At 35.9% G+C, this 66,398-nt stretch overlaps 1 protein-coding gene and 3 long non-coding RNA genes across 6 annotated transcripts; all 4 read left to right on the top strand.

Moving 5' to 3' along the window:
- The first annotated feature begins 11,978 nt into the window (after window positions 1–11,978).
- Window positions 11,979–16,803, top strand: LOC105420541 (uncharacterized). The gene is made up of 3 exons (XR_966624.3): window positions 11,979–12,500; window positions 16,021–16,083; window positions 16,401–16,803. It is a non-coding gene; the product is annotated as an uncharacterized LOC105420541 (long non-coding RNA).
- A 10,108-nt stretch (window positions 16,804–26,911) lies between these two features.
- Window positions 26,912–30,972, top strand: LOC148781310 (uncharacterized). Its single transcript, XR_016059740.1, has 3 exons — window positions 26,912–27,369; window positions 30,323–30,385; window positions 30,661–30,972. It is a non-coding gene; the product is annotated as an uncharacterized LOC148781310 (long non-coding RNA).
- Window positions 30,973–44,854: 13,882 nt separating this feature from the next.
- Window positions 44,855–51,306, top strand: LOC110007132 (uncharacterized). Of its 3 annotated transcripts, none has more exons than XR_002280682.2 (4): window positions 44,855–44,910; window positions 46,240–46,442; window positions 46,533–46,591; window positions 46,683–47,144. It is a non-coding gene; the product is annotated as an uncharacterized LOC110007132 (long non-coding RNA). The 3 variants fall into 3 exon arrangements; XR_016059739.1 differs by lacking the exon at window positions 44,855–44,910 and adding an exon at window positions 47,150–47,635 and having other exon boundaries at window positions 46,311–46,442; window positions 46,683–46,834; XR_002280684.2 differs by lacking the exon at window positions 44,855–44,910 and adding an exon at window positions 51,088–51,306 and having other exon boundaries at window positions 46,313–46,442; window positions 46,683–46,834.
- A 9,157-nt stretch (window positions 51,307–60,463) lies between these two features.
- LOC18432819 (uncharacterized) lies at window positions 60,464–62,770 on the top strand. The gene is made up of 3 exons (XM_006842920.4): window positions 60,464–60,642; window positions 61,929–62,010; window positions 62,396–62,770. The coding sequence occupies exons 1-3, from the start codon at window positions 60,478–60,480 to the stop codon at window positions 62,527–62,529; spliced, it is 381 nt and encodes a 126-aa protein (XP_006842983.3). The 5' UTR covers window positions 60,464–60,477; the 3' UTR covers window positions 62,530–62,770.
- Window positions 62,771–66,398: the final 3,628 nt, after the last annotated feature.

Genomic DNA, 66,398 nt, shown 5'->3' with positions numbered 1-66,398 from the left:
TGAAGGCTCAAGCCAAAGCGTACACTTCTCTCATCTGTCACTTCTCCAGCGTCCTCTCTATACATCTCTCTCTCTCTCTCTCTCTCTCTCTCTCTCCCATTTAGACGCCTTGCCTAAAACTTTGGTTTTGAGGATCTCGAAGTTGGGGAAATGGCAGGAAGGCTGCCTATTTGTGGGCACCCTGCCTAAAAATCTAGATTTCAAGAAGGTTGCATATTAGTGGGCACCTTCCTTAAACATGTGGGTTTTGCAGATCCCAAGTTGGGGAAACGGCAAGAAGGTTGCCTATTTGTGGGCACCCTGCCTAAAAATCTGGGTTTTGAAGATCTCCAAGTTGGGGAAATGGTAAGAAAGTTACCTATTTGTAGGCACACTGCCTAAACATCTATGAGCATAAGAATGTAGCCTTATCCTAGACATGGTGATTGCATTACAGCCCCTACACAGTGATGGTGAAACAAGGGCATTTCCCCTTTCTCTCTATATTTGTCATTATCAACATCTCTCTCTCACTTTCTTTCTATGGGGGTAGAAGCAGCCCCTCAAGCCTCCTTGGTAGAGAGTGAGATGGATGTTCTAAGAGGTGGAGTGAGATAGTGGGAGAAAGATGGAGTTTTCACAAAGTCGCAGAGAAAAAAAGCGAGTGTAGCAAAAGAGTTTGAAAAAATACTCCTGTTAGAATTATACACCTTGTTATGTCTAAAAATATTTTTCTCTTGCCCATAGATTAAAAAAAAGTGATTAATTATCTCCTTAAGTCTTAGTTGTTTGGTCAATAACATAAACTTTTGAATATATACCATTCTCTTGAATGCAATTTGGCTATTTCTCTTAGAACCATATTCTACTTCTATAGCTTAGTTTTCAAAATTGAACTCTTCACATGAGTTTTACCTTGCACTTATTTCATTTTTTCGCGTTTCTACTTATATTATTTCGTGATGCCATGAACTTGCTTGTGCTTGGAGATTTCTTAGTGATGACGATTAAGAGGATATTGTTTCCTGAGGTGAGGAGCTATGATAAGGCCTGGAGTATAAATCACTATTTGCTGCTCTTTGCTGCACTTGCTCAGTTTCCACTCTTCTTCTGGCTTGGATATCTTGGTGCATGACATAACTACCATACCACCCTCGTGTGTTTCTTTATGATGGGTTTGCTTTTGTTAGTGACTTGGGTTATAGTGGTTTGGTGATTGTATCAAATTGCAATTTATTGGACTAGATTATTATGTTCACTTTGTTTAAAGTATGCACTACTCTCAATATTGTCATGGTTAGAATATTTGTTTTGTAGCTTAGAATCTTCCTAGAGCTTTTCTAAAATGCAATGCCTTTTGGATTCATTATGTTAGCTCTTAACCATTGCTGGTTGTTTGTTATTGCTTTATATGCTCCATTCCTTTTGGATATGTCCATGCAGTTGGGGACAAGTGACTGGGCTTCTATTATTTGGATTGAGCCAATCAAGCTGCCATGGACATGTCAATGCAGTTGGGGATTAAGGACTGGGCTCTGTTTCTTGGGAGTGAGGCAGTCAAGCTACCCAATTGGGCTCAATCGTTTTGTGAAGTGCTTGATACTAGGTTGAGGGATTATGTTTTCGAGAGGCTTATAGATATGAAGGCTACCTTTCTCAAGATTTATACTTATGGAAAAATTCATAGAGGTTGAATTCCTATGATTTAGGTCCACTTTGTGTCTCAAGATATATATAATGAAAATTTTCTTGATGTTTACTTCGCTCTTTTCTCACTTCATAATGGGAATTTGCATTAATTTCTTTCTCTACTAAAAAAGAAAAAAAATCAAAACAATTAAAAGAGAATGGATTGGGCAGCATAGAATCTCATAGCTTATTCATTTTTCATTTCAAATGGAGAGAGAGAGCTTTGTCAAAGGAGCATCAAAATAAACTTTTCATTAGAACCTGTTTATAATCCAAAAAATACAAATTAATGCCTTCTCCAACAACAGATGCCCATATGGTCCCATACAACATGTCCTCGTGCCATACAACTATAAAGACAATTTTTTCCTTTTTGATGATTTTACTTCCCATGGAAATGGCAGCAGTAAATTGTGATGCGAAGGAGTTAAAATGAAAATTGCAGCAATGGTAGCATGAAATGGTAGTGATTGTGACGCAAAGGAATTGCTTCATGGAAATGAGAGCAATAATGAAGGTAGGTGTTCACATAAGCAATTCTCCAGTTGCCTACACAAAAAGGTATTCAATTTAATATATAATCATTATCAACTGATCTAAAACCCATTTCCAACACATGGCTGACCACACAGTTCTTATCACATATCACATATCACATACCTGACCCCACAGGTCTTATCACATATCACATAGCTGATCGCACAGGTCTTATCACATATCACATAGCCCACACATGTCTCATCATATATCACATCTCACATAGCAGACCACATAAGTCTTATCATATATCACATATCACGTAGCTGACCCCACAGGTCTTATCACATATCATATAGCTGACCACACATATCACATATCACATAGCTGATCGCACAGGTCTTATCACATATCACATAGCAGGCCACACATGTCTCATCATATATCACATCTCACATAGCAGACCACATAAGTCTTATCATATATCACATATCACGTAGCTGACCCCACAGGTCTTATCACATATCATATAGCTGACCACACAAGTCTTATCACATATCACATGTCACATAGCAAACCACACAGGTCTTATCACATATCACGTATCACATAGCATGTCTCAAAATCATGTACACATGTCACAACAGAACATGCATCATAATCATGTACACATATCATAACAGAGCATGTCTTACTACATGCATTCATAACATAACAAAGCATATCTTACTATATGCATTCATATCATAGTCGAGCATGTCTTACTACATGCATTCTTAACATAACAAAGCATATCTTATTATCATGCATTCATATCACAACAAAACATGTATTACTACATGCATTCATATCATAACAGAGCATAGTTTCATTTCATAACAAAATATGCTTCATCGACATGCATTTATTTCATAACAGAATATGCCTCATTATTATGCCTTCATTTCATAACAGTGCATGCTTTCATGCACACATATCATAATAGAGACAAGTTCATATGAAACAACAATATGTCCAAAGCATACTACATATCATCAGGCTCATTAGCTCAAAAGACATCTTCCGATAATTTTTCTGGTTTTTCACAGTGAACACAGTCCACTTATAAAAGTATATCATGAGATAAAAATATCATTTGGACCTGAAACTACTTTTATGACCATCTAGGCTCATGAAAACACCACTTTCATGGAGGGGGTAATCCCAAATTTTGGGTTGAAGTTGCCAAACTATTTGATATTCTTGAACAAATTTCCCGTTTTCACAGTAGAAAATCCAAGATGACATACTTAGAGGAAAGCGGGCATAACTTTCAAATAACGAGGAATTTAGTCATACTTCTCGAAGCACTATTTAGAATAGACTTATGTATCTTTCATTTAAAAGTGGTTTGAGATCATTCTGATATGTTTTGATTGGTACAAAAACACACAGTAGTTTTGGAAAGTTCTTGTTTTTATAGCAGAAAACCCAGTGTGACATCGTCATGGAAATTGGGCATAACTTTAAAACTACAGGAATTTTGTCAGAATTCTAGAACTATTTTTGAAATAGACTCATTTATTTTTCATTTAGAAGTGGTTTGGGCTCATTCTGATATGTTTTGGTTGGTGAACAATTCCACACAAAAACACATAAAATCCTTGGAATTCTATTTCACAAATTTGACATACTTCAGAAAATGGTAAACAACTTTTAAACTAAAAAGGATATTAATAAGAGGTATTTTCCATGATAAAATAAACTCAATGAGCTACGTTTCCACAAAATTTCATGATCTAAGGAGATATATAGGATACTCAAAAAGTTTCTCAAACCGAAGCCACAGTTCTGAAAAACAGAGTCTCTAACAGGATTTCAGTAACATACATCCACACCCATTTGCACACCCATACTCATACTTATCTCATACTTTGATAAGCTAAATAAATATGTTTCAATCTAAAGAACGAAAATATGGAAACCAGATCCACTTACCTTGCACCAAATGAAGCTCCAAAGTTCTCCACAGGTTTTACCTCAAACACCAAGCTCCAAAAGACTAGGTCCAAGCTCACGGGACAAGGCTTGGAGAGATCAAATGACTAAGGGATGAAAGGTGAACGTGGGTGATAGATAGAAGCTCCATTTCATGGGTGGTGGGGTATATAAATAAGCTTGGGTGGTGGCAGCATGCGATTGCCGCATGGCATCCAAGAGGGCATGCATGAGGAGAGAGAAAAGGGCAAGCATGAGAGACATGATGGGATGGAAGCATACATTTGACAATTGGCATGCAAGAGGAGAGAGAGGGAACAAGCATTGGAGACATCATGATTGTGGGCGCAGCATACATGTGCCATATGGCACACATGCATGGAGAGAGAGAGAGAGAGAGAGAGAGAGAGAGAGAGAGAACATGAGAGAGAAGGAGCTCCCTAAACTACTGTATACACCCGCGCCTAGCAGTGTGCTCATCGGCCCGCACCCTCAATGCACGTCCAACCACCCGGCTCGCCAGCGCGCTCATTCATCCATGCTCAACAGCTCCATGTTCATCTGCACACTCATCACGCGCACTTGCCCATCTGTGCTTATTAGAGCACACATCTGCCTACGCTCCACCACGCGCTCACTGCACTCAACGACGCATTTAACATTTGTGCTCTCTACGCGCACACTCATTTGCCTGCGCTCAACAGCGCGTCGGTTCACTCACGCCTAACTACGAGTTTGATCATTCGCGCCCAAATGCTCGCTCACCTCTGCCCACGCTCTTCATGGACTCATCTACCCGTGTGTGCGCTCTAACGCGCATCCATCCTTGCGCATTCGCTTACCCATTCTACTTAGCCGTTATTACCTTGGAAAGTCCGGGTCCTAACATCATCCCCCCCTTAAAAAGGATTTTGTCCTCAAAATCATATACTTTATCATCAAATATGGGTCTGAAAGTGACACTCTTCTCCAATTAATCTACTGAGGCATGATTAAGAGGTGCAGACTCAATGCTTAAGTAACAAAAGAATGAGAACAATCAGGGTCTGTCAAGATTTAACATCTCTATCACAAACAAAGAGCTTACCTCGGATCTCTGAGGTAGAAGCTTTAGCCTCCTGTTCCGTGAGTGCAAACACCTAACCCTGAGTCTTCGGTCTGTTCTCAGGCTTCGTCACAAGGCAGTCCTTGATCAAATGGTCAGGCTTACCACATTGATAACACATTCTCGGCTTCTTGTAGCACTCAGCTGCAGAGTTGTTGCTCAATCCACAATATAAGCATGCTTAGTGTTGGTTCTCCCTCACATCGCTTGAGAAAGTCTTTTGGGCCATACCGTTCCCCCGATTTTCTTTTTCTTGAAAACCTCTCGGAGGCGGAGGCCTTACCTTCTACATGTCCTTCCTTAGCCGGTACTCGTCACAGTCTTTCTCAATCTTCAAAGCTAGGTCCACCAATGGGGAGAACGCCTTAAGGTTGATTGACATTACTCTCCCTCGAATATCTAGCCTGAGGCGCCTCTCAAATTTGCTCGCCTTACGTGCCTTTATGATAATGATATGGGGCACATATCGAGGGAGCTCTGCAAACTTGACTGCATACTGTTCTACCGACGGTCTCCCTTGTTGCAGCTCAATAAACTCAACTTCTTTTCTCTCTCGGACAGAATCAGGGAAATACTTCTCATTAAACACCACTAGGAAGTTCTCGTAAGTGGCAATAGTCCCGGTCTCCATCCAGGACTGTTTCACCGAACTCCACCAATGCTCGGCATCCCCTTCCAGCATAAAAGTTCCCAATCTCACTTTTTGTTCGTCAGAACAATGCAAAACTTCAAAAACCTTCTCTACTTGCCTCCTCCATCTTTCAGCCTTTTCTACTCCTCCATGTCCCCAGAATGTTGGAGGAGTAAGTCTCCTAAATCTCTCGATTAGTCCACTATTTGCCTAGTCTGGGGCAGGGGCAGCCGGGGCCGGCATACAATCCTTCATAACTTGAGTCCTGGCCCCGAACGTCCTAAAGAATTCCTCGAAAGCCTCCGTGTTCCCATTACTTGAGCTCGAATTGTTGGCACGAGTCCTCGTCATCTTGACTTAAAACAGGAACACCGAGACACTAGTTACTAGCCTATCCAAAAACTACTTTAAGGACACTTCTAAGATTCTCTAGGCCAAAAATCCTATATTGACTGCTCTGTTACAAATCAATTCAGATCAATCATATATGATATGAAGTAGAGGTCAATCAAATCATTCAACCATACAAATCTTAGCAAATCAACATATGAAGGTAAGCATCAACAATTACCAATTAACTCACTCCTTAATTCACCTACTCCCGAAGTAGAAGCCTTATCCATCAGGCCAATCCAATCCCATTGTTTAGGACTTCTACCATCACTCAGTAGGGAAGGCAATGAAAATAGGTGATCCATTCAATAATGCCTTCACACGCACACACACAGTCCCCAGTGTGCTTTGGGGCTTTTGATAGGCGATGGCCTTGCAAGATACTACCTTTTACGCCATCTTGGCTATGAGTGTTACACCTTCTGGGTGCCAATCTTTATGACTGGGGGAGCCACCACCCAAACATCCACATCCTAACTCCCTTCCTATCATGGGAGTTAGAGAAAGATTGCAACTACAGGTACCATCATTTACACAGTAGGTGCCCTGCCCATACAGGCAGATGTCGACACAATCATTCACACAGTATGTGGCCATCCATATATCACATAACATGCTCTGTTATGATATGTGTGCATGATTTTGATACATGTTCTGTTGTGATGTGTCTACATGATTTTGAGACATGCTATGTGATATGTGATAAGACCTGTGTGGTATGCTATGTGAAATGTGATATATAATAAGACCTGTGTGGTTAGCTTTGTGATATGTGATAAGACATGTGGTCAGCTATGTGATATGCGATATGTAATTAGACCTGTGTGGTCAACTATGCCATATGTGATATGTGATAAGACCTGTGGGGTCAACTATGTGATATGTGATATGTGAAAAGACCTGTGTGGTCAGCCATGCGATATGTGAATGGGCACCTACTATATGAATAATGGTGCCAGCAGTTGCCTGTTTGGAAAGGGTACCTATTATGTGAATGATGGGGTCGGCAGCTGCCTGTTTGGGAAGGACACCTACTGTGTAAATAATGGTGCCTGCAGCTGCTTGATGTGCTTTTGATGTGATACGTGAATCCTAGGCATGCGTTGAACGTATTGCATGGCCTGACTTTGTGATTCCTTGGCATGCTTTGAGCGTATTGCATGGCCATAATATGATATGTGTGCATGGACACATGCTCTATGACATGTGCGCGAAGGGCACATGCTGTGAGATCTAGGCACCTACTGTGTGGATGATGGCGCTGATAGCTGCCTGAAGGAAAAGGCACTTACTATATGAATGATGGTGCTGGCAGCTGCGATTTATGTTATGTGATATATGGATGGGCACATACTGTGTGAGTGATTGTGCTGGCAGTTGCCTGCATGAACAGGGCACCTATTGTGTGAATGATGGTGCTGACAGCTGCGATCTTTCCCTAACTCTCATGATAGGAAGGGAGTCAGGATGTTGATGTTTGAGTTGTCGCTCCCCCATTCATAGAGATTGGCAACCATAAGATGTAACACTCACAGCCAAGGTGGCGTAAGGGATATTGTCTTGTAAGGCTATCGCCTATCAAAAGCCCCAAAGCACGATGGGGATTGTGTGTGTGCATATGAAGGCATTAATAAATCGGTCACCCATTGTCATTGTCTTCCCTCCTGAGTGATGATAGAAGTCAATGAGATTGGATTGGCCTGATGGATAAGACTTCTACTTCGGGAGTAGGCGAATTAATGAGTGAGTTAGTTGGTAATTGTTGATGCTTACCTTCATATGTTGATTTGCTAAGATTTGTATGGTTGAATGATTTGATTGACCTCTGCTTCATATCATATATCATTGATCTGAATTGTTGTTGCTTCACTATGAATCATCCACGACACAAGAATAAATATGATTATGACATACAACTCATGTTTTATTAGAATGACATAACACCTTGAGCATTGTTGTGAGATGATATTCATAGGCAGGAAAGCATGGAACCATGATCTACTTACTGAGCTTTACGGCTCACCCCTTTAAATTTCGTCTGTGAAGAGTGATAGCCCGCGGGTTGAGGATAGGCGGTTTGGGGATCGCGGCTGGCGGTTGGAGCCTCGTACTTCTTGAGGAAACTTCATTTTGATTGTATGTTTTAGATGGCAGTTGGACCATATAGTTGTCTTTGATATTAAACCTATGCAATTGTTGTTGGGCCTTTGGTGCCTTGAACTCTTTTGTAATATTTTGGATCTATCTTATAGAAATTTTGGGACTTGGATCGTCCAGTATTTTGTGGGTTGTGTGCTTGTTAGTTTGGTTTTTATTTCGTGATTGACTTTGATTTCCATCTTTTGAAAACGTTGAGCGTACTTCTACCTGAGTGGCATTCACTACACGTGATCGCAGACCCGCACCTTATCGCCCTCCGGTGTGTGCGGTAGGGGATAGGGGGTGGGGTTGTGATAGGCTAAGCATGGGTGGCTCATGTGATCCGATTTGTCTTGAGGCAGTGCATTTGAGGGGCTAGTTGCAAGAGATAACACGTGCTCAGGATGATGCCTTGACATAGATTGCATAGACGCGGGCCCAGCTTGAGGCCATGACCATAGAGAGGGAGAGTAGGAGTATACTCTGTTGAGATCTGAGAGAGGTCGGGCTCAGCTTGAGCTAGAGTTGTTGCGCGCCTCCTAAAGCTAGGTTCAATCTTCGGGTGTGGGGCCTTCCCAAGCTGCTCCTTTTACGAGCTGAGATGTGAACATACTGCACGAGAATTTCATGAGAGTACATTGTGACTGGGCATGTTCTTCTTTTTTCTCTTTTTTTTTTTTTTTCTTGTTCTTTTTTTTTTTTTCTATTTTCTTCTATGTTTCTTGTCCTTTCTTTTGTCATGTTTTTTCTTTCTCATTATGTGAGTGATTTTGCTCTGGTCTTTTCTTTAGGGTGCACATAGGTAATAGTTGAAGTTGTTCCAGTCACAGCTGACGGTGATGATTCACCAGTTCATGTTGGTGAGCTCAGCATTGGAGCAGACTGGTGGTGATCTGACACAAGCGATTTGGGGCTAGAGGATAGTTCTGTGGCCACTGGTCCGTGCTGTTCGTTCAGCTTCGAGAGGTAGATGCGAGCGTAGAGTGCGCTCTAGGGCCAGTGAGCAGGAGGCCTCGAGTGATTTCCAGGTCAACTTGAGGGAGGAGAATTGAGCTGCTTTCATATTTTCCCCTTTTTTCTTGTTAAGGATAACAAAATAAAAGAAAAAAAATAGAATAAAGGGAACTGGCCCGCTTAGGGGCCTTAAACAAAAAAACGAAACAGATCTGATCTCAAAAGAAAAAAAAAGAAGACAAAGAGATCTTGATCCCAAGAATTCTTAGGGATGCAAAAAGGTACCGCAAAACAAAAAAATATACAACCATGAATGGATAGAAACCAATAATATATATATATATATATATATAAGGAAAAAGCTGAGGTTAGCCCACTAGCACATATGAACATATGAGCTCAATGGCCCAGATTGGATCTGGGTCGATCTGACCGTCACAGATGTCTGTCAGTGTTTGAATTTTAATTTTTTTTCTACAAATCCAAATCAAAATCAATTAAAATTTTAGACGTGTATTCATCAAAAATAGGTGAATTTTTGAAAAATATCAAAAAATTATTTTACATGAAGTAAATTGACTAAAATACCCCCAAAAAAGTTTTGGGGGTATTTTGATCATTTTATTTTTACGAATAATTTATTTTATATTTTTATTAGGTGTGCTTTGATGAGAAGAACACACACCTAAAATTTCAAATGATTTAGATTTATAAAAAAAAAATTAAAATTTAAATACTGATGGACATACGTGACCATCAGATCGGCCCAGATTGTTGGGCTCATATGTTCATATGATCTAGTGGGCTAACCCCAGCTTTTTAACTGAAAAATGATGAGATTAGCTCATTAACTCATATGAACATATGAGCCCAACGGCTTAGATTGAATCTGGGCCAATCCGATGGTCACGACCTCATTTCGTGTTTGAATTTTAATTTTTTTTCTATAAGTCCAAATAACTTGAAATTTTAGACGTTCATTCTTCTCATCAAGAAACACCTAATAAAAATATTTTAAAAATAATTCACAAAACATAAATTGACCAAAATACCCAAAAACATTTAAGGGGTATTTTGATCAATTTGTTTATTACAAATTATTATTTTTATGTTTTTATTAGATTCTCTTATTTTTTAAGAATATACACCTAAAACTTCAAATTATTTAGATTCATAAAAAAATAATTAAAATTCAAATACGAAATGAAATCGTAACCGTTAGATTGACTCAATTCAATCTGGGCTGTTGGGCTCATATGAACACATATGTTCATATGAGCTAGTGGGCCAATCTTAACATTTTCCTATATATATATATATATATCCTACCACACCCATGTGATTAGGACCCCAAAGAATCACCATTAAAGTTTGACACAGATTTATAGAAACGTTATCAATAAATCCATTTACTTAAGTACCACACCCATGTGTATTTTTCTAGAGATATGTGTCAAAATTTAATGGTGATTCTTTGGGGTCTTACTCACATGGGTGTGGGAGGGTCTCATAGTGTCATTACTATATATATATATATATATATATATATATATATATATATATATATATATATATATATATATATATATATATATATATATATATATATATATATATATATATATATATATATATATATATATATATATATATATATATATATATATATATATATATGCCAATGATCTCTTACAACAGTTGTATCATAGTATACTACAACAATCTTCACATACCGTACTAAAACTATTTGTTTTCTCCAAATTTTAGAATGTACACTCTTTTCATTTTAATGAACAACCACACAAAAAGAAATTTTGAAAGAACAACCTAGAAATTTTTTTTTTAACCCAATTAACATAGCCTGTCCATTTTGATAAGATGCTTAGATCTAAGCCTTAGAAGGTTTTTTTCTTTTCCATTTTTTTTAGATGACTTTATTATCATTAGATGAATAATGTTGAAAAAGAAAAAAATGATTTTGAGTTTGTAAAGGCTAAGATTTTAAAATTCACCAAATGAATGGTCTAGATTTGATGTTAGAGGGGTCTCATTTTAACAATATCTGAGGTTCAAATTGAACTTCTTTTTTTTTGGGATTCATTATTGAAATGAAGAGAGTGTGGGCAAAATTTTAGGTCATGCAAATACCACAAACATGGTTTTTCATGACCTAGGGCGTTTTCTCAAAATTTTATTTTTCGTGATTGTTTTTTAGAATGAAAAGAGTGTACATTTAAAAATTCATATGAAACAAATGTCTCTAGCCTGGTTTTCGAATATGATTGCATTATACTATTATACAACCGTTGCATGAAATCATTCCCCATATATATATATATATATATAAATGATACTATGAGACAGTCCCACACCTATGTGAGTAGGACCTCAAAAGATCACTATTAAATTTTTACGCAAATCTCTAGAAAAGTTATGATATGGGTGTGGGACTTGGGTGAATAGGTTTTTTAAATATGTGTCAAAATTTTTAAATATGTGTGTGTCAAAATTTTTAAATATGTGTGTCAAAATTTTTAAATATGGGTGAAGTTTTATTCAAGTGGGTTTGGGAAAATCTTATAGTATTATTATTCACCTCTTTTATTTATATATATATATATATATATATATAGATGGGAAAAGGATGCCCTACGCAGCGCGCGTAGGAGAGGCTCGTGCGCCAACGGCTGAGATGGGAGGAAGCAAATGAGCGGTGGGAATTCAAATAGACACATTTCTCTCTCTACGAAACCCTCACTTTCCTCGCAACCCAGCCCTACGAAACCCATTTCTCACATAGCATCTTATCTCTCTCTACGAAACCCATGCTCACAGAGAGTCCCATCTCTCTCCCTACGAAAACCATTCTCACAGAGCATCCCATCTCTCTCTCCTCGCAGTACAACCTCTCTAATCGTGACAACCATTTCTCACAGAGCATCCCTACACGAACTGCATACAAATTCTCTCTCTCTCTCCTCGCAGCCCAATCTCTCTAATCGTGGCAGCCATTTAAAATACCCAAGAAACCCTTTCCCTCTCTCCTTGTAGCCTAATCTCTCTAATCGTGGCAGCCATTTCTCACACAAAATCACATAAGAAGCAGCAATAGCAGAGCCCTCTCTCATAGTATAAACACCCAAATTGCAGAAATAGGTATGGGAAGCTCCATTTTTTGCTAGGGGTTTTTTTTAGGGTTCTTTATTGTTTTTATTTCTTGGTCAAATATTCTCTTTGTTGTGCTCTAGTCTAATTTTTGAGTTTTTATTGTGATTTTGATTTCATCCAGGTATTTGATGCTTCTCACTATAAATTCTCATTCAAATTATTCCTTGAGTCATGATATTTGTCTATGATCTTCCTTTTACCTGGCTATTCATTCGTTTTGGTAGGTTTGTCTTAGCTTTCGCTTTTTTTTGAGTATTTTTGTTTAGGCTTGAATTGGGTTTTGCTCTGCTTTATTGTTCACGGTGGGTACTTTACTGATAGAAGTTTTGTTATTGGGTTCCTCTTTGCTATTGTTTAATGTCGTTGTAGTTAGTTGAGTCTTTTAGCTCCATTATTTTTCCCTTTTCTTTTTTTTTCTTCCTCTTTGGTGGGTTTGTCTTAGCTTTCACGTTTTTTTCAGTATTTTTGTTTAGGATTGAATTGGGTTATGCTCTGCTTTATTGTGCATGGTGGGTGCTTCACTGATAGAAATTCTGTTTTTCCTATTTGTCCTTTCTTTCTTATTGGGTTTTTTTGGACTGGGTGTGATATTGTATTCTATCATCATAGTAAGTTGTCATTCTTGTTTCTAGTTGTCTAGAACATGTTTTCATTTGGATTCTTGTGATTCTTCCTTTGCTATTTGATATGCATTATTCTTTCTTCACTGGTTTTGGAGACATTTTGATATGGGCATCCTTACCTTATGATCAATTTCAGCAATGATATGCTTTTTAATTAAAATGTATCATTCCCAATTTCAGCCATGATACCATCTTTTTGTGAATTAGTATTTTATTTCATTATTACACAATTTGCACAGTTATATTTATACTAGTTTTAGAAACTGATATTTTCGATTGTACCATTGTAAGCACATTTTAATATGTTAAATGTTGTATGCATTACTTTGAGAGTTAAGTTCACATTAATAACGGTGTCACCCCTGTTGTCTACAATTTGTTTCGAATATGGTTGACCCTATAATAGAAGCAATAAAATTTGAATAGTTAACAAATGGGCTACCTGGTCTACTAGGAGTGTTGTTGTGTCTATATAAAGGTTTGAATACATATATTTATATAGTTTGTCTTCTTATGTAGGGTCAGTTGAAAAGCTTAGATGGATCACACCGTTTCAGGCTGTGTCATCTCCCACTTTTGCAATTGTAGACAACATGGGTGACACCAATGAGCCCATGGAGTAGGTTGCTTTTCTTGCAACTCCTCCTAGAAAATTCATAGAAATGTAAGATGGAGAACCTGACTTCTCAACCAAAGGCCTAGAAACAAATGTACCCTGTGTAGGAATGAAGTTTTCTTTAGAGGAATTAATTGCTCTAAGGAAGGATTTCGCAAAGTAAAAGATCAGGTCAGTGGAAAGGAACTCTTTGAATCAAGGTGTGGGTGTAAGGCTAAGCTGGGACTGAGAGCGGACAACGAGTGGGTTGTGACTAGGTTTATTGATGGAAAAGCTCGTCTAATTCACATCCCCGAATATTGTTTAGTACCACAAAGTTGATGATAAATTCAATGAGTTCGGCAATGGGTAAGCCTAGACATATTCATGACATATTTATAGAGCAAGCTGGAGGGATCGAAAATGTCACATATGCACAAAAGGACATCGAAAATGAAATTGCTAGTGTTAGAAGAAAATTAAGAGGAGAAGATGGTAGTCTAATTATGCAATGGCTCTATAAAATAAAAGAATCAAACCCATCTTTTTTCTATAGATTGAAATTAGATGAAGATGATCACATTCTCAATAACTTATGGGTAGAAGCCACATGTAAAGTTTCCTATCAATGCTTCTCTGATGTGGTTACATTTGATACCACATCCAAAACAAATTGTTTTAGTATGTCCTTTGCACCCATACTTGGTGTAAATTACCATTTCAATACAACATTTTTTGGATTTGCACTCATATTTAATGAGAAGGTAGAATCATTTGTTTGGGTATTTGAAAATTGGTTAGAAGCAATGGGTGGACAACAACCGGGCGTTATCCTCACTGATCAAGACCATTCAATTTCAGCCGCAGTGAGACAAGTTTTTGACCAAAGTGAGCATCATTACTGTAAGTGACATATACTTTCGAAAGTTGAAGAAAAACTATGCCACGTCTTGCGCATGCATCCTTCTTTTTCAGATACCTTCAGGAGTTGTATAGGTAGCCCAACAGTGGAAGAATTTGAATTGCGATAGAAATTAATTATTGAGAAATATGAGTTGGACAACAATGAATACTAAATAGGCTTTATGGTTGTCGCATGCAATGGGTGGATGCATACTTGACTGATAGGTTTACATCGGGTATGACTTCTAGCCAAAGAAGTGAATGGATGAATAAGAATTTCAAGATACACTTGACATCCAAAACAAGCTTACGTACATTATTGGAAATATGTGCAAGAAGGTACGAAAAGAAAAAGTAAACGACTGAAAAGATATTACAACTACTCCAATGTTAAGAACAACTTCTTTATTTGAATCACAGGCATAAAAAATCTATACTCAAAATATTTTGAAGATATTTGTGGAAGAGGTTGCCAATTGTATGAATTTAATGAGTGAGTGAGTTGATGAAAATGGACAGCTTGCAACTTTTAAGGTATCAGATATGGGAATTGGATCTATATCATTCTTGGTGGAATTCAATCCCCATGAGAAGACGACTTCTTGCAATTGTCACTTATATGAGAGGATGGGCCTTCTTTGCCGGCATGTGTTGAAGATTTTTATGATGAAAAATAGTTTTGAAATCGTTCCACAATACATAATGAGGCGTCGGTCAAAGGACGTAAAGCGGGGGTTTTTGTTGATGAAAGTGGCAAACAACGTCATGATGCACCTGCACTACCACGTTCTATTTGATATAACGATGTCCTGCAGGTTGTTCAATACCTCGCTGAGCATGCATTAGAAAGTGCGGTGGTTTATGAATTTGTAATATCTTTAACAAACGATGATATCATAAAGGTTGATGGTAAATTCGGTTGTAAGAAACGTCCACAGGTTGATACCATGAGCCATGTCAATGATGAGAGGAGTACTACTAGTTGTAGTGTCACACCAAATGGAAGTTACAACTGCCAAAATATCCTTGATCCTCCATGAGCACGGGCAAAGGGACGGCTGACAAATGCAAGAAAAAAAGCTTGATCAGAGGGATGGAAGCTAGTGGAAAAGTCTAGGAATGCAGTTTGCCAAGGCAGTGGGCATGACAGAAGAAATTGTCCATCATTCGTTCGTGAAAAGTAGTACTCCATACCTTTAGATTATTTTGAAAAAATAGATTTTAAAAGTGAGTATTAATGACCAAAATAATTTTTAATATTTACCATATTGTAAAAATATTAAAAAATGTATTACTAATCAAATTTCTTATTAGAATTTCCATATGATCTTACCCATTGTGAATGCATTATGAAATGCTAATATTGCAATTTCTTTTCTTACTACAGGGTTATTTCCAAAGTCCACTGTAAGTTTCAGTCCCCTAAGAACGTGGGACATGAGCATTGATGGTAAGCAACATTATGTTTTATGCATCTATGTATGAAATATTTCATGTACTGATGTATGCTTTCATGTTGTATATGTGGATGCATGTGCACAAATAGTTAGTGTTCCCTTAAGCCAACAAATAGTTACTTATGTACTCATGTATGCTTTCATGTATCTATTGATGGTAAGCAGCATTATGTATTTGATTATCTCTCTCTCTCTCTCTCTCTAAATTCTCAATTATGGGTCTCTTCCCTCATGTTCACAAATAGTTAGTGTTCCCTTAAGCCAACAAAGATACTCCTCGACATTATGTATTTGGTTCTTATTGTTGCAGGTTAAAAAGATGCTCCACAGAAGATACAGTAAATTTTCGCAAAAGATTCAAGAGCCATTTTTTGTTACACGCTCCTTGCTATAGTTCAAGAGCTATTTTTTGTTACATGCTCCATAGTTGTGGTGAATGTGGTGATTGTGTTGTATGGAAATGGGGCAGTAAAGAGTCATTTGTTTTGGTAAAATGAAGTTTTGTAATGGACATATGTGGTGAATCTAGTGATTGTGTTGTATGGAAATGGGGACAGTAAAGAATCATTTTTGGTGAAATGCAGTATTGTAATGGACATATCTGTGGTGAATGTAGTGATTGTGTTGTATAGAAATGATTCAAGAGTAAATACAGGAATATGTAAGCACAATGTTTGAAGTCCCGATGTTAATTATAGAAGAATTTGCTGATCTGTGTGGTGAATGTGGACTGTTTCGTGAAAAGTAGTAATCTACACTTGTTCTTTTACAATGGGTACGGTTTCTTTTTTCAATATAGAAAAGAACCCCTGGTTATTAAACACATTACCCAAAATTTATTTAAACCTTTTAAAACAAAACAATCAACTTTCAAAAGATATCTTTAAGAAAAACAAACACGCCTTTAGGGTCAGGAGACTCTAGAGGAGCGTTAGGAAGCAATAATGTGAATAAGCTGGGTAACCACGATACTCTCTCTCTCAGTTCTAGTTATGCGCTTATTGTGGGTCATGGGTTTTGTGAAATGGGATGCCAACGTCAGAGTGGCAAAATGGGTTTTCTAAATGGAAAACCAGAGAGCGAAAATGAAGTTTGTTCTCAAATTGGGTCCTTTGAATGTGGTCTACTGCAGCTCTCTTTTGAGCTTCACAAACAAGGATTAATGGGGATTGAATGGTCTTCTCTCTCTCACTCTCTCACAAAAAAGTATTAAGGAGGTTTATGCAAAAGTTTCCAAAAGATGGCCAAGCGCTTGTTCAGATTGACCAAAGCATCTTATGAACAGAAAGAAGCGACTTTTTAACCCAGCTTGGAAAATTTTCCTCTCTACATTGAGCTGGCCTGATTAATGGTTTTTTTCTTTGATAACTTTAGACTATCTAGTTGATTGAGATTATAATTGGATACATTTGGAATTTCAGTGCGAACTCCTACAACAAAATTACAACGGAAGCGAACAAGATATTGAGAGAAAGACCTATGTGATCTTTTTTCGGAAAAATATATATATATTTTTTAATAATAATTACCCCTTATAATTTTGGCAACAAGATCACTCAGAGATGGTCTTATTATAAACAATAAAAATTCCAAAAATAAGTAGCACATCAATAAAATAAATCTCAACTACTTGATATCATTCATACAACCTAATACTATGCTTAAAAATATAAAATAAAAGAACAAGTAAATAAAAAAAAAGTTGTCGCAGATTACTTCAACCAGGTTTTTTATACTCCACACCGAGTTACTGCATCAAATGGCGAGGGATATGTGGTTTAGCTTTAATCTCGAACCGGGATAGCTGATTTCGACCAAACTAGGTAATTAACCATTGAAATCTCTACTAAACCTTAACCCTCCAAAATTAACTAAGGCCTCTTCTAATTTTCCTAACCCTTAAAATTAACTTAGGTTTAGATAAGAGAGAGAGTACTACCTAAGGTTTTGGAGAGAGAGAAAATTAGAAAGAGAAATATGGAGGAGAGAGAGTGGGGTGTGCCCCTCTAGGAGAGAGAGAGAGGAAATGGGAAAGAGAGAGGTTGTGTGCAGAGATTGGGGGAGAGCACCCTTATTTATAATGAATATTTAGGTTTAGGATTTCTTAGGGTTTTTTCATAGTTTGCCTCTTTCATGAGATTGAATCTAAACCATTGATTAAGGTGACTTGTGGGGTGAGAGATCTGAGCCATCCATTCCATAGATGGGCCATCAACATTATGGAAGGATTTTGGACCATTATCCACCTTTCCTTAAACTATTTTTCCATCAATATATTTAAATAAAATAAGTACATACATTCCATAAAATTGCATGATCCACGTTACATATTTCATAAGGATATGTCAATAATTATCATGCAAATAAATACTATAAAATAAAATAAGGTCAATATTTCCCTTCCAAGATTTGAAAACATGCCACAAATCAAAGTTAGTATATTTAACAAATTTGAACACAAAGCAACAAGAGAATCCAAGGGGCGTGCCACCCCTTTGTGGCACATGTGGGCCCCCACCCACATGCCACATAGTGGGCCCATGTGCAATTTGGGCCCCCCATAGAAGTTTATAAAGTTTTAAAATTAAATAAAACGAATTAATATATATTTGAATTTGTACAACTTTGTAAAATCAATAACTATATTTTTATAAGTCCATAAATCATTATTAAAATATTGAGAGATTCATAAAAATTCAAATAATAAAATAAAAATCATTTCAATAATAAAATGAACACAATTAAATTAATATGATGGGAAAAAGATCCATATGGTTTTAGGAATTCAATCTGTAATAATGGGGTACTCCACTTTCAACTGTGGACTACAGACCACACTAGCTTTATCGAACCGGCCCAGTGTTTCCCATGACCCACAGTCCAAGAAGGGGCTCATTAGCGGGTCACCAAAGTCAGGTCGATAAATCAAGGGGTCGTAATCCCAGTATGTGAATTACAGGTCCTCCCTTAGAGACGAGTCAAGGTCACCACGACCTGATGCGACCACAGCTCTATGGTGCATAGGGGTATTTCTCGTACATGCATACGCTTCACCCAAAGGTGGATAACTGGCTTTCCCGAACGATCTATCGATATGCATGCCGTGTGATGGAACATGGATGATGTTTTGACCCCCGTCTCAGTAGGCCTACCATCACATACAAGGGTCACACAATCCCTCGGCTCACTCATTTAGGCATAAGCTCCGACCTCATCAAGGGCTAATCCAAAACCTTCTTCGGTTAATTCTTTATGCCCAAGTACCTTGGTTTTTCTAACTGACTGGCCTAGATCGATAAGCACAGTCAAGTATAGACAAACATCATTCGCTTAGTAAGGTCCTCTAGGGACCACACTCCCACTGAGTTTATGTTTCACTATAATAAAATATTTCAATATACACTTATAAGGCCTTTAAAGGTCACGTAAATCCAACATCTCCCACTTGGCCTTTGAAAGCCTTACATTCTTTCTTCCTCACTTTCTCTCATCCCCATCTCTCTCACATGTCTTACAAAAACATTAAGGACAACTCTTTTAATCATAGGGTCTGCAATCATCAAATATATAGATATGTAGCTGATCTCGATTTTGTTTCAATCTCATATCATTTCTCAAGTGATAAAAATAAGGCTTAATATGCTTGGAGTTCTTGTGAAACCGAGGCTCCTTAGAGACAGAAATAACCGCAGTGTTGCCGCAAAAAATTCGCATTGCCTCACAATGTATAGGATGAAAAATAAGTTGATTAAGAAACTTCTTAATCCACACGGCCTCCTTGGATGCTAGACAACATGTCATATACTTAGATTTCATGGTGGACAAGGCCACAATATCTTGTTTATTTGACTTCCAAGAAACCGTACCCCCTCCAAGCATAAACACATACCCAGATGTAGACTTCGCATCATCTGGATCGCGAGATAGCTTGCATCTGAATATCCCTTTATTGCTATTTCAGTTCCCCCCTTATATGTGAGCGCATAGTTCATGGTCCCTTTTAAATATCTGAGAATTCTTTTTACAGCTTTTCAATGCTCATCTCCTGGATTACTTTGGAAACAGCCCACCAGACTCATGACGAAGGACAAGTTAGGCCTTGTTTCCGTCATGGCATACATAAGGGATCCAACTGCGCTCCTGTATGACACTCTCTCCATGACTCTTATATTCATGTTTTCGGTAGGATACATCTTATTACTAAGCCTCGTCTTTTTGTCAATTGGGGTAGACACAAGCTTACACATACTTATATCAAACTTTTCCAAAATCCTCTTACAGTAGGTTGCCTAAGAAAGTTGGATAGTCTTCTCTCTCCTGTTTCTTATTATCTTGATGCCCAACACATATGAAGCTTCTCCAAAATCTTTCATATCGAAGTATTGTGCAAGAAAAGTTTTCTTCGCTACTACTAGGGCAATTGAGCTACTAACAATTAGTATATCATCAACATATAATGATATAAAGACCACATCACTCCCACTGACCTTTTGATATATGCAATACTCTTCATTATTTGTGGAGAACCCTGCAAGAGCAAGGGTCTCACAGAATTTTATATACCACTATCGCGATGCTTGTTTCAGGACATAAATGGATTTATTAAGTTTGCATATTAGGTTCTCTTTTCCTTTCTCCTCTAATCCTCAGGTTGGGTCATGAAAATTTCTTTTTCTAAATCCCCATTTAGAAAGACTGTTTTGACATCCATTTGATGAACCTCAAAGTCAAAATGGGCTACTATAGCTATAAGGATTCGTATAGATGGAAATTTGGCAACAGTGGAAAAAGTTTCCTCATAATCTATCCTTTCTTTCTGGGTGAAACCCTTTGCAACCAACCTTGCTTTATATTTTTTTACTTTCCCTTCAGAGTTCAACTTTTTTTTGAAAATCCACTTATAACCAATGACCTTTTGTTTTTGAGGTAGATGTACTAATTCCCATACATATTTTTGGTTAATGAAAGCATACTCATCTTTCATGGCTTCTACCCAGTATTCCCTTTCAAGATAGGTCAAGGTTTCACAGTGAGTTCTCGGTTCTGAATCTGGATCTTCCCCAACCTTATCAAATGTTCTCCAAGGTAGATAAAATGTTCTAGGTAAAGAGGTGGTTTGTTGAATCGGTTACTTCGTCTTGGTCAAGGTAAATGTTTACGTTCTATAGGGAGTTCAGGATTAGGTTGGGTTGGTTTAGAAGTTTCAGGTTCAGGTTCTCAAACTACACCCTTGTTTTGGGCCTCCTCATAAAAGTCGGGTTGTTTTCTACTCACCCTTGCTTCAAGGAACTCTTCCTCGAAGAAGTGAGCATCGCGACTTTCAATAACCACACATGTTTCAAGGTTGTAAAATCGATACCCCTTACCATGATCTGGGTAACCAATGAAAATGGATTTGACAGTTTTGGGTTGCAATTTGGTTCTATTTTGATGTGGGATAAGGACATGGGCTGAGCAACCCCAAACTTTCAAGTGTTCAATGGAGGGAATACGACTTGTGAAAATTTCGCGAAGAGTAAGTGGGGCAGCTTTTGCGAGAGTCCGGTGAAGGATGTAACATGCCGTTAATACAGTTTCTCCCCAAAACTCCAATGAGAGATTTGCATCCCCATCATACTCCTTACCATTTTCACTAAGGTCATATTCCTTCTCTCAGCTACACCATTTTGTTCAAGAGTATGAGGCATGATGTACTGATGGATGATCTCATTTTCAGTGCACAATTATCTGACCCCTCCTCTATCGGTTCTAAGGACTTCAATTTTCAGGTTGGTTTGATTATCTACCTAGGCCTTATATTCTTTGATTTTTTAGGGCTTTTGATTTTACATGAATAAGGTATACATGGCCATATCGCGAGTAGTCATCTATAAAAGAGATAAAATATATTTTTCCACTTTTGGTGGTCACATCTATAGGTCCACATATGTCATTATGAATGATTTCCAATACGCTAGTAGCTCTTTTTGCCCTGGTGGTATTTTTCCTTATCAGTTTTCCTTGCACACAAGACTCGCACGCTTTTGATAAATCTCCCTTATAATTTTGAAGAATATCGTCCTTTTTGATCTTTCCATTTGTTTGATATTAATGAGTCTTAACCTCATACACCATAGGGACAAGATATAAGCAATGCTCTCTTTTATTTTAATAGTAAATAGCCCCTCTACAAGTCATCCAGTCATGATCACATTTTTCCCCTTCTTGACCACTACTTTGTCCCCAATGAAAGTGGTTAGGAATCTAGCCATAGACATCTTAGGAACCGAAACCAAGCACTTCCTCATATCAAGAGCATAAAGTGCTTGCTTTAGGATCAAGGTGCTCACACTATTCAGTTTCAGCTCAAAATCTCCAACTCCAAGTACATCAGTCTTCTGATTTCCTCCCATATAAATATGCTGCTGTCTTGGCCCCATGGGAGTGAAAGAACGGTAACCTTCCTTGGCGTTTGTTACATGAGCCGTAGCCCTTGAGTCAAGACTTCAAGAAGCTCCCTTGGGGTCAACTAGCATGGACTTGAAAGCCACACATGCCAATTCCTTGTTAGTTCCATCGGATTTGTTGAACCGACAACTATTGGCTATGTGACCCACTTTTTTGTACATAAAACAAGTTCGAGTCTCTCTTTGCTCCCTTATTTCCAAAATCTCTTCTTTTGAAATATCTTTCTTCTCAAAAGTATTTATTCACTTTCCTTTCTTAAATTTAAAAGATGGTTGAGATTTTACCATATGCACAACATCCCTTGGGGTTTGCCTTGAATTCCTCATTTTTTCTTCAGATTTGATGGTCGTGATGAGTTCCTCTAATTTTGGTGCATTTCTTCTAACAGAGATGGAAGATATGAAAGTCTCCCATGAATTAGGAAGAGAATTCATTAAATGAATCACTTGCATAGATTCATTGGGTTTTATGCCTGTATCTTCCAAAATTTTGACTAGCGCATGAAACACGTGTATATGATCTGCAAACTTGGTACTTTCTACCATTTTTAAATCATTGTACCTTCTCATAGCCATAGTTTGCTTTATGAGAGAGGGTTCAACATACTCTCTTTCAAGTTTATGAAAAATCTCACTTGCAATATGGATTGACTCGTACTCCGAAGCATACGAGTCAGTCATGACACATAAAAGAATGTTCTTGCATCTCAAGTGTCTCATCTTCCAATTGGCGTACACATCTTTGATTATTTGAAATGAGTCGTCAGTTGGACGACGAGGTCGGTCCTCAAATAGTACGTCATGTAAGTTTTCTTCACAGAGCACAAATTTGATTTTTCTTTTCCACGAAGCAAAGTTGGTCCCATCAAACCTTTCGGTTTTCAGGATATCAGAGATGAAGGTCCGAGCAGCCATATATTTCTATTCTCAAGCAAAAATAAGAAAAGACTCATAATGGCAATCAAGTAAAACTAGCTCTGATACCAATGAAAGAAATACTTATGTGATCTTTTGTTGGGGAAATACAATTTTTATTTTTTTAAATAATAATCACCCTTTATAATTTTGGCAACAAGATCACTCACAGATGGTCTTATTACAAACAATAGAAATTCCAAAAATAAATGACACATCAATAAAATAATTCTCGACTACTTGATGCCATTCAAACAACATAATACTATGATTGAGAATATAAAATAAAAGAACAAGTAAATAAAAGAAAAGATGTAGGGGATTACCTCAACCGGGCTTTTTATACCCCACACCAAATCACCACATCCAATGATGCGGGATCTGTGGTTTAGCATCAATCATGAACCGGGATAGCTGATTTCGGCCAAATCAGGTAACTGCCCCTTAAAATCTCTACTAAACCTTAACCCCCAAAATTAACTAAAGCCCCCTTTAATTTTTCCAACCTTTAAAATTAACTTAGATCTAGAGAGGAGAGAGAGTACTATTTAAGGTTTTAGAGAGAGAAAATTAGAGAGAGAAATATGGAGAGAGAGTGGGGCGTGCCCCTTTAAGAGAGAGAGAGGTTATGGGAGAGAGAGAGAGGTTATGGGAGAAAGAGAGAGAGGTTGTGTGTAGAGATTGGGGAGAGAGCACCCCTATTTATAGTGAATATTTAAGTTTAAGGTTTCTTAGGGTTTTTCCATAGTTTGCCTTTTTCATGAGATTGAATCTAGACCGTTGATAAATGTGACTTGTTGGGTGAGAGATCAAAGCCATCCATTCCATAGATGGGCCATCAACATTATAGAAGGTGCTTGGACTATTATCCCTCTTTCTTTAAACCATTTTTTCATTAATATATTTAAATAAAATAAATATGATGCACTCCATAAAATTGCATGATCCATGTCACATATTCCATAAGGATATGTCAATAATTATCAAGCAAATAAATACTATCAAATAAGATAAGGTCAATATTGCCCTTCCAAGATTTGACCACCTGCCACAAAACAAAGTTACTATATTTAACAAACTTGAACACAAAGCAACAAGAGAATCCAAGGGGTGGGGCATGCCACCCCTTTATGGCACATGTGGCCCCCCCCCACTCACATGCCACATAGTGCGCCCATGTGCACTTTGGGCCCCCCATAGAATTTTATAAAGTTTTAAAATTAAATAAAACAAATTAACATATATTTGAATTTGTACGACTTTGTAAAATCAATAAATGTATTTTTATAAGTCCAAAATCATAATTAAAATATTGAGAGATTCATAACAATTCAAATAATAAAACTAAAATCATTTCAATAATAAAATGAACACAATTAAATTAATATGATGAGAAAAGGATCCACATGGTTTTAGGCATTCAATCTGTAATAATGGGGTATTTCACCTTCAACTGTGAACTATATAGACCACATTAGCTTTATCGAACCGACGCAGTGTTTTCTATGACCCACAGTCCAAGCAGAGGCTCATTAGCGGGTTATCAAAGTCAGGTTGATAAATCAAGGGGTCGCAATCCCAGTCTGTGGATTACAGGTCCTCCCTTAGAGAAGAATCAAGGTCACCATGACCTGATGCGACCACAGCTCTATGGTGCATAGGGATATTTCTCGCACATGCATACACTTCACTCAAAGGTGGATAACTGACTTTTTCGAACGATTATAAGATAAAGATGCCCATATCAAAATGTCTCCAAAACCAATGAAGAAAGAATAATGCATATCAAATATCAGAGGAAGAATCACAAGAATCCAAGTGAGAACATGTTCTAGACAACTAAAAACAAGAATGACAACTTACTATGATAATAGAATACAATATCACACCCAGTCCAAAAAGACCCAATAAGAAAGAAAGGACAAATGGGAAAAACAGAATTTCTATCGGTAAAGCACCCATCATGACAATAAAGCAGAGCAAATCCTAATTCAAGACAACAAAAATACTGGAAAAAAAACACTTAAGCTAAGACAGACCCACAAAAAAAAAAGAAAAAAATAATGGAGCTAAAAGACTCAACCAACTACAACGACATTAAACAATAACAAAAAGGAACCCAATAACAAAATTTCTATCGGTAAAGCATCCACCATGATCAATAAAGCAGAGCAGAACCCAATTCAAGCCTAAACAAAAATACTCAAAAAAACGCGAAAGCTAAGACAAACCCACCAAAACGAATGAATAGCCAGGTAAAAGGAAGATCATAGACAAATATCATGACTTAAGGAATAATTTGAATGAGAATTTAGAGTGAAAAGCATCAAATACTTGAATGAAATCAAAATCTCAACAAAAACTCAAAAATCAGAAGAGAGCACAACAAATAGAACATCTGACAAAGAAACTAAAACAATAAAGAACCCTAAAAAAACCACTATTTGATGCTATGTGCGAAATGGGTTTCGTAGGTTTGGGCTGTGAGGAGTGCTACGAGGAATGAGAGAGATGGGATGCTATGTGAGAACGGGTTTCGTAGGGAGAGAGATAGGATGCACTGTGAGAATGGGTTTTGTGGAGAGAGACAGGATGCTCCCTGAGAAATGGGTTTCATAGGGTTGGGCTGCGAGGAGAGAGAGGGCTTCATAGAGAGAGAGAGAAATGCGTCTATTTGAATACTCACCGCTCATTTGCTTCCACCCATCTCAGCCGTTAGGCGCATGAGCTTCTCCTACGCAAGCTGTGTAGGGCATCCTTTCGTCTATATATATATATATATATATATATAAATAAAAGTTTTTGTTAGCCATTGAGCTTATGGAATAGTGTAAGCCCAACGGATCAAATTGAAATTAGACCGATCTAATGATTACAATTGTATTTTGTAATTGAATTTTAATCTTTTTTTATAAATCCAATTTATTTGATATTCGGAGTGTCTATTCCTCAAGAAAAGTAGAATTTAATAAAAATATCAAAAAAATAATTCGCATAAATTGGATTGATCAAAATACCTCTAAAAATTTATATGAGTATTTTTTTAATATTTTTATTAGGTACACCTTGATGAGAAAAAATTATACTCTAAATTTCATATTATTTAGATTTATATAAAAAATATTAAAATTATATTACTTATATACAGACTGTCAAATCGATCCAAATTGAATCTGAGCTATTGAGTTTATATTATTTCATAAATTAATGGATTCTCACCCTAACATATATATATATATATATATATATATATATATATTGGCCGGCATGGTTATGCCATTGGGATAAATCGCACGGATGAGATCACCTTGGGAATTTTAACGGTTGTTATCCCTCTTGACTTGATTTCAAACTCAACCAATGCAAATAGCCTAACGGACCATAAAACCCTATCTCTCTAGCGTCGTGGGGCAACATGGCCTCTCTCTCAAACAAAAACCCCAATCTCTCTCTAGCGTCTTATGGGGCAGCGGGGCCCCTCACTCTAAAAAACAAACCCAAATCTCTCGCTCTTTTGCTGCCCTCTCTCTCTCTCTCTCTCTCTCTCATCTCTAGTTCAGGCCTGCCCTCTCTCTCTCTCTCACTCGTTTGTGCTTCTCTCTCATGCGCGTTTGTGCCCTCTGCAGCAATGTCTCACACACTCTCTCTCAACATAGAACGCGAAGCAAGAAGAGGAGAAAAATATACAAACTCTCTCTCTCTCTTGGACATATATGTCTTGTGAAAATTGGGGAAACAAAGATGACAAAGAAATTGATTCCTATTGCTAGTATTCATAGAAATTGATTCGATTGATATGGTGGAGTTGTGTGCCTCTCGAGTTTGCTCTCTCCCTCTTTCAATGGAAATCCATCGGGCATATATTGTTGGAACATCTTTATCATTTTGTTGTCGAAGAAACTGTATGCTTGCAAGGAGGTATTTGGGGCTTTTGATTGTAGTTATTTGGATGGAAATTTTATCCTGTGGCATTAAACTGGTGTCATTTTATTGCTCTTTTTTTTTTGGTTTTTCCCAACATGCATCATACCAGCGAGTAGGCATTGCAATTGAAAATTGGTTGTGGGATTTGTTTTTTTGTTGTTTTTGTGGGCTTCTATTAGGAAAGGGTCCATGCGAAAAGTGCATGTGAAACATTATCTCCACCACTCACAAGCATGGTTAAAATGAAATCACATGGCTGCAACCACTCACAAGCATGGTTAAAATGAAATCACATGGCTGCAGTTTTTATTGTAGCTTATGGCCAGCTAATGTATGATATTAAATTCTTTTCATATCTTTCTTGCTCCCTCTCTAATGATGCATGATCTCTTTGTTGATTGACGGTTATCTGTAATCACTTAGACTTCAAATATCTCTTGCCCCCAAAGTTCTATTTAGATCAGCCTTTCTTGGTCCCAATACTAAGGATTTTGAGGTAGCCTTTCCTTGTTCCAATTCTCGGGCTTTTGAATTAGGCCGAGCAAATTGGGAAGGGAGGGAGGGAGGGAGGGAGGGGAGGGATGATTTCTCTTATTTTGTTTTTAGGGCTGATGCAGCCTTGCTCATCATTAGCTTACTCCACGCATTAGTTTCCTTTGGAGCTATGTCAAAGTTTAGGTTTGGGCTACTCTATCTTTGGGGTAATAATATCCAGGGATCGGGATCACCCATTTATATTTTTATGCAGCTTTGATACCTTCCTTGATTGTTGGTGTCTTGTGTAACCGCAACAATTTCAAGTTCCACCATATCAAACTTGCCATTCATTTACATTTGTTCTTATGAGTCATTGTTTACTGTATCCATATCTTTATAAGTATAATAAGAACTTTGTATTTATTTTAGGGTCTTTCAATTACTTAAGTTGGATCTCACCATTTCATGTAGTATGTCGTCCCCCATGTCTTCAAATGAAGACAATATAGAGGACACCATTGAGCCCAATATGGGGTACACTAATGAATACATGGAGCAAGATACCTTGCTAACAACTACTCATATGAAGTCTCCAAATATAGGAATTGGGGAACATGGTGCATCTTCCAAGGGGCTAGAGATTGAATATCCCAAAATATGGATGAAATTTGGTTTTGAAGAAGAAGCATTTAACTATTACAAGGCTTACGCATTAGCGCCTGGGTTGGGGTCCGAAGGGCAAGTACTCATACTAAGGATGGATGGAGAATAGATAGGGAATTTAAATGCTCTAAAGAAGGGATCCGTAAACAAAGAGATACAAAACGTACAAGCAAAATCCCTCAAACAAGGTGCGGATGTATAGCTAGGATTGGCATTAGCATAAATGTCGATAATGAGTGGGTTGTGATTAGGTTTGAAAAGGAACACAACCACGAGCTTGTCACTCTAGGAAAAGCTCCACTCATTCAGTCGCACCGAACATAATTCGGTGCAACAAAATCAATGATAAACTCTTTGAGTTTTGCTACGGTGAAGGCTAGACATATTTATGATATATTTATTGAGCAGGCTGGAGGGATAGATAATCTCTCATGCTCACATAAAGACATTGAAAACTAATAACAAATAAAAGGAAAAAATTGAATGGCAAAGATGGCAAACGTGTTATGGAATGGCTAAATAAGATAAGTGAATCAAACCCATCATTTTTCTATAAGTTGAGATGAGATGGGGAGGATCACATTCTCAGCATACTATGGGTAAATGTTATGTCAAGGGTCTCGTACCATCACTTTTTTGATGTAGTAACTTTTGATACCACATACAAAACAAACTCATTTGGTATGGCCTTTGCTCCCATCCTTGGGGTCAACCACTGCTTAAGCACAAAATTCTTCGGGTTTGCACTTATTTATGATGAGAAAGTGAAGTCTTTTGTATGGGTTTTTGAAAAATGGCTAGAAGCAATGGGTAGACGCCAACCAGGTGTAATTATCATTGATCAAGACCATGTAATTACTGCTGCAGTGAGAAAAGTTCTCAATCAAAGTAAGCATCATTATTGTATATGGCACATTCTTGTGAAATAAAAAGAAAAATTGGGTCATGTCTTGTGTAAGCATCCAAGTTTCCCATAAAATTTTAATCAGTGTATAACGAGCCCAACTGTGGAAGAGTTTGAGATAGAATGGAAATCACTTATTGAGAAGTATGAGCTTCAAAAAAATGAATTGCTAATTAGACTGTACAATTGTCGGGTTCAATGGGTTGACGCATATGTTTATGCTACATTCACAGCTGGTATGTCATCGATTCAAATGAGGGAAGGGATAAACAAGCACTTTAAGATGTACTTGAATTCGACAACAAGCTTGCATTATGTATTGGAAACTAGCCTTAAACTTCATGAAAAGAAGATTCGTAAAACAAAAGAAAATGACTTGAATAACATCACGAATACTCCTATTTTGAGGGCCACTTCATTCATAGAGGCACATGCTTCGAAAATCTATACACAGAATTCTAAAGTTCTTTGGGGAAGAAGTTGCAGATTGCGTTAATTTTGTTAGTGAAACCATTAATGACAGTGGGATGGTTGCCACCTTTAGGGGGACAAAACTTGGGTGTGGAGCGAGGGTATGTCTTGTGGAATTCAATGGTCATGATTAAACTTTCACTTGTTCTTGCTACTTGTATGAGAGGTTAGGAGTTCTTTGTAGGCATGTACTTAAGATTTTTATGGGAAAAAATATTTTGGAAATACTATCGCATTACATAATGAAACGATGGTCAAAGGATGTGATGAAAGGGGTTGTGGAAGATAGCAGCGGCAAGAAAATTCAAGTTAAATCTGAACTCGTCCGCTCTATTTGTTTTAATGACGTTTACCAAATATCTCGAAAACTTGCAGAGCATGTGAATGTAATTTGAATTGCATAAATGCTTACAATGGTTTTTCTTATTATAGGTTGAATGCCAACAAAAGATGCAGAGATGGGCCTTGTGAAATTGTGGAACATGACTAGTTATGGTATGAAACTCTATGAAATATATAACTTTATTGATTTGGGTTGTTATGGGTCTCTTTGTTGCTGCTTTGATACGATGAAAAAGTTGCAATTACATGCTTATCATGCAATGTTTATTTTGTCTAAAAAATCAACTAGCTTTGTACCTCTTTATAAATATAATTGAAATGCAAAGTCAAAAGTCCCCTATAATTTTGTTTTATCTTTTCAAATGTCCCCTAGAATTCTAATCATATAACTATTATGAATGACAAGTGTCATTTGTCTAAAATGGCAGGAGATTTTTGCAACCATTTTACAGCCGTTTGCCATCTTTGGGGACGACCATTTCGATGAGGACAATCAAGAGGAGCGAATGAGGAAGGAGTAGATTCATTGTACTCTTTTTATTTTCATTTTAGAAGGAGAGAATGTGGAAGGAGTAGATTCATTGTACTCTTTTTATTTTCATTTTGGAAGGAGAGAATGTGGAAGGAGTAGATTCATTGTACTCTTTTGATTTTTATTTTAGAAGGAGAGAATGTGGAAGGAGTAGATTCATTGTACTCTTTTTATTTTCATTTTCGAAAGAAAGAATGTGGAAGGAGTAGATTCATTGTACTCTTTTTATTTTCATATTGGAAGGAGAGAATGTGGAAGGAGTAGATTCATTGTACTCTTTTTATTTTCATTTTGGAATGAGGGAATATGGAAGGAGTAGACTCATTGTATTTCACCATTGACGTAAACCTTTTGAGAGGAAACTATTTGCAGCCAAAAAGCTATGGTGCGAGAGAGTAAAAGTTCTTCATTATACCATTTCTCAGTACAAATTTATTTAGTGAAAGCATGAATGAATTTGTATTTGTACCCACAAGTAACCTCTCTGCTATTTTGCTTTTGTACCCATTATTTGATTTCATATAATGAAAGCAAGATTGAATCATGTATGAAAGCATTTCATTTCGTCTTTTTTTTGTAACTGCCTTTTTCATTGATTGTGCAAACTTTACAAAATTGTATATGGGATCTCACGATAACTCAATACAGTCATACAATTATCTGCGTATGGACGGATACTCCATCAGAATGAAGAAAGAAATATTGCACAAATTTAACAATATGTCAAAATGCACAAGATAAAAAACAACCAAATAATCGTTAGAGTTTAGCTTGATTCTATTTAATGAATTAAAATACACCCAAGCCATTACATGAGCTTGTATTGTTTCTTGTAGGACTGTCAAATGCTCCTCAGAAGGAGTACAAAAGTTAAAAAAAACAAGTACAAATAAGCAACCATCATTGACTACGCATAAGAACTCCTAGCTCAAGACCGATGTATCCTCCACCAACAACCACAACTTTTCCATTCTTATTTGCTCATACCGCTTTTCCAAGTCTCATATTTGAAGACAACTTGAGCTGTTGTTGTAAGAGTTTTCTAGGCTATATTTACTTTGGTTACCTCACTACCAAGAATGAGTTTTATGCCTGCAGGAGCCCATTGGAAATAAAATATTAGGGCATCCATGGAGCTCAGTAACTCACATAATTGTTTGTTGCAGTCATGAGGTTCTACAGGACTCTCAATTCAAATTTAACATCAACAAAATGGAAAGCTAAAAGCATATTAAGAAGTGACAACCTTTTTCGCTGTACCATTCAGGAACTAATCTCTCGCCCCCTCTTCCAATTGTTTGTTGCAGTCATGGGGTTCTATAAGACTCTCAATTCAAATTTAACATTAACAAAATGGAAAGCTAAAAGCATATAAAGAAGTGACAACCTTTCTCGCTGTACCATTCAGGAAGTACTCTCTCGCCCCTGCTTCCAACACAAACATTAAACCCAAGAAGATCCACTGCTCTTGAATATGCATATTCTCAGAACCACAAAACTAGTATAGAAATTTTTGGTTCTACCAACAATGATGCTGTAGCAATTTTTAACATTTAAATGCACACTTCAGCTGGAATTAAAAGTATGTTGCTCACTGCATTTGTACAGAATTAAGTGTCAACTTGATGCAAACAAATCAAGGAAAACGTTTATATAAGGATGCTATCTTATAATGTAGAACTACGGATGCCCCTAAAACATCCATCGAAAAAGGTAGTTTTATTGTTGAAAAACCCTTTGATTGATCATCTCGAAATCGAAATGTATGACTAAGAAAAATAAAAAGACTTTGAGTCTCATAAATAATGCATTTTACAACATATTATCTACATCGTCCATTTTCAAGATTTTCCTATGTTTATAGATTTGATTTTAATCATTTTTGAAATTTAAAATTTTATAATTAGATATAAAAATAGATTTTGAGATAATCCTAAGAACATTTTACATCAAAATTATATACCATGATAAAATTTTTAAGGCACCTTACCTCTACACCTACGGAGGTGTTTCTATGCCAACTGCACCGACAAATCAAAACATACATCAAAACACAACCAGCCTAAAATATAGTCGGGCCCGGGGTAAAACCCCCGACGGCATATGAGCTCAGTGGGTCAATATTAGATGAAGAGGTGGAGGAAGTTAAAAAGTGGATTGAAGAATATAAACAGAGTTGGCCAAGGACATGCATTACTCTCATGAGTGATGGTTGGTTGAATAAAGTTAGCAAAAAGGAGTTTTTAAACTTCTTGGCCTATTCCCCAAAAAGTACAGCTTTTTTGTCTAGCAAAGACGTATCAAGGACGAAGAAGGATGCAAACTTCTACGTACGACTATATGATCAGATAGTGGAAGAGGTGGGAGATAAGCATGTAGTCCAGTTTATTATGGACAATACGCGTGCATGTGTTTCTGCGAGCAGCAAGTTGATGGATAAGAGGAAGCATCTAGTATGGACCCCGTGTGCTGCACACAGCATCGATCTTATGTTAGAGGAGATCGGTGAGATCAAAATTGTGACGGAGACTCTAGAGGAAGCAAGGTTGGTGTCGAGATTTATATACAACTACTCTAAAATTTTATTTCTGTTTAGAGAACACTAAGAAAAAAGAGATAATCAGGCCTGCCATAACCCGCTTTACGACCGATTACTTAGCTGTAGACTCCATTCGAGAATCTGAAGGTGCATTAAAGAGATTGTTTACTTGTGAAGTCTGGTTAAATGACCGCCTCTCGAAGTCTAGTACCGGTATAAAAGTGGACAACATAGTCTCAAATAGGCAGTTCTGGTCTCGATGTTCCAGTGTTGTAGAGGCCACTGCCCCTTTGGTCACGGTGTTAAGAATGGTGGATGCTGACAAGAAAGCTACCATGGGTATCCTTTATGAAGGTATTGAGAGGGCGAAATCAGCTATTGGGGAGAAGTGTAATTTTGCTAGCAAAGTGATCGAGATTATAGAAAGGAGGTGGAACACCAAATTTGGACGTCCAATTCATTATGCCGGTAAATATATATTTATATCATTACAATGTTTCAGTTTAAATCATTTTTTTATGAAATTGTAAATGACATTTTTCTACCTATATATTTTTTAGGTTACTACTTCAACCCAAAATTTTTCTATTTGACACCTGAACAACCCCACAAGATTATGGAAGGGGTAAGATACATTATTGCAAGGTTGGAGAGAAGCCATCGAAACCAAGTAGCAGCAATACAAGAGGTATTATTTAATGTTTGGGTAAGAACTTCATTGAGTTATTATATTTGTGAGGAATAATGCACTAAAACGTAATATATTTGTTTTAGCTTGCTATGTATAGGGATGCTATAGGATCCTTCGGAACTAGACTTGCCAGAAATTCTCGAACTATGATGGATCCAGGTTATCCCCTCGCTAATATTTTGTTCATTCATATATTTAATCTTATGAATTGTTCTTGCCCTTACAATGCTTTTTGCATTTTAATCCAGCTGAATGGTGGGAGATATATGGTACTGATGCACCTCACCTAAAGAAGATAGCAATCAAGGTGCTCTCCCAAACATGTTCTGCTACTGGCTGTGAGCGCAACTGGAGTACGTTCCAATGGTTGCACACTACTCGGAGGAATCGACTCGCTTCTGAGAAGCTTCATAAACTAGTCTACATTCATTATAATTTAAACCTCAGAGAGCGACAAATAAGAAGGAAGCTTGAAGACTATGGGCCGATAGACTTAGACACAATATTTGTCACAGACACAGCAGACCAATGGGTAGTAGAAGAGGAGGAGCCAGTGTTGCACAAGAGAGCGTTCCTTGAGGCTATCGGTGCTGAAGATCTTGAAGAAAGTGATGAGCAGCATGAAAGAGGAAGCAGCCAGCCAACGTATCCACAATTTGTCGGAGATGTTGGTGATATTGTACCTAATGAAGGAGAGTGGGAAGGGGGTCTAAGAGAAAATGAGAGAGATGATGATTCTGAGGCCACCTTATCCCAGCCATATTATTCACATATCGAGTCCCAACAGCAACAGTGTAGGGATGAGCACGACAGTGCAAGTGAGCATGAAGGATGGACATGCTTCGGGGATTTTGAATTGGGAACACAACAACACACTAACACTCAGGGATTTGGGAATAGTTAGACGCCTGCTAATATCGATGATTCGTGTTTAGATCGAATCAATGAATTGTCAAACAAATTCAATCAATGGTACCAGCGTGACCAAGAAGAATAACAACGTCGTCTATCATTTTATTTTTAGATCGTATGTTACTAATTTTATGCTTTATTGTAGTCCATGTATGTTGATATACTTATTCCATGATAATTCTATGTTTATCCTTCTGTGTGATGTAAATTAAATGCTGAATGGCGGTTCATGCAGGGAAAGAACATATCAATATTCGCATATTCATTCAAAAACATGAAAATTCTTAATGGAGTACCCTCATTTCTTATTGAATTCCTAAAAAACAATATTTATAATGAATTTTAATAATTTTTTCAGATTTTTTTGAAGCTTTATTCTGACCGATTCACCAGATTCCCGATCCGGATCGTCGATTCATCGATCCGGATCGATTTTTTGGGTGCCCGATCCGGGTCACCGATCCGTTTTTTAAACCATTGGTTAGGCTATTTGCATAGGCTGGGTTTGAAATCAAGTCAAGAGGGATCACAACCGTTAAAATTTCCAAGGTGATCTCATCCATTCGGCTCACCCCAATGGCATAAGCGGGCCGGCCAAAACTATCATTTATATATATATATATATATATATATATATATATACTACTACAGTAAATGCCTATGACTCAAATTGAGTATGGATCGATCTGATGATCAAGGATATCTAATAATATTTGAATTTTAATTGTTTTTCTACAAATCTAAATCACTTAAAATTTTAGACGTCTGCTCTTAAAAAATAGTCGAATTTACAAAAAATGTCAATTTTTTTTTTACTTGAAATAAATTGATCAAAATACCCCTGAAATGTTTCGGGGGGTATTTTGGTTAATTTTATTTTGTGAATAGTTTTTTTTTATTTTTTTATTAAGTGCGTCTTGATGAGAAGAACATATATCTAAAATTTCAAATGATTTGAATTTGTAGAAATAAAATTAAAATTCAAACACTATGGAACATCTGTGAGTGTCAGATGGGCCACAAAATAGCTCAGGTTCAATTTGGGCCATTCGTGTATGGGTGTACAACAGTGACTCCCATATATATATATATATATATATATATATATATATATATATATATATATATATATATATATATATATATATATATATATATATATATATATATATATATATATAACATTTATTGATTTTCTAGTGGATGATTCGCATTTAGTTAGATAATCATTGGGATATATATATATATATATATATATATATGATCCTGTGAGCCAATGAACTTACAAGAAAAAATGAGCCCAACGGTCTAAATTGATTTTAACCATATAAAAAATCCTTTTGTTTCTCTTTCTTTTTTGAGAAATTTGTTGTATTTTTTATGCATTAGTTCGATTAATCTTGGTTGAAAGGTTTGAAGATACCATTTCTTGATATGTTGATTTTCCACAGAAAGATAATCTTTTTTCAGGTAATCAATATTAATTTTCTTCTTTTTTCTTTCTATTTTAGCGGCTAAATAGGCTGCTATATATTCATCATCATATATGTTATTAGTATTTATTTCTTCCTCTATTTCATCTTCTATTTGTAATGTAAGTATTTGGAATTCCTCTATATTTGGTTCAGGAATATATGTAGGAGGAACTACATGATCAGCTGTTCTTCTTACTCCTTGTAGTTGGAAGTCTGAAGATGGTGTTGGTTGGGAAGAAGAAGAAGAAAGAAGTATAATGACATCAGGAGTAGTATGACCGGATTTCCTACCAGGTATTAATGGTTTTTTATTTCTTTTCCTGTTAATATCTATATCATCTTTAACTCTAGATTGTTGAAATTTTATTTCAATATTTCCATCTGGATGTTCAATTATTTGGTTTGGAATATTATTTCTAGGTGCTTCTTGGGGTTGGTTTGCATGTTGTAATGCCCAAGACTGAGGTAGGATAATATCTGACCAATTAATTGTTTTAGGTACAATTGTGTGTGATTTTTCTATATTTGTTTGAAATATATATCCAATATAAAATCAATATTCCTTCATTTGATAAACTTCAAACTCTAGAAGAAAAAACATATATTAGCACGGATGGTACTACTACTGCTAGTACACACCCTCCTGGAAAAAGTATAATACTCAAAGGAGTAACTCCCTCAAGTAAAGGAGAACCACCACAGTCATTATATGATATAATTGCCACGCCATATAAAGTTTTACCCAAAGAATTAGGGAAAAAACAAGAACTTATTCCTCATATTGTGGAACAAAACAATTATACTAATTTATATATGCAGTCTTTAGGAAAACAGGCAGAACGAATAGAAAGACTCGTTTCAAAGGAAGTAACTCCTTCCCTGCCGAAAGCAGTCCTGTTTAAACCACCTCCAGAATTAAATAAAAATAAATTCCATATTAGTGAAAATAATAAAACTTTAATGGATCAGTTAATAGTCAAATTAGCTCAATTAGACATAAAAGGAATTCCTTCTCCCAAAATCAGTATTCCGACAGCAACTATACCTAGTCCATTACCAGAATCGTTAGATAAAGGAAAGTCCAAAATACCAGAGCATGAAACAATGATGCTCCAGGAAGAAATAGAACCACTTATAGAAGATACCATACAAAACCAAGAAAATGCCTTTATGGATACTACACCTATTGATATAAACAGAATAGCTTATGAAAAAAATTGGAAACCCATAACAGCTTTACCATATCATAAAAGACCTACACCTGTTGATGTCCAACTTGAAGAAGATGCTATACAACAGGTTGTATCATACTCAGGAAGATCAATAGTTAATTGGACAATAGATGGTTTATCTGAATTAAAAATATTAGATGTCATGAGACACATGACCATGTTTGCTTCTGCAAACAAAATGACAGGCAACCCAAATCAAGAGGTTGATAAAGCAATAGTTAATGGATTTACTGGCTGGTTACGAGGATGGTGGGATTTCTATGTTGATGAAGAAACCAAAAATAGAATCCTAACTAATACAAGACAATGGACCGCCAGGAATGAACAAAATCAAGAAATAATTTATACTGAAAGTGATGCAGTTAACACCTTAATATATATCATTACACTTCATTTTGTAGGAAGTACAACATTATTAGCAGCAAGATCAGAAGATCTGCTTTCTAATCTTCGTTGTCCTACATTATCTCATTACAAATGGTATAAGGATGTCTTTTTCTCAAGATTATTAATAAGAGAAGATTGTCAACTAGACCACTGGAAAGAAAAATTTATTGCTGGTCTACCTTATTTATTTGCAAAAAAAGTCAAAGATAGACTTCGAAAGAAACATAACGGAATTATAGTATATTCAGCTTATACACTTGGAGAACTCTCAGCAGAAATATGTGCTGAAGGGTTAGCTTTATGTACTGATCTTAAACTCAAAAGACAGTTAGATAAACAACAAATTACCAAGAGAAAAGAACTTGGTGATTTCTGTGAACAATTTGGATATTATCTAGATAGGAAAAATATGCCTGAAAAATTATATAAGAAAAAAAAAAAATATAAAAAGGGCAAATATAAATCCAAATCAAATAAAGTACATAAACAATATAAAAAGTCTAATAAAAAATTTATAAACAAATTCTCTCCAAATACAAGGAATAAAAAGAAGCTTCCAATATGTTATAAATGTGGAAAGGTTGGTCATTACAAACACCAATGCAAATTAAAAAAGAAAATAGAATCATTACATTTGGATGATTCAATTAAATCAAAATTATACAATATAATTAATTATGATTCCATATCTTCAGATTCCACTGAATCACATATAGAACATATTCAGGATGATGACCTTTTATGGACAGAATCATCTAATTCTTCAGACTCCTCAACAGACACAGAATCATCAAATCAAATGAAAGACACTAATTGTAGTTGTTCTATACCTACACATAATCTTCATATGCTTACTCAAGAAGATAATTTAATATTAGATATTATTGAAAAAATTACAGATCCAAAGGAAAAAAGATCTGTAATCACTAAATTTATTACATTAACTAAAACAAAAGCAAAAACACCTCCAATCAATAAAACACCTGATGAATACAATTTTGCTTCCATTATGAAAAGAGTAAGTGAACAACCTACTTCTCAACATAAAGAACCTTCTATTTCCGACTTAAAGCAAGAAATCAAAGAGGTTAAAAAAGAAGTATATCAATTAAAAAATAGGATCAAAACTCTAGAACTACAACAATTATCTCAACCAGAAACTGATACAGATGAAATAGAATTCGATCAGCTCATGACCTATGAGCCAGATCCACCAGAAGATATACCAAAAACTTTAGAAACCAAACCTCATCTGGTAACCATCCCCTCTGTTAATTTAATAGATAAAATTATGATTCAAAAATGGTTTGTTCAAGTCAAGATAATTATAGCAAAAGATTATAGCTTCCAAACCTCAGCCTTAATAGATTCAGGGGCTGATCTTAATTGCATCAATGAAGGTCTAGTACCTTCCAAATATTTTGACAAAACAACTCAAATATTAAATACAGCAGATGGCAGTAGACTCTTTATCAATTATAAATTATCTAATGCTTATGTCTGTAACAATCACCAATGTATTAATACACCATTTATTATGGTCAAAGGACTAAGCCAAGCATTTATCCTTGGAGTCCCATTTCTTACACTTCTATATCCTTTAACAATAGACCAAACATGAATATCTTCGAATTATCAAAATGTACCAATACATTTTGAATTTATTCATAAACCAAAATTAAAGGAAATTAATAATGTTAAAAGTCAGTTACAAAATAAAGAAAAATTTCTTTGTACTTTAAAACAAGAAATTAAATATAAGTATATAGAAGAACAAATACAAGATCCTTTGATTCAACAAAAGATTCAATCAATTCAACAACAAATAGAAACCTCTATATATAGTGAGCATCCCAATGCTTTTTGGGAAAGGAAAAAGCATAGTATTAGTCTACCATATGAACAAGGATTTGATGAAAAACAAATACCTACAAAAGCTAGACCAATACAAATGAATACTACCTTATTAGACATGTGTAGAAAAGAAATTGATGAACTCCAACTAAAAAAGTTAATACGACCAAGCTCATCACCTTGGAGTTGTGCAGCTTTTTATGTCAATAAAAATGTTGAAAAAGAACGAGGAGTTCCTCGATTAGTGATAAACTATAAACCTCTTAATAAAGTTTTAAGATGGATTAGATATCTTATCCCCAATAAAAAAAATTTACTAGATAGAGTAGCCAATGCTTGTATCTTTTCCAAATTCGATATGAAATCTGGATATTGGCAAATATAAATTCAAGAACAAGATAAATATAAAACAGCATTTAATGTGCCATTTGGACAATATGAATGGAATGTAATGCCCTTTGGTTTAAAAAATGCTCCATCAGAATTTCAGAAAATAATGAATGATGTCTTTAATGCTTACTACCAATTCATGATAGTTTATATTGATGATGTCCTAATCTTTTCTGAATCTATAGACTAACATATTAAACATATTAATACTTTTATACATGCAGTCCAGAATGCTGGATTAGTTGTATCGACAAAAAAGATAACTTTGTTTAAAACCAATATTAGGTTCTTAGGACATATGATTCATCATGGTACAATTATTCCCATAGATAGATCTATCCAATTTGCTGATAGATTCCCTGATCAGATACTAGACAAGAAAGAACTTCAAAGGTTCTTAGGATGTTTAAATTATGTAAGTAATTTTTATCTTCATCTTGCCATAGATGCTAAACCTTTACATGATAGATTGAAAAAACATCCTTTACCTTTGATAAATATTCATACTAAAGCAGTTCAACTAATTAAGCAAAAGGTCAAAACACTTGTTTGCCTTTCTCTTCCTCATCCTACTGCTTTCAAAATAATAGAGTGTGATGCCTCAGAAATAGGCTTGGGTAGTATTCTCAAGGAACGCATTGATAATCAGGAACAACTACTCAGGTATACATCGAAAGCCTGGAACCCAACTCAGCAAAACTATTCCATTGTCAAAAAGGAATTATTAGCCATTGTTCATTGTGTTACAAAATTTCAAAGTGATATTCTATATCAACAATTTCTCAGACGAACTGATTGCAAAGCCGCCAAAGATATTATGCAAAAAGATGTTCAAAATCTTGTTTCTAAACAAATATTTGCTCGCTGGTAGGCCATCCTGTCCGCCTTTGATTTTACTATTGAACACCTTCCCGGGTCTTCCAATTCTCTTCCTGATTTTCTTACCCGTGAATTTTTGCAGGGGGGCAACACTGACGCCAATGACAAAGAATCACCACTTTCACTGCACTACAGCTCTTTGAAGCTAATAGAAATAATACTACTCTATCATCTTCACCTAAATCCATGGGTTCTCGTAGCAATTCTCGCAACGACAAACGCCCACTGAATATAATACCCTTCGAAGTTGAATTCTCGCCTTTGGCAACTCTTTCACCTTCTAATTCTCCTATTCACCAAATTACTTACCCTGATGCTAATACTTCTACTCCTTCTTATTCGCAAGCACAATCCAAATCCACTCAAAGGCCTAATTTGCCTAGGTCTTTATACATTGAACGAGCTTACCTTATGGACATCACCATTGATGACCATCACATAAATACAGACCCCATCAAGCTTGCTCCATTATATTTGATAAATCATTTAAATCCAACCAATGGAGTCAAAACCAGAGAATATTATGAAGCAATTCTCATGGAAACATGATCTATCTCTGTTGTCCATTATTACCAACAGAATACTCGAGTCATTGCTTACTCCAAAGTCCAAATTAAGAAACTACTCTCTTATGATGAGTGGGGATGTAATCCTGCTCAAGGAAAGAAATTACACAACCTCGATTTTTCATACAAATATTACAAATATGCCGAATACATAGATGCTTGGCATAAAATATTTTATTACCAAAATCCAAACAATACTCATAGCTGGTATATCCAGTTTCGATTACCTGTTTTTGAACGATTCCCCAACTGGTTTAAAAATTGGTTTTTAGTTTGGGGATCAACCACTTCAATTTTACCTCCTGCTTTCCAAAAAGTGCAGGAACAATTTGCACAATTCAATAATAGCAATAATGATATAGACAATCACCTTTACTTTGTGGCCTTATATCAACTCCCATGGATTATGAAATGGGAATATACTATCTCTGTTAATAATACAGCCGACCATACCTACATTCCCAGACTGGGCAAAACCATCTCAGTCAAGTGGTGGGATATTTTTAATATGGATCCCACGACCATAGTCCCCAAAAGAATACCTCCACAAAAACCTATATATCACCCAAGTCAAAGAACCATAATATTGCCAATGCTTCATTTGATTTTCCCACATACCTACGAAATATGCTTCAATCCAACCCAAATGCTTCCAAAGAAATGTTAGAACAACAAATGAAGGAAATTTTCGCAGAAGCAGGACGAAAACCGGTTTAATCAGACGAAACCGTACAATCCTCACCATTACACACCAATCAATATTTGCAACTCGACGAAGCCGATCCAGAAGAAGAAACAGACCCAGAAGAAGAAGACCCAGATGAGTTCAGCCAAAGACCCTAAAAGATGCTCCATAGTACCTCACTGACATACACAGATTATACCAAAATACTTTTACTATGCCACCGACATATAAGACAAAAGCCACCGGCAGAAGCCACCGACATACTGTCCAAAGATGCCTTTTCACCATCACCACCATCAGAAGATGACAAAAAGCCACTGTTCACAGATGCCTTTTACTGTGGCCACTGTCATAAGAAACAAAAAAGTCACTGTACATGATGCTTTTTTACGCATCATCTTTTATCTTTTTTGTCTTTTTCCTCTTTTGCTTTTACTTTATGTCTTCTCCGCTTCTACTTTATGTCCTCTTCCTCCTTTCGGTCTCATCACATCCTCTCACTCCTTTGCTTCATCACGAAGCAAACTCTTCTATATAAGAGGGGGCTCCCTCTCATTCCTCCCTCAGGTCGCAAACCAGTTGGAAGGTCGTAAGTCATTCTGCAGGCCGCAAGCCTCTCCGAGCTTTCCCTCTTAGCTCTGCTCCGCTCAACTACTCTCCCTCTTCTCTCTTTTCTTCTCTGATTTCCTTTTCTTCTCTCTCTCGAAGATACTTCATCAAGCTATCTTGACCTCATAGCTTCATAACTCATTTTACCTACCAGGTTCTATCTCTCCTCCTTATTTTTATAACAGTATGTGTGATTGCAATCTGCATTCTCTTCCTTCCTATTGCCCGCAACATTAGAAACTATTTTCCAGTTATTGCATATGTAAACAGTAAGTGTGTTATTTAGTTCCATTTGTAATCATCTTGTAATAGTTTGAATACAGTTTGAATGAATACAGATTGAATACAGTTTATAATAGTTTGTTTCAATCTGAATATAGTTTGTTGCTTATACAATTTCCATAAGAATGAAATATTGCTATCATGCAATTTAAAATATTATTTAGTTTTAAAATAGGAGATTTCAATCACACACAGTGGTTAGTCATTGATATATCAATTCTACCCTTTATCTGCATAATTTTATTCTGTTTAAATTTTTACAAAATTTTATAAGAAATAGTCAAATATAACAGTTTAATATTCACATATTTACTCTAAACAAATACATAAGATTTTACTGTAGATCTTGGCGCGTTTTGGTATAAGAGCCAAACAGTAAAATAGGAAACTGTTAAGAGTAAAAAGTTACAATATTACTGTAGAAACCTACTTAAATTTACATCTAAGAAAGTTGGTCCGAGAGTTAAGGCAAGAGACGAAAGGATAAGTCTATGCAAAGTACCAGCCAAGGCCAGGAAGAGCCGCTTAGGGGAACACGCTGGACCCTTGATCGTCCAGATTGTCATTATCCGCAACTTACAGATGGCAAATTTAATTAGGAATCTTAAAGGTAATATTGCAACTCAACCTCAGACATTAAGAGTTAAAAATAAGGAACATATTATTATAAATGATATTGAAGATCATCTTCAGAATTGGAATATTCCTAAGGTACCAATAAAAGATATTTATCAAAAAGGATCATTTAAATTCAAATTAGGTTATGCTATAAAAACAGTAGAAGAAAGTTTATCTGTAACTCAGAATCAAGAAGACTTTCAACTACTCTCAAGAAAAATTATTGAAAAACATAAAGAAAATAATTATAAATATTTACACATTGGGTTAATACAAATAGCCATGAAACCTTTAACCCGCCTAGGGTTAAACACTTCTGTGCTTGTATGCTTAAGAGATACAAGACACAATAACTTTGCAGATTCACTCCTAGGTATGGTCGAATCCAGCCTATGTAGTGGACCAATATACTTTAATTGCTTTCCAAATTTTTCTGTTTCTTTAATAGATCCAAACATATTAGATATATTGTCTATCAATTTAAAAACTCATGGATTCAATATGATGCATGGTTCTCAGAATTTAGCAATAGTATACAGAATTTATTACAAAGTAATGAATACTCTCTGTCCTAATATTATGCAAATCGATAAAAAAGATCAGACTATATTATTTTAAACAAATACATAAGATTTTACTGTAGATCTTGGCGCCAATGAACTTACAAGAAAAAATGAGCCCAACGGTCTAAATTGAATATATATATATATATATATATATATGGAAAAGTTTATATAAAGTTGCAACATTAAAATGTAGAATTACAAATGCGTCTAAAAAATCCATAGGAGAATGTTGTTTCAATATTGAAAAACCCTCTAATTGATCATCTTGACATCGAGATGGATGATTATGAAAAAAAAAAGATTTTGAGTTCTTAAAATAGTGCATCTTGAAACACATTATCTAGACCGTCTATTTTCAAGATTTTCGTACGTTTATAGATCAACTTGATTTTAACCCCACAAAAACTCAATTTCCCGCAAATCCTCAGCTCTGCCTTCGCACCTTTGAAGCCCAAGCTCAGGTACGCGTCTCTCGCATCTCTCTATTTTGTATCTTCCTCTCTCTCTCTCTCTCTCTCTAAATTTCTATCACCTCTCTCCCTTCCGCAACTCTCCCTCCAGATTTGCTTTGCTATTACCATTCTCTCTCCATGCTCTCCCTCTAGATTTGCTGCACTCCCTATCTCATGGCAAAATAACTCCAACCATCAAAAGAATTTTGGTATGAATTTAGATTTTCGTTTTCTCTGTACTTTGTTTATTTTCTTTGAATAAGAATATTTGGGTTTTTTTGGCTCTTGAACATTCTCTTCTTTTGAGTTTATAACTTCAACCACCAAAAGAACTGGGGTATGAATTTAGATTTTTGTTTTCTCTATACTTTGTTTATTTTCTTTGAATAAGAATATTTGGGTTTTTTTGGCTCTTGAACACTCTCTTCGTTTGGGTTTATAGCCTATTGCAAAATGCAGGGCATCCAATGACTCTGAGCTTTTGTAAGTGCTTTTTAACATGTCCTAGATTTATAAAATATTCTTCTTATGCAGGTATGCCCTATTAGGTTTCTTTCTTATGTTAAATCTATTTTCAAAATTAGTTTTTGGAGTCCACAATTTCTAATTTTTATGTACTCATTAACAGATGAGAATTAAATCAGTAAATAAAAGAAAAAACTTAAATTCAAGTATGTGAAAAAGAACGATTTGGGTTTATCTTTAGAAAGAACGGTTTAAATGTGGTTGTTTCTTTTGGAAGAAAATAAAATATGTATCTTTTGTTTTAGAGCTATAAAACACTAAACTGTGATACAAGTGAGTTGTAAAAATTAGGTTTTTCTTGTGTATCCCCATACGCAAAGGGCACTTGCTAACATTGTAGAGAGTAAAACACCAAATATTTCTGTCTTGATACAACTTACTATGGCGTGGGCATTGTAGCCCCTATGGATTATCCATGTGTATGATATATTTTGTGTTGAATTATCCATGTATAATAAATTTTGGTCCATTATCCATATGTATGATAAATATTTTTGTTGTTACTATTGCAAAGCACATGTTCAACTTTAAATGCTTTTTCTTGGATTATATGTCATGGATAAAAAAGAATGGAAGATTCTTTACAGGAAGCCACACTTTCTTCATTACCCCAAGCAGAGATGTTAGAAATTAGCAATGATCTAATACCATTCACTGGGCAAATTTTTACAACTGATTGAGGCATATGAATTTTATAAAAAATTTGCAAAAAATCTGGGTTTTTCCATTCGAAGACAGCAATCAATTAGAAAAAAAGGCGATATTGTTAGAAGGTTTTATGCATGACATCGTGCTGGCTACATGACACATAAGGGACCAAGTGAAAAGAAAGGAGTAAGGAATTTCAAGCTAACGAGATGTGGTTATGGCGCCCGCATGACAATTAGGAAAGTAATTGTTTCAACTTTCTCATATTGGAGCATGGCGACAATTGTGAATGAACACAATCACGACTTATTGCAACCACAAGAAGTGACCTAAAGCCACAAACCCCACTCAAGGAAGTCACACATCAAGTATGTGAATACTTAAATTTTTGTGATAGCATTGTGATTATCTATAATTATATATTATTTTGTACTTATTTGCTTTCTTGATTTTTGTAGATTAAAGATGTTGTAAACACCAGAGATCAAGTAATTTTTTGGCATACAATGAATCAAAAGTATCACAACATCACTCTGCTAACTAATACAGCAGTTGAAGAACATAAATCTCGTTTTCTGACTCCTTATCCCTTTTCATTGCTGCAACAGGGACTTGTGGCATCATCCCAATATGCAATAAATCAGATCGATGAAGCAACTTATGAGGTTACTCACTATTCAAAGAAGTAACATGGGCATAAGGTTACTTTAATGCCCGAGGATATGATTTTTTTGCAGCTGCCAAAAATTCGAGTTTACAGGTATTATCTGCAAACATGCCATTCGAGTTCTCCATAAAGTGTGTAACGTTTTCCAACTTCCAGAGCAATACTTGCCAATACGTTGGAGGCGTATCATATCAGTGGTTCGAAGTGTTGCTTCGAGCACTTCAAGAGGGTATCTTGAATGGGTTCAGACATTGCAATCGATGGCTTCAATAATTTAAATTGTGCATCGCTCTGAATGGGTTCAGACATTGCAATGGATGGCTTCAATAATTTCATCAAATTGTGCAAGAATCAATGAATGCTACAATTTTGTTTATGATAATTTTTCTAAGTTAATGTCTCATGCAGTGAGACTCGTCCGGTTCGATATGGGGGGCGAGTAAAAACGGACTTGCCCCGTTCGATATGGGGGCAAGTAAAAACGGACTTGCCCGGTTTGATATGGGAATCGGTCATCCCGTGTCGATTTCTCTAAAAAGAAAAGAGTAGACTCGGCTGGTTCTAGAGGATAATCACTGGCTTTGAATAGTCCATCGTTCGAATGACATCACGTATTGGAGTATGACATCACTAGTCGACTATAAATCGACGAAAGCCACGTGTACCACATACTACATCGCGCTGTCCACTTTTCTAAACACGCTAACGAGTGACGTATTGAGGAGATATTTATTCCCCTCAAACTTCTGTTACTTCGCGTTGCCCACTTTTCTAAACATGCTAATGAGTGAGTTATTTATTCCCCCCAAACTTCTTCTACTTTTTTGATGTGGGATTCGAACACGGTAATAAAACATTGAGACGGTTATTCAATATATACCATTATTATGGAAAGCAAGACACTCGGTGGCGTGGTGGCAATTGGTTATCACTTACGATTTCGTCTTGGATGTCCCAAGTTTGAACCTGGGCGCTTATTTTTGTTTTCAAAAAAACATAAAAAGAAGAAAAACAGATAAAAAGAAGAAAATAATGTTGTCAAAAAAAATAGAAGGAAAAACATAAAAATTGAAAGGTAATACTTTGTTTTCAAAAAAAATAAAAAGAAGAAAATAATATTATCAAAAAAATAAAAACAAAATAACAAAAAAATAAAAAGTAATACAACAAGCATTTCTTATAACAAAAAAAAAAAAGGTAATATAACAAGTATTTTTTGTCCAAATAATAAAATAAAAGGTATAAAAAACTAAAAGGTACCTTGGTAGCATCATTTTCTTATTTTTCTTGCCAAAAAAAAAAAAAAAAAGGTAATACAACAAGCAATATATATATATATATATATATATATATATATATATATATATATATATATATATATATATATATATATATATATATATATATATATATATATATATATATATATATATAAATACAACATCCTCTTATTTTTCTTGTAAAAAAAAATAAAAGGTACTACAAGTATTTTATTTTTCTTGTCAAAAAAATAAAAAGTCATATAACAATTATTTCTTATAAAAAAAAACAGAAGGTATTTCTTACTACAACAAGTATTTATTAATATAACCTAGAAATAAATGGTCTAATTATATTTTTAATTTTTATAACATGGTGATCTTTAATATAAATTTAAGAAAAATAATTTAAAGATAGGGTTCATACAATGAGGCCATTTGAAATCTCTCTCTCTCTGCTAACAATTTCTTTTAGTAAATTTATTCTAAAAAACCTAAAAATTAAAATTTTTGAAAAATTAAAGTATTATTTCGAAAATTGGTACTCATTCTAATAATTTCTACATTGATAACCAAAATTTTCATTTTATTTATTAATTTATTTGCATTATAAATCATGTAATATACTATTTTTCTTAAAGTTGTTAATAATACATTTTAAATTAGATGATATTATAAGATATTTTGAATTTGTTACTATTTGTATATTAAAATAATTATAAAATGTAAACCAACAATTTCAATTTCAGTATATAATATTACAGTTAGTTAGATTGTAATAATTTTGGATTATAGTTAGTTAAGTTGTAAGATTTTGGGTTTTTTTTTAGTGGATTAGGGTTTCCGCCAATTCGAGACTTTAGTGGCCATTTTTTCATGAATTTAATTCATTCTTTATTGTAGTCCGTGTATGATTATATACTTTATCGATGATAATTATACGATTTTTCTTTTGTGTGATGTAAATTTAATGGTTAACATAAGTTCATATAGGAAAAGAACATATATATAATTTTTCTTTTTTGTGATGTAAATTTAATAGTTAACACAAGTTCATATAGGAAAAGAACATCTCAATATTCGTAAATTGATGAAAAAAATGAAAGTTAATAATGTAGTACCCCCATTTCTTATTGGATTTCTAAAAAACAACATTTATACTGAATTTTAATAAATTTTTTGGATTTTTTTTAAGGTTTAATCCTACTGCTTCGGTCGATTCTCGATCCCAATTTTTTGGGTGCCCGATCTGGGGCACCGATCCGTTTTTTAAACCACTGGTCTCATATTAACGAGGTTGAGCTTTAAATGACCAGTCCGGGTGAAACACATAATTCGTTATTTACAAGTGAGGAATATAGCTCCGATCCTAGTTCTCAAACCATGGGTGTAAAGAATCCTATATCTTCGGTTACAAAAGGACGACCTAGAGTAAAGAGGTTCAACTCTGCAAATGAAAACACTAAGAAGCCTAGGTAGTGTAAAGCATCCTCATGTGGTCAAAGTGGTCATGATTTTTGAAATTGTCCTTTGAGAAAACTTGAGGTTGGAAAAGAAGGTTCATTTAGAAAACATCCAAGTAGCCAAAAAAATTACAGAAAAGAAAAAAAAAGAAGGAAATCTTGAAACGCTCTTTTACCATGTTGGATCTTCAACTATGACTTATGTGGTATCTTTTAGAGGGGCCATTTGTCTTTGTAGTTGTATCCCATGAGGGCATGTTTTGCGAACCATATAGTGTGTTTTGTTGAAGAAGACATCTATTTGTATTTTTTGGATCATAAAAATATTTTAATGAAAAGTTTATTTTGATGCTCCTTTGTCAACTCTCTCTCTCTCTCCAACTGAAATGAAAAATGAATATACTATGAGATTTTAAGCTACCCGAATGATTCCTTAGAAGAATTGTAAATCTTGTTTGGGAAGCCTGTTATTCCTTTCCAAAGGTTCAACAAACATCTTTGTTTGTTTTCATGTGGCTCTGGACTCTATGTGCTTGATCTTCATCTTGATCAATACCATGAGAGCAAGGAGAGGAAAGAGTTTTGAGGTACAATCAACATATGTTAGTGTTTTGAGATGGTATGTCTTCATTATAGATATAATTAAGGAACTAAAAGTTATTGTCTTCTTGTACTTAGAAGCCTTTATGGCCATCCATTGTCATGAAAAAATGGTTGAACATTAAGCCTAAGGTGCATGCGTTTAGTAAAGATGAAGTTGATACTAAGAGTGAGGACTAGGGTGAGTAAACTGATGTATAATGGCTAGAAGAGACATTAATTGGACTTTATTTCTATTAATTTCTACCATTTTATAATTCTAACTGTATGCATATTGTGTAAAGTTGCAAGAAATGTTGAAAGCGAATCCACTAGAAGAGAACATATGAATGAATTTAGTGTTGTATACAGTTGCCTGTATGGGCATGGCACCGACTGTGTGAATGATGGTACCGGTAGCTGCAATCTTTCCCTAACTCCCATGATAGGAAGGGAGTTAAGATGTAGATGTTTGGGTAGTCGCTCCCCCATTCATAGAGATTGACACCCAGAAGGTGTAACACTCATAGCCAAGGTGGCGTAAGGGGTACTGTCTTGTAAGACCATTGCCCATCAAAAGCCCCAAAGTGCGTTGGGGACTGTGTGTGTGCGTGTGAAGGAATTACTGAATGAGTCACCCATTATCATTGTCTTCCCTTCTAAGTGATGGTAGAAGTTCTAAGCAATGGGATTTGCTTGGCCTGATGGATAAGGCTTCTACTTCGGGAGTAGGTGAATTAAGAAGTGAGTCAGTTGGTAATTGTTGATGCTTACCTTCATATGTTGATTTGCTAAGATTTGTATGGTTAAATGATTTGATTGACCTCTGCTTCATATCATATATGATTGATCTGAATTGTTATTGCTTCACGATGAATCATGCACGACATAAGGATAGATATGATTATGACATACGACTCATGTTTTATAAGAATGACATAGCACCTTGAGCATTGTTGTGAGATGATATTTATAGGCAAGAAAGCATGACACCGTGATCTACCTACTAAGCTTTACCACTCACCCCTTTAAATTTCATGTGTAGAGTGATAGCTCGTGGGTTGAGGACAGGCGATTTGATGATCACGACTAGCAATTGGAGCACCGTACTTCTTGAGGAAGCTTCGTTTTGATTGTATGTTTTAGATGGCAGTTGGGCCATATAGTTGTTTTTGATATTAAAGCTATGTAATTGTTGCTGGGCCTTTGGTGCCTTGGAATCTCTTTTAATATTTTGGATATATCTTATGGAAATTTTGGGACTTGGATTGTCTAGTATTTTTTGGGTTGTGTGCTTGTTAGTTTGGTTTTTATTTCATGGTTGGATTTGATTTCCATCTTTTCAAAGCGTTGAGCGCACTCCCGTCTGAGTGGTATTCGCTGTACGTGGTCACGGACCCTCACCCTATCACCCTTCGGCATGTGCGGTAGGAGGTAAGGGGCGGGGTTGTGACATAGCCTCTCCATGATCTCCAGAGCATGGGTAGAAATAAACATGATCTCCCTTGTAGAAGCTTGATATCTCTCACCATACATCGCCAGGGGCATCATAACATCCTCCACTCAGGTCATAGCTGGGGACATCCCTCTGCCCCCACTTTGCTGTCCAAGAAACTATATCTTACAAATACACCTCCTCGAAGCCTATGCTGACCACATGAGGCACCCATATGGGAGTATAAAAATAGGGACCAATAAGAGGTCCAAACTGCCACCATACATGCTTGGGGTGGTAAGCCTTTACCACATCCATGCAAATCAAGTGCGAGCGTGTGAGGAAAATAGGTGATGACTCCTCATAGATATAGCACTATCCTCTATAGGAACAATCTAGGTAATAAAAAAAGAATAGAAACCCATAGTCAAAGTGATCCAAAAATTCTCAAACGAGGAAGAAGGAAAGAAAATCAAAAGGAATTTGACTAACCTCCGCTCAGATAGCGTGTCAAATAATAGGGAGAAGAAAGGGTGGGGGTGGTTAGAATTGGTCTCCCATAGATCCAAAGACCTCCTGTGAATGTGGGGGAACCACTCGATGAACTCACCAGAATAAGGCGAGGGACAACGACATGCTTCCAAGCCTAAATCTAATTCCAAATAAGAAATAAAGAAAGATGAGAACCCCAATCTAAAAAGATTAAAGGAAAATGCTAAGGAAGGAACTGAATAGAAATAGAGCTTTCACGTACCTGAATAACGATCGAGCATCGTCCTACGTAAGTAATCTCCTCCACATAAATCTTGCATATAAACCTGAAGAGACATACAAGAGGAGAGGAGCCCATGTGTCTCTCTCCAAATACTCCAAGTCCCTCATAGGTCAGGCGATGTTATATTTGGTGCATTTCTTGTCCTGTTAGCGAAGAGAAAGTCACCAAATAAGAACATCAAGAAGGTTCTCAGCCCCCAGCTCTTACCAACAGAGATGAGACTATGCACCACCTCCATATCTACTAGGGTAGTGGAAAGAGCAGGCTCAACTACCAAAAGTTCATGCTCATGCTGTCTCCTAGTCCAAATAGCGACCTGTCTCCTAGCCCTTGCAGCTCGAGCCTCCTCATCCTCATTCTCCTCTTCGTCATCATCATCACCCAATACGGGAAGGCGGTAGCCTCTGTGGTCTACCTACTTGGCTCTCTCTAAGAGACTCTGCTCTTATTGCTGCACCTCCCATGAAAACATCCTCAAGCCAGCTAAGATGAAGCTTATCCCTCCTTTTCAATGTATTCTCAATAGGGGGCATAACTCCTAAGAGGTCTCTAATGGCTTCGTGGTGACTGACTCCCTCTACTGAAGGAATACTCAGAAAGGCCTCTCCATCGCTTCTTACTACCAAGATCCTCATCAAGTCCTCTATGGTGGGAACCATCTCCCCAGTCGAGAGAAGAATAGAGTTTGTCTCTGATCTCTATCGAAGACAAAACTTGGTTAATAAATAATGGTCAATCATAAATGACCTGATTCAATAAGTCTTCCATAAACATATCCTGGCTAGGACTTGAACCTGGATTGGAGACAAAAGCTCAGCTTATCTCCTGATGGTATAAAGGTGACACGAGGTCCCAACCATATAGGTCTGAAACAAAAGAAAAAATCATAGGAAGAAAAATGAAAAATTAGGACTATATTGGTGAAGGTCTCTAGCCTAGTTCAAAATAAAAAATAAGTTCTATGATTTACCAAGACTAGATGTCTTAGGGTAGATGATAAGTCATTTCTGAAAAGAGAAAAGAAAGAAAAAAAATAAAGAAAGTGCACTCCCAAGATCATCTTAGGGAGACATTTGCCCTAGCCTTGAAGTAGGGGCAATTTGGTTATTTTTTATATTATTTATGGGTCATAGCATCATGTGATGGAGTCTCCCCTACAAGGATTTTCACATACAAAATCATAGCAGGAAGCCTATTTCACAAGATGAAAAAAATAACAAACACGCTCAAAATTCTCCAAACATTAAAGAACATGAATTCAGCGTGAGAAATAATCATAATGTAGTCTTGGAAGGAAAAAATCAGTCAATTACGACAGAAAAAGCAAATTATGAAAATGCCTACTTGCATGACCCTATAAGTCGTGACGAAAACGACACCCTAATCAAGGAAGTGCAAATGGATAGTTTCATACATCAAGATCAGACATACATACTCAAAATGTTAAAATGAACAACTTTTATGGTCAGTGCATGGCTAAAAGAGGCAAAAAGGTTCATTGAAACATGCTATCAAATACTTGATATGCAAGTTTTCATAAGAGTTTATATTCAGAATGAACAAGTTTCATACAATGAATGCCCAAGATCTAAGTTTTCCTACACATGATGACTAACAACCCAGGGAAATACATTTAAAAAAAAAAAAAGGGAACAAAAATGATTAGAAAAGCATTAGAAAGTAAGAAGACGCGTACCTGGGGCACTCCATTCGAGTGCGAGACATGTGGGTCTCCAACCTGCCATTCCTCTAGATCCGCCATTGCAAAGAGCAGATTTAAAGAAAAGAAGGCTCAAAGAATCCGATCTATGGGAAAAAGGCGAAAGGTGTACCTAAAAATGATCTCTAAGGTCAAGGAGAAATAGGGTCACTTTTTCAAAATTTTCAAAGGGATGAGAGAAGAAGAGAAAATTTTGAAATGGGGGGAAGCCCACCTACCACATGCTTAAAAAGCCCCAAAAGACACGCCTTACACGCTGCATGTTGAGTGTGTCGCTGTGTGTTGAGTGTGTCTGTACATGTACGGACAAAAACAAAAAAAATAAGAGGGGAGGGGGGATAAAGGGAAAAAGCAGAAAAACTTAAAAAATAAAGGGAAAAATCAGAAAAAACTTAAAAAATAAAGAAAAATGTAGGGTGGTGGATTCAATACCCACTGAAAAAAGAAAAGATCAAAAATAAGAAGAAGAAGGGTCCCAGAAAAATAGGTTACGGGAAAAATTATCCCAAGACTGGGGGAAAAATGAGAATAATAGATCAGACACTCAAAAGAGAGTGCAATCTCTTTCTAAAGAAGCCCACAGTAGTCAGAGCAAGTCCTCCATTGTGACCAACACATCAAAGGTTCTCATATATCTTTTCGTTGGTCATTTTCGAAGTCACAGAACTCCGAGGTGAGGCGAGCTGAAATGGCTCACCAAATCTAGTTGAAGATGTCTCTCCCATGTGACATAAAACAATGGGGAATTCCGTCGAAGGACGTCCAACTCATACGATGTGAAACAATTGGGAAAATGTCAATCAAAGCATCAAACTCGTGCGACGTAAAAGAGCCGAGATAGAAAGATATCTAACCCATATGACGATAAATAGACTGAGTACAAGATATTAATTCAATGTCAAACCCATGCAACGCAAAGGAGTTAGGGTAAGTAAATGAACGTCCATCACTGCATGACATAAAACTACTTAGAGGGCTCCTTGGTTGCACAAGCACCAACATCAAGTTTTTCAAAATTCTAACCTATCTTCAAAATTTCCCCTACATGTTTGTGAAGTTTTCAAAAACCTTAATTTATTTGGTTAAAAAGTAGCCCGAAACTCTATATCTGTTTCAAAATCCTAACAGTCTTCAAAACATTCTAAAATATTTTAAAAAATGAAAGAGTTTCAAGGAGGCATGGATATGATGTTTCTACCTCCACCAAATCTCGAATTGCCGTGCTTGCAAACCCTTAAGAAAGAAAAACCAACCCATACGTTCCCAAAAATGAACATGTGATCCTAATAATTAAAATCAAAGATGAATAAGATGTTCAAGTAACCAGGAATTCATCATTCCATCAATTATTCTAAACCAAAATTTCATTCGATTAGTTATTCAAACCCCAAGAAAAAGGTCTAACATCAATGATGACTACACTAGTGTCCCAGGTGGCACTCGGGTGATTGAAACAAAGAGTGCCATCGACTCAAAATAGCATGGTTCTTGTTGACTGTCACTTGGACCCCAATTGTCGGATACCCCTCAACCCCACTGACTAAAAGATAGAAATGCCAGTTGGATGTCTTAGAGATCAAAAGCATCCACCGGCATACAGCCGACCTAAAGGGTTTGGTTATTCAAAAGAATGATCCATGAGAAAAATTTTCCTTCTCATCTTGTTTCAGGTGTCTACTTCTTCGCCATTCACTTAGTGCCCTAGATGAATGCCAAAGAGGGGCAACTGTAAACACCTCTTTGAAATTTGGCTAAGGGAATTCCTAAAAACCTTGATTTTGAGTCCAAAAGACCATAGAAACCTTGATAGATCATAGACAACCTAGACCTAGTAGAATTGTCTCAAACCTACCCAAATACTATCCTAAACCGTAGTAGACCTTGAGAGCTTTCCAACTATCAAAGAATCACTGGAATCAGACCTAAGGAACAAAAAATATAGGCCTCGAAAATATCAAGCCTAAAATGACCAAAATATCCCTATAAATGAATCTGATGCGACCCCCGCGAGGCGTTACGGGTCATGCGAGCCGTAGGAGGCTTCGTGCATCACATTAGTCATGCTGTCGATTGGGCTGAAGTGCGGCCCGATTTGTTAAGTTTTTTCATTTTAGCTTCAAAAAATTTCAGAAAAATTACGAAAAAGACCCCTAATTCTTACCCTAATTGAGTTAGGAGATTAGGTTGAACAAGTTCAACCCTAACCCTAGCTCAAAGCTATAAATACACTCATCAAAATAGACCAAAAACATATTAGAAAATCTGAAGAACATTAGAAAATAGGAAAAAATCCAAAAATTAGAAAAAAATACTCAAAAATAGGAAAAAGCCTTAGGAAATTCCTAGAGAATTAGGAAAACTACCGAAAAATCCCAAAAAAAACCACAAATCCCAAAAATCGGATTTTTCCTTAGAAGAACTCCAAAACTTTAGAAAACCAAGGAAATCCTCTTCCAAGCCCAAGAAGCCTAGGTAAACCAAAATCCCGATCTTTTCCCCCTGCCTTAGGAACCCTAAATTTAGTGAAAGACATATTGGTCTACCAATTTCAGCAAGCGTAAGACATCCAAAAAAGGAGATGGTAGCACAAATCAGAAGATCGGCTTGATCCAAACATGAAAGTCCGAGTTCTGGGTCCTTAGAAGGTAAGTGTCACTTTCCCAATTTAATTTAGTTTATTTTGTGTTATTTCTTAGTTCGTAACATTTCAAAATGTTTTTAAAGCAATTTACATAGATTTGGAAGCTGACACTACTAGTGGACATGGGAAAGAATCGGATCTGAATAGATCCATGCCGTTTCTGTGCCCATAATTCAAGCGACCCCACTTTGTCTATTTTTCATTAAATGTTTTTGCAAATATTTGAGTTGATCTCATCCTAGAGATCGATGCAGATTGGAGCGTAAATAGGGAGTTCTAAAATGGAGATTTGGTTGTGCATGAGCTATCCATTGGCTAATATTATTAAGCTCAATTTTGATAGTAGTTATATGGTAATTCTGGCCTTACTATTGGTATTGTGATTAGAGACTATGTGGGAAAATTCTAGTTTCTTTCTGGGGTCCTTGTGGTTTAAGTACAACTAATAATATGAATATTTTTGGGATCTTACAAAGGTTGCAATAATAGAAGCTGAACAATTAGGGTCAATGGTTATATGTGATCTGCTAAATGCTACAAAATGGTATAAGAATGAATCCCTTGGAAGTTGTTATAGGTTTGAGATCTAGGATATGCGCGATAGATGGGGTCTCCCTTTGTGCAGGTTTATATGAGGAGCTTACAAGCTCACCAAATTGGAGCACCTTGATAATTAATAAAAACATTGTCTCTCTTTGATTTTACTTTCTTTCTTGTTTTGCTTATATGAGTATCTAATGACATTCTCGTAACCTTATTAAAAAAAGAAATCCATTAACGGGTTGTCCATAGAAAGAAGCTGGCCACCATTGCAAAATGGTGACGCAAATGCTATAACATAGAGCATAAAAGACCCTATGCATTTTGAAATCCGACTGATTGAAATGTATTACAACTTTTAAGAATTGTATTTTGGATTTTGTACCCGATCAATTACACAAGACCAGCCAACTGAATTCACATGCAATGGTCAATAATGAATGTGATTTTCTTATATAAAAAGTAAGTAGTCTTCTCATATACATTTCCTTTCAACATAAGTAAATTTATCGAAAAAATTGGTGACTATTAGGGGTGGCAATGGGCCCGACTAGACTCAAAACCCGATAGATATGCTCGACTCATACTTGTAGTCATAGGGTATATGTTGGCAATCATGTGTCTTTAGGTACAAGTTAGGTATTCATATTGTCACAATATTAATAATATTACAATATTATTGGTAAAAAAAAAAAAAGAAGCTCATAGTCATAGGATATATGATGGCAAAAAAAAAAAAAAAAAAAAAAAAAAAAGTCATAATCAAAATGTGGCAATGGATCTAACCAGACTCAGGACCCAACAAGTCTAGGTACGGATCCAAATTTTGAACTCTAAAGCTATTCAAGTCCGGCCCATTGCCACCCCTAATGACTAAAGTCGTTCAAAGTCGTTGAATCTCGGTCAAAGATAGCTAGGGAAATGTAGCATAAAGTGAGGTTTACCATGCTCAAAGTTCTTGGTTTTATTATTTGTAGTGTCAAGCAGGACTACATCATGATTCAAAAGTACAAATGAAAATTGTCTGAGTCAACTTTCTCTACGCGCTCACTATAATAAAACGTGTGGGGGTATGTCATTCCTTACGAGTTGTGTCAGGCGCGTCACATGCTTATGTTTACTGTTTCTTATTGAATAAGATACTTCATGTTCTTGTCACTGCTTCTTTTCTAACTGTTCTATATAGTCACCACTAAAAGCATCATTCGATTCTAGAATCGAATAACAAGATTTTGAGTTTCAAAATTAATTTATTTTGTAACAAATTATTTAGATCGTTTAGTTTTTAATATTTTCATGTGTTCATAGATCTATTTGATTTGAACTGTTTTTAAAATTTAAAATTCTATGATTAGAGATGAAAATAATCGGGCCACCCTAAAACTTTTGATACCAAAATTACATTTATAATAAAATTTAAAGGTGTGCCTTCATTCGATTGTTTAAAGTCGCAACTTCAAACCACTCCCTATACTGACCCAAAACATCAACTTTGCCTTATCGCTTCGTTTCCTGGGTGTGATGATGATAAAAACAAGGGCAAAGTTTTACTTATTTCAAAAGGTGTTTTTTATGTAAGGCGTGAAAATAAGGTAAACATATGGTTCTAGTGTCGAAAATATTTATTATAGGTTGAAAATTTATTTCTACTCTTACAAAATTTTAAGCTAAAAAATTGGTCTAAATTGAATATAATACATAATAACTTGAAAATCTTGATCCAGGCAAGGTCAGACCTATTAGATTAATAATAATAATAATGATGATGATGATGATAATAATAATGATGATAATAATAATGATAATGATAATGATAATGATAATGATAATGATAATGATAATGATAATGATAATAATAATAATAATAGTAATAGTAATAATAATAATAATAATAATAAAGAGAAGAATATAAATGTTTTTTAAAAAGACACGGTTAGCCCTAGATATATAGGCTTGACAATAAATATATGTTTTAAATATAATTTCATCCTAATTTTTAGAGACTGCAAAATCGTTAACATGGAGATCATGAATATGAAAAAAAAAAAAAATTTAACTAGAAATAACAATTATTGGACTATTAATTATAGTTATTTTTAGATGGACCACCTATTTGCATCCATTTTTTAAGATGGATGCGTTATACCTCTAGACTGCATATTGTAGAAATGTGGTCCAGTCCGTATGAAACAATTGTTCTTTTGAAAACCGGTGTGGTTTGTATAGAGCGGAGGCTCTAAACAATCAAAGTAGAGCGCACCTTTAAATAGTATCGAGAAATGCAGGTTCAATACTTAAAATCATTGTGATAGCTGCAAAATATATTTTTATCTCTAATTATTAAATTCAAAGCTTTAAAAATAGTGTAGATCGAGTAGATCTATGAAAACTTAAAAATTGACGGTCCAAAATGCATTTCAAGATGCATTAGTTCCAAAACTCGAAATCCATTTTTTTCTCTTGTTCATGAATCTTGATGTCAAGATGATCAATTTGAGGATATCTGGGCATCAAAATAACTTCTTCTAATAAAATTTTAGAGGTGCGCTCTAATTTGATTGTTTAGAGCCTTGGCTATATATAATTTTTTTCCTTTGAAAAATATTTGAGGGCGGTAGCGCTCGGGAAGGAAGCTTAGGCAGCAAGAAAGCTTCCTTTTCAAAGATATCACAAAGGGCAGGCTCTAGGTTTTGCATCTTGAATTTTAATTGAATTAGAATTACAATTATAAGGAGATGAATATACATATTTTTGAAAAATATATGAGGGTAGTAACGCAGGAAGAAAGCTTAGGCAGCAAGAAAGCTTCTTTTTTCAAAGGGATGCGGTTTCAATGGAGTTGAGGTTCTAAACAATCAAAGTACACCGTACTTTCAAATAGTATCAACAAATGTGGTTTCAAAGATCGGAAATCTTTGTGACAGCCTTAAAATATATTATTATTTTTAATTATAAAAATTTAAAGCTTTCAAAATAGTATAGGTTGAGCAAATCTATAAAAACTTGAAAATATTAAAAATTGACGGTCTATAACTGTATTATAAGATGCATTATTTATAAAACTTGAAATTCATTTTTTTCTCATATCCATGCTTCTTGATGAAGAGATGATCAATTTTAAAATATTTGAACTTTAAAAAGCTTATTCCGAAATTTTTGATGTGGGCTCTAATTTATTGTTTAGTTAGAGCCTTGGCACAATATAAACTTTTTCCTTTTCAAAGGCATCACAAAAAGCAGCTCTAGCTTCTACATCTTGAATTTTAATAATAACACCCAACTTTACAAATGACACCAACGTTGTACAGGGTGTGTCTACCAAAAATGTGTAGTTTTCATAACCAAAGCCCCTCTATAAATACTTTACTACTCTACAATTCTTGCTCAACAAGTTTGCTGAGCTACAAATCTGAAAGCATTATTGGCCTTATCAACTTCGTTATATATAAATTGCCGATTTGTTTGTTGCGAATCTTGGTCATGGCTCAGGTGAGGTTTCCTTTGATTATTTAATTTACTTTTAATTTTTTTTTTTTATCGATTTCAGCAGTTTCCTTGATCCCTTTTTTTTTTCGTCTTGATTTGAGTTGTATTGGATCAGGTGAAGGTTTAGTAATCCTTTCATTTTCAATTCTAAGATTCTTCTCTGGGGCAATTTATGGTCCAAGAAAAAGGAAATTGCATATTTCTCTTGGGCAGTTTTTCTTTTTAATTGCAAAATTTTCCATGAAATCAGGTCTGCATTTTAGTAATGATGAAACAGGTATTTTTCTCTATTTTGAATTCCCCAGAAAGATTTTCCTTAGCCATTTTCTTGATGGCTGCATCGTTCAAATTTAAATTCCTTACTGTTATGAATCTGAGTTTCATGACCTGTTTGATGTAAACATAGCATGAATTGCTGTAAATTTTGCCAGAGGAGCAGCATATTATAAAAAAAATATTGACTTTGTTTTACTGTTTTTTATTTTTTTAATTTGGGTCCCATTTGTAGTGAATACTAACAAAAAGTTTATATAAAGTTGCAACCTTAAAATGTAGAAGTAAATATGCACATCAAGAATCCATGGAAGAAAGGTGTTTTGATGTTGAAAAAGCCTCTAATTTATATTTTTCTTTTTTGGATATTTCTAAGATATCTCCAGCTTGAAATCAATTTTTTTTAATCCATATTTTACATATGTTTTTCCATCTTATTTAGACTTCTAATATTAGTATTAGTTTAGTTTAATTTACTATTTATCTAATTTTTTTTCTTCTGGCTCGTTCAAAAAAATCGGGTGGCATGCGTTTTTCGATTCACCTAGCATGTCTGTGATGGTTCTGTCGCGGACATACTACATTTGTAGCGGTTAAAAAATTATACGGGACCGCAACAGACGACGCTTCATCCGCTGCATCCGTTGCAGGTCCATTCAATAAACCACCATAGATATAGCAAGTCCCCGGCAGGGACAAAACATTTCAGCTTGTTTAGGTTTTTCCTTTATTATTATATATATTTATTTATTTATTTTTTACCCTATATACTACTCGGATTTGGACTCCGTAGGTTGGACTCGGCCGACTTCCTTGGCTTGGGCGCGGCCTGAGTCCTGACCTGGAGCCGAGTTACAGGACTGTGGCCATTCGTCCGACTGCCTTGGCTTGGGCAGGGCCCGAGTCCCGAGCTGGAGCGAGTTACAGGACTTTGGCCGACATTATTTAGTTTTTTTGTGCCGCACTATGTGGTTTAGAGAATGAAAACTTTATTTTTATTGTGTTGTTATGAACAGAAGAAATTGATAGTGAGAGTGTTCGCCATGACTGATGAGGCAACAAAGCAAAAAGCTATGGGGACTGTAGCCGAATTATATGGTAATTTTTAATCGCAATTTTGGTTTTCATTTTCTCATTTTCCTAAAATAAAATGATGATAATATATCACTCTATGCAACACTTGTTATATTTAATATTTGATTGGGACTGGCTGAGTTATTCGCAAGGCTGAGTATCCCCGAGATGTGTGACAATTCTGGGTATTAAAAAGTCAAAAACTGAAAAATTTTAAAAATTTTGTAATTTTTTTTTTTATAGCCCTGTGCTGGACACATGGCTTCTTAGGGGACGTGTTCCCTAATGGAGGCCGATCTTCGGTACACTTCAACAAGTGACCAAACGTACTATTAATTATTTTTTAATTTCATATTTAAATTTTCACCATAAAATAGTTATATTGATTTGTTTTTTTTTTTACCTGCAGGGATTGATTCCATTGTTGTGGACTTAAAGGAGCAGAAAATTACAGTTGTGGGCGAAATGGACCCTGTCGCTCTCACAAAGAAGCTGCGTAAATTGGGCTCTGCGGAAATAATTACATATGGGCCTGCAAAATAAGAGGAAATGAATGAATGAAAGAACAGAGAATATTGACGCCCCAAATATCTCGAGATAAAGTTATTGAAAATAATCATTTTACTTCTAGAGTACAGTTTCATGGGATTCATTTTACTTATAGAGAATGATTCCATGGAATTGGTCTTTGAGTTGAGTTAATAGGCAGCGAATCGCTCTCACCCTGTGTAAGTTGTTCTCTTTGTTAATCAATTTTGAAGGAATAGTGAGATTTTGGTTTTTATTTTTTTATTGCTACCATAGCATCGCACCAGGTGGTTTCCATGTGTACCAGGGGACCTGGGTAATTTTCTTAGGATTACTTATGGTCCTAGTTCCAAGAGGTTTTCGCTAGTCCCAGCAGCGGGGAGCTGGGCGGGCCAGCTGTGGCCTTAGCGTGGCCCTATTCCGCTGAGGGCCGGTCTAGGTAAAATGAAAAGAAATCAATGCATAAAAAATGGAAATATAAGAGCTGGGTCTATCCTGGCTCAGGTTCACGGGCCACGTTTGTCGCCAAAGCCCTTGTTTTTTACACTGATCTGGGGCCCCCGGCTCATTTTCACCTCTAGTTTTGGCAATAGTAACACTACGCGCTTGTTTGATTGAGCGAGTGTTCTTCAAAAGACAAATGTTGGTCCACTCTACCGCGTTTGAAGCTCAAATTGGTAAAATTTGCTTCCTCAAAACCCACGGAATCAAAACTTTCCAAACAACATTTCTCTACTGTCTTTCTTTGCCGGACAAAAGACAGTGGAGAAAAGACTCCATGTTTTACCTGGCCTCGTCATGCGAACTTCATTGTCCTCGTCTTCGCCCCACTTCATTTTTCTCATACATAAGTCCTGTTTGTTACATCCCAACCTGAGTATCTACAACCAGCCCGGTAGATCTCTCGCTCTTTGCTCACTCTCTTTCGCTCACTGGGAGAGAACCCTCTCTTTCTCCCTTTCTCTATGCTAGAGAGACCCTTGTAACAAGTCAGAAGAAAGACTGAGAAGGGTGGGGTCCGGTAGAGGCAAACCCTTGGAATATAAATGTCCAAGGGTATTCCCCCTTCTTTGTCACTAAACCTCCAACCCGGCTCTTATTTTTCACTCCAAACCTCTCTCTTTCCGAATTTTCAATTTCACATTTTTTTGTATTTTTTTTTGTTTTTTTAAAAGATTATTTATAAAGATGTCATTTATTTTTTGTACTTGGAGGTCACAATCATTTTCCTTCATTAGATGTCAAATTGAATGGCTTGGAATAAATCATGAAGTCCGAAAAATTTTTATGGTATTTTTTGCATATTTCTTTGGCACTCTTACAATAACCCATTTTGAACTGTAAGAGACAAGTATGATATCGACTTCAATGTACATAAGATAAATAGTCTTTTTGTAGATAATCCATTTTTCTATTGCATGGACTTGTTGGCCCTCATTTTATTTTATTTTATTTTATTTTTTATTTTTTATTTTTTTTTAACTTCACAACCACGTTTTGTTATGCCAACAAAAAGGTGGCGCATATGATGGTGCATTTGATCTGGTTTGATTGTTCCCAATATTCATACCATTATAGGTGTAACCAGACCCCCTCTTTCTCTCTCCTCTCTCTCTCTCTACATCTTGTTGGGCAATTGCCATGGTTAGGAAGCACCAATGTGAGCTCCTCTGAAACCATATGTTGAAATGAAAATCGTGTACAGCTAGTTGTAACCGTGTACAACTAGCTACTCAAATATGATACACAGATTATACATGGACCCAAATTCATATTTTAGGTACTAAATGTGAAGATTATCTTCAAGACATTTAAGAGATATTTGGAGAATCCGTTTCTATTTTATTGTAATCTTGTATCTTCTATTTAATATTGGGTGAATGAAATAATGGACACAATTGAATAGCCTTTCAACAGTAGATGTAAGTCCAAGAGATGGAGCCACGTAAAAGCTGTGTCCAAGAGGTCGAGCCACGTATCAAAGCATTGATCAGTTTTCAGATCTTTCTACAAAAACTGCAACTGCTATCTTCTTCTCTCCTTCTCCAGCAGTGTGTGGCGTTTGTTGCAGTCGCGTGTGGCCTTTGGTTGCGGCAGCGTGTGGCCCTTTGTTGTAGCAGCGTGTGGCCCTTCGTTGTAGCAATGGGTGGTCCTTTGCAATAGTTTGCATTAGCGTGTGGCCCTTTGTGGCAGTTTGGTTACAGCAGTTTGCAACAACATGTGGCCCTTTGCTACAGTTTGCAGCAGCGTGTGGCCCTTGCAGCAGTTTGCAGCAGCGTTTGCAACAACTTGTGGTCCTTTGCAACACTTCCGTTTGCAACAGTGTGTGGTTTTTACTTGGCTACAGGCAGCAAGGCAATATAGAAGCTACGTGAATTCTTAGGTAGCTGCATAGGTGTTTGCTGTCTACAGTCATGACCCACGCAATCGTTCTTGAAACTTTGTCGTTTACTTGGCTACAGGCAGCAAGGCAATATAGAAGCTATGTGAATTCTTAGGTAGCTGCATAGGTGTTTGCTGTCTACAGTCTTGACCCACGCAATCGTTCTTGAAACTAGGTAATCTTTACCTTAAATTAAGTAATCTCTAAGCCTTTTCATCTAAATGGGGATCAAAATTCTGATTCGGACATTGTAATGCATGAGGGGCAACAACCCAAATCTGAAAACTACTCGCATGTTTCTTAACGGAACCAATTATGAAACTTGGTCTAGAGATGCAACCATGTATCTCGACAGCAAATGTAAGTTAGGTTTTGTAAATGGGAAAAGAGCAGCCCCAAAACCCGATGATCCTACTTATGAAGAGTGGGAGTCTGGGGATGACCTCATCAGGTTGTGGCTTATAAACTCAATGGAACCACGATGGGATGTATTTCTAGCCTATTGTTGAAGATTTATGGAGGTCTCTTAAAGAGATTTATGGAGAAAGAAAAAATGCAACTAGGATTTTTCAACTCAAGCAAGATATATATCAATTTAAACAATAAAGAAAGCCATTTAGTGAGTACATTAAAATGCTTAGAGGATGTGGGATAAGTTGTCCCAATATACTCCACCAATAATTGTTGATATATATAGCAGAATAGGAGAAGTGGAACACCGTAAAACTTTTGCTATGTTGGTAAACCTTGCTCCTGAGTATGAAGCCATTAAAAGTCAAATCTTAGTGGCTTCTGAAATTTCCTTCCTATACTTCTGCTCACCTATCCCCTACTAATTGTCATACTTGGGTTGTTCATACTGGAGCTACAGATCATATGACTGGCCATTGTGAATGACTCGAAGGGTTTGAAGATGTCTTCAAGGAATCATGTGTCATTGGGCAAGAACTATAGTACCAGTTTGTAGAGTAGGAAATATAAATTTTTTTTTCTAAGGATAAGCCATTTGAAATTTTATATAGTCCTTCTTTCCCTTCAAATATTTTATCAGTTAGTCAAATCACAAAAACCTTTAATTGCTTGCCTATTTTTTCTGCTAACAGTGTTTTCTTTTAGGATCGGGTATCTTGGAAGAAAATTAGTGAGGACAACCAATCAAATAGGTTGTACCTATTGCATCAAACCTTAAAAAAAAAAGCAAGAATTTTACAAGAAAAGTGCAATCCGAGGATAGTACATGGCATTGCAGATTGGGACATTCATATGATAGAATTTTGAAGCAGGTAGTCTCTAATATTGATGCATCCTTTGCATCTTGTGAGGTATGTCGTTATGCTAAACAAACCGTCTTTCTATTTAAAAATTATGATAGAATCAGTAAAAATAAATTTGATATCATTCATTTGGACTTATGTGGACTTGCTCCAATGGATTCTTTTCCTTGTTTTAGATATGTTCTTTCCTTTATCGATGATAAAACTCATTATATTTAGATTTATCT

Source organism: Amborella trichopoda, chromosome 7, assembly GCF_054954075.1.
Source record: "Amborella trichopoda isolate Santa Cruz 75 chromosome 7, AtrichopodaSantaCruz75HAP2 v2.0, whole genome shotgun sequence".
Classification (NCBI taxonomy): domain Eukaryota; kingdom Viridiplantae; phylum Streptophyta; class Magnoliopsida; order Amborellales; family Amborellaceae; genus Amborella; species Amborella trichopoda.
Note: the sequence above shows the minus strand (reverse complement) of the source record. Positions and strands in the feature narration are given on the sequence as shown.

Bases quoted from the DNA above. Each gene is read 5' to 3' on its own strand.
- LOC18432819 (XM_006842920.4), top strand. From the start codon at position 60,478: ATGTGTAGTTTTCATAACCAAAGCCCCTCTATAAATACTTTACTACTC. The intron at 60,643-61,928 runs GTGAGGTTTCCT...TGTTATGAACAG, and splicing joins GAATCTTGGTCATGGCTCAG to AAGAAATTGATAGTGAGAGT. The intron at 62,011-62,395 runs GTAATTTTTAAT...TTTTACCTGCAG, and splicing joins GACTGTAGCCGAATTATATG to GGATTGATTCCATTGTTGTG.